Source organism: Phocoena phocoena, chromosome 4 (assembly GCF_963924675.1).
Source record: "Phocoena phocoena chromosome 4, mPhoPho1.1, whole genome shotgun sequence".
Lineage (NCBI taxonomy): Eukaryota > Metazoa > Chordata > Mammalia > Artiodactyla > Phocoenidae > Phocoena > Phocoena phocoena.
The window spans coordinates 72,108,485-72,180,160 of record NC_089222.1 but is presented as its reverse complement, the minus strand read 5'-3'; the positions used below and the strand labels follow the sequence as shown (position 1 = coordinate 72,180,160).

At 44.7% G+C, this 71,676-nt stretch overlaps 2 protein-coding genes across 2 annotated transcripts; one reads left to right on the top strand and one right to left on the bottom strand.

The window, feature by feature from the left end:
• Nucleotides 1-28,915: 28,915 nt before the first annotated feature.
• FAM43A (family with sequence similarity 43 member A) lies at nucleotides 28,916-31,496 on the bottom strand. The gene has a single exon (XM_065876975.1). The coding sequence runs from the start codon at nucleotides 30,605-30,607 to the stop codon at nucleotides 29,321-29,323; it is 1,287 nt and encodes a 428-aa protein (XP_065733047.1). The 5' UTR covers nucleotides 30,608-31,496; the 3' UTR covers nucleotides 28,916-29,320.
• Nucleotides 31,497-43,077: 11,581 nt separating this feature from the next.
• LSG1 (large 60S subunit nuclear export GTPase 1) lies at nucleotides 43,078-68,060 on the top strand. The gene is made up of 14 exons (XM_065876374.1): nucleotides 43,078-43,215; nucleotides 44,872-44,998; nucleotides 49,171-49,291; nucleotides 49,471-49,557; nucleotides 50,090-50,176; nucleotides 55,190-55,250; nucleotides 56,414-56,590; nucleotides 59,893-60,288; nucleotides 60,713-60,814; nucleotides 60,964-61,107; nucleotides 61,780-61,903; nucleotides 64,259-64,338; nucleotides 65,901-66,074; nucleotides 67,582-68,060. The coding sequence occupies exons 1-14, from the start codon at nucleotides 43,117-43,119 to the stop codon at nucleotides 67,762-67,764; spliced, it is 1,962 nt and encodes a 653-aa protein (XP_065732446.1). The 5' UTR covers nucleotides 43,078-43,116; the 3' UTR covers nucleotides 67,765-68,060.
• Nucleotides 68,061-71,676: the final 3,616 nt, after the last annotated feature.

Here is a 71,676-nt window from a genome sequence, read left to right as displayed (position 1 = left end):
ACGTGTTCAGAAATAGGAAATATGTAATATTTAAAGTGTAATGAATTCATTTTTTTTCCTAATGAAGCTTGACAGACTATATAACAAACACACACAAAGGAACTGAACTGCGAACTCCTTTTATTGTTCAAATATAATGTTGTAACTATTCAATTAGATGGCCCCAGGAAGCTCAAAGGGGAGCCCAGGCTGCTAGTGAGACTGTAGGAATTCCTATGAGATAATCATTTAACACCAGTTCCTTCTACTTCATCAGCAACTTCCTTTTACAAAACCTGAGGCAGGTTTTAGCCAGATCTATTGCTTATATTGCTCTTCAGCCCCACACTCCAGGTGTGTTTGCAAAATTAAACTGTGTTAGACTTTGAGTATGAGAAGAGGCATTTAGAAAACCCCCAAAGTCCCCAAGGTTCCTGGGCTGACGTAGAGGTCTGGGTTTGGGAATTCACTATTCCCTCTCCCATTTCTTCCTGTCATTTGAGCTGTCACCTTGGAGACGTCACAGCCCGTACATGCTTCCTTCTGTGAAATGAGGCTCATGATCATTGGCTCTGAAACATCAGGGAAGCTGGCAGAGCAGCCAGGAGATGTTAACTTATTTTCACCCACAAGTTGCACCAGCTCTGTGCTCAGAAAGGCAGACACGACAGCAGCTCAGGGTTGGAAACTAGATAGCAGTAAAGAGTAAACAAACAAGGATGCAAGCTCTGGAGTTGGACTGGCTGGGTTCAAGTCTTAGAACCATTGTCGGGGTGGGGGTAAGATACTTAACTTCTCTAAGACTGTTTACTCATCTGTAAAAAGAGGATAATGACAGCGCCTGCTTCCTGGAGTTATGCGGAAGTAATGTGATAGTGAATGAAGCATGGTGCCCAGCACATAGTAAGTGCTCATCAAATTCTAGCTCTTATTAACTTGAGTACAAATTCCACTGAATGTTCATGGTTGCCTAGATCAGAATCTTGAGAGGTCATGTTCAGGCTTAATGGGAAGGAATGGCTGATAGATCTGTGATGTCTACCCGGGATGTAGAAAGGCGAGTGGGTCTACTGGAGCCACACATCTGCCATTCCTGTAGGGACATATCGAATTCATCTCTGTCTTTCCATGAACCCTTTCCAGGACCATCCACATGAAAGGTACTCAGCATATATGCAGAGAAATAAATAATTTGCTAGTGCTTCTTGCCATAGTGGTGTAAGGCAGGAGGGGAGGGCATGGGAACTAAAGGGGGTTCAGCACATGAGACAAAACCTCTCTCCCCAACATAGTTTTTGATGTCTCCCTTTTGTGAGTCAGATGATCACCTGGACTACATAGAGTCTTACCAGCAGGTAAATCCTTGCTTTGAAATGGACTGGGCTGGTGTGCAACGGTGAAGTAGAAACCTAGAAAGCTGATGGGCTAATGCTGAAAAACCGGAGGAAGAATGCTGTAGAGGAAGGAGCCATGGCCCTTCCCAGCTCCTCTGACAACCCAGCCCATACCTCTCTGGTCCTCAGCTCTCTTATCTGTAAAACAATGATAATCTCAACCAGTGGTGTTGTGAGGCTGAAATGGCATAAGCCGTCAAATGGCATAAGCGTGCAAGTTGTTTTACAGGAGTAGGGGAGTAAAGTATGAAATTCCACCTACCCATCAAGAGCCTAGCCAAATATCAAAAAATATATAGTCAGGTATATTCAACCTGTTGGTGTTTTCCCCAAACTTCAGCCAACCTTCCTTGGTACTCCTGTCTCTCTCGGTCTAACCGCATCCTGATATGACTGTTAAAGTATAAGTGCGCCTCCCCCTCACCTTTCACAGCAAGTTCTAAGCCAAGGTCTGTGGAACCTCCCAGGGGGTCACCACCTCATTTAGCCAGAAGATAGACTTTAGCCATGCTGCTCATTCAAAGCTAAATGCTGCTGATCTAAGTATGCAGCTCCAGATGCAACATCCCAACCCTAGGCCCTGGACATGAAGGAAGCAAAGCCGAGAATTCCAAGCACTGGCCCACCAACCACATCACTTTTAATTGCTGTGGGTAAGCCACTTCTACTCTCTAGGCTTCAGATCCTCCATTAGCCTGCGGTCTGTGCTTGGAGTTGGAGAAGCAGCCTCAGAGAGAACCAGAACCTCCCAGTCTTGCTGTGTCATACACATCTGGGAAGTCTAATAGCTAGGAGGAGCCATAGATGGGAGGACATGGGCTAATGTAGAAGATTTCAGAAGGATCCTCAAGCCCACAATGCCTGCAAGGGCCAACAACACCAGGGCTGCTCAGAGGTGTCAGCCATGGTGGAACATCTGTGTCTCAGGAGTAGATGAGTCAAAAATAAGCAGGAAACATTACCTGAATACAGAGTCTTCGCAGTGGGCTTGATTTAGCTGGGTTCCATGTTGGCTGTTTATTCCAGATCTGTGGCAAAGGAAAAGTGAGCCCTATGTGCAGACTGGTAGCTGGGTCCCAGGGCAAGCCAAACAGAAGTACATATCGGCTCTGGAAGGAAAACTCAATTCACCCTTCAGGGCAGCCTGAAGGTTATTTCTGTTCTGTCTACCATACAAGTTATCCAAGGTCAAAGTTAAGGGAAAACTTCAGGAAGAACCTGTAAATTATTAAATGTTTCTCAAAAAAGAGTTTGAGAAATGGAAAAATGAAGGTATGGTGGGTTTCCCCATTGTTATGATAATAGGGGAGCATGCCAAGGAGGGAAGGGGCCCAAGAGGAAGTTGTAGTGCTTTCAGGGATAAGAGTCTTCAAATAGACATGAGGATCACCTGCCCCGGTAGGGGTGGGGAGTAAAAGAAAATACAATGCCTGCCCCCTACCCCCACTTCAGACCAAGTGAATCATATTCTCCAGGGGGTGGGGCTGGGGGTTGGATGGGAGACTGTTGTTGTGCTGTTTTGGCGTTTGGTGCTTTTGTAGCTCCTTAGGGGATTCTAAGGTTCTGCAAGGTTGAGAATCACTGTTGGAAAGTCTTATCCAGAGCTGCAGGCTGGGGTTCAGGCTGTTCTATAGGAGCCTGAGCACTCAGAGGTAACCTAGGGAAAGGGAGTTGGGAGAAGAGAGGGGCAGAGGAAGGAAGAGGGGGAAGTAGCTTGGTGGGAAGAAAGAAACGATCAGAACCTGAAAGGTCTGCCAACATTAATTGCTAAATTTGTCCCTAGGAAAAGTTAAATTAATGTGTTGTGTCTTGTGCAGGCACTGTGCTTGGAGCCTTGACAAGTGAGACATTATGCAATCATGACATCGTGCCAACCTGGTGAGGTCCATGACCCACTTACCAGGGGAAGAAAGGGAGGTCCAGAGAGGAGACACGGTTTGCTGGCTGAGCTGGGATTCCAGAGCAGGTAGGTCTCCAGATTCCAAGACCAGATGAGGAGGCCCAGACTGGATTTTCTTGGAATGTTGGCACTGACCTGGACTCAACCCATTCTTATGAAGAATAAAGAAGATGAGGTAGACAGATTAATAAGTGCCTGAAACCCGGACATCGGAGACCCATGCACTATGTGAGCACCTGGGAAAGACTGAGGGAGATAAATCAGGATCTCCAAGCCTCCAAGATTCCCCTGTCCTTTGGCAGGAGGTGGGTGTGAACTTGTGCTCTTCTTACACAGCCCCAGGAGTACAAAGGCTGGAGCCACCCAAGGAGGTACACGCGGGCAGGCAGTTCACCAGTGCAACAGTAGTCAGGGGCTTAACCTTGGTGCTGAGACGTGTGATTCCCAGCAGACGGCAGATCAGAGAGGAGCCATCAGATCGGACATGAAAACAGGAAAGGGAAAGAGGCACCGCACGTGTTGGTGAGCAGAGCCGAGACTGCACCATGCAGGGAGGCATGCAGGGAGGCATCCAGGGCCCTCGAGCCTGGTGTTGCCACATCCAGACTTGCATCCCGAGTGCATGCCAGCCCATCTCTTCCCTGGTCATCTCCACCTGTCTCATGCTCAGAACATCCTGGTTGGTGCCCTACTTTATTTTTGTTACTATATATGTTTTTATTATGAAATACTTCTAAAAGGAAAGACAATAGAAAATGATATAATTTGTGCACATCACCGGGCTTTGTCAAATCCTAAGATTCTTCTCCATATTTGTTTCAGATATATATTTTTAAAGACAGAACTTCACAGATGCCTTTGAAGCCTCCATAGGCTGATTTCTTTTTCTTTTTTCTATTCCCAGGGGAAACCACTCTCTGGAATTTGATGTTTACTCTTCCCATGCATGACTTTACTTTCGCTATGAGTGGACATCCATAAATAATGTTGTTTTCACATATTTTAACTTAATCTTAATGGAATCATAAATGTAAACAATATAAATTAATATAGTATTAATAAATTATATTTTATATAATATAATAAATAATATATGAAATATGATAATAAACAAATAAATATGATATTAGTATAGATGGAATCAAACTGCTACTTGCTCTGTTTTTCGCTGATATTCTTGCTCAGGGATTCATCTATGTTAATGCTAATTCATTTAATTTGATGTTGAGTAGTATTTCATTGTATGAAAATTTATGATTTATATATTCATTCTCCTTTTGATGGAAGGCAATGTGTCCACTTTTTTCCCAGTGTTCCAATTTTTTACTATTGCAAACAATGGCATAATGAGTTTTCGTGAATATGCGTGGGTTTGTCCAGGCTGTGTACCCAGGAGTGGAGTTGCTGGGCTGGGGGAATGCATATCCTTCATCTATGCCTCAGTCTCTTTTAAGCCTCTTTGCCCATACCTTGCTATCATGGGTATTTCAGAGGCACTCCTGGCACCAAGGGTAAGATCAGGAAATGTTAACCATGGAAACAGAAACCGCTGGACATATGCTCTCGGTACATGCATGAGTGTCCACTCTGAGCTGAGCTGAGTGTGCTTGTTAGTGAATCGGGGCCTCTGGTCCAGATGTTCTCCAGGAACTAAGAAAATCATCCTGCTCGACTGAGACCTGAAGCCTGCAGTGACCTCACCAGCTATGTTTTGGGGCCCAACCTCAAACACACAGCTGCCCTGTCTTTATTTTTTCTTTTTAAATATTTAACTCGATGACTAATAAGAACCTGCAGGATAAAAAAACAAACAAACAAACAAAACAACTAATACTAAACTTTCTTTGGCTTATTTGTATGGAAATATGTTAATATAAACGTTTCAGACATTACATGAAATTTCTAAAACTCTTATATGTTCCGGTATAATGTTATAAATCATAATTCTAGTTATTACTTTAAAATGTATACCTCAGAAATAACTAAATTTTCTTGTCAATTGCATTATTATGAACTTTCATAAAATCTTTAACCGTGGTCATTTTTAAGTCTTTTGTCATTTACAGACAGTTCTGGGTGTACTCTGATGCTTTTGCAAGTATGTTCGTATAAAAGGGTTTCATCTTCAAGGAATTCATGGAGAAGACTCTGACAAGTACAGGTTTCTGGTCACTGACTATACGGCTGAACTGAATGGATAAGCATTTTCAGAACTCTAATGGAAAACTGATGAACTCATAAAACTGCTAACAAAAGATCAAGATAAAAAAAAATTAATGACATGGGACTGAGTGAACTGATGAGGATGATTTTAATTTTTGTGACTTTCTGTTTGAATAAAAAAAATTTTAACTTTATTTCCCCTGACTATCAAAGTAATATGTACTCTTTTTTTTATTTTATTGAGTATAGTTGATTTACAATCTGTAATATGTATTCTTAACATAAATTTTAGAAATTTTAGACAAATATATTTTATGTTAATCATTTAAAATATCACTCCTGGGACCTCCCTGGTGGTGCAATGGTTAGAAATCCGCCTGCCAATGCAGCGGACACGGGTTTGAGCCCTGATCCGGGAAGATCCCACATTCCACAGAGCAACTAAGCCCATGCGCCACATCTGCTGAGCCTGTGCTCTAGAGCCTGAGAGCCACAACTACTGAAGCCCACGTGCCTAGAGCCCGTGCTCCACAACAAGAGAAGCCACCACAATGAGAAGCCTGCACACCGCAGTGAGGAGTAGCCCCCGCTCGCCACAATTAGAGAAAGCCCACGCACAGCAAAGAAGACCCAACTCAGCCAAAAATAAATAAATAAATAAAAATTTTAAAAAATAAAATAAAATATCACTCCTCAGAAACAGTCACTATTAGCGTTTTAGCCTAAATATCTTCAGTCTTTTTTCTTAGCATTTTCCCCTTACATATATATTCTATTGCATTCTGATTTTTAACCTAACATTATATAATTTTCCATATTGTTGGAAACTCTGTAAACATAATTTTAATGGATTCAGATTATTCTTTTACTCATTTTCTATTATCTACTTAATTAGATACTGAGTTATCTACTTAATCCCCCTCAGTAACCATGAAGGATTGGTTCCAGGAGCCCCTTCATATACCAAAATCCTGGGATGCTCAAGTCCCTTATGAAAGTCCACCTTATAAGATGGTGGAGCACAATGAATACAGCTGGCCCTCCATATCTGTAGATGCAAAGTCCACGAATAAGGAGATCCAACTGTATATTTATTGAAAAAAATGCAATCCACAGGTTTGGACCCTGTGTTCAAACCTGTGTTGTTCAAGGGTCAACTGTATATTGGATATCTAGGTTATTTCTAATTTCTGTTTTTACAATTAAAATGCAGTGGCCATCTTTGGGGATAAACCTTTGATGATCTTTCAGATCCTTAAGAGAGGATCTTAGAAGTATAATTCTCAGAAGGGGAAAGAGCATTTTTAAAGCTTTAGATATTATACAACTGTTCTAGAAAGACACCCATATTACGAGCCCACCAACAAAGTGTTCAGAATGCCCAGCGGGCCTACCTTCACTGAAGCTAAATGTGAGAGCTTGTTACACTGGGGCTCAGATGTGAAAAGAAAGGGAACCTTTAAATGCCGTCGTGCCCAGTCACAGGCTGTCCGGTTTGGTGGAGTAGAATGTCTGGTGTCCTCCCAAGCAGTATGTACTAACCTGCTTTCCCTCCATGAGAACTAACAAGACAGCAAAATGGATGAATCATACCGTGGGAAAGTCGGACTCCAGAACCAGGTCTTTTATATATAGTAGACACTTGAAATAGGCCACTGGGACAGTAGAATATGTATTATTTAAATTTCCTTAGGTTGAAAGTAACAAGAGCAAAAAGACTCTGGCTAATTTAAGCAAAACAAAAAGGAATTTGTTAGAAGGATACTGAGATCAAAGGACTGTGTCAACTGTTGGGCCAGTTGTACACTGTACAGCTCAGGCAGGGTGGAATCATTCACGTTGCCACCTATATGATCTGCACTTCCTAGAGTTGTGCAGTGCACTACCTACACAACCGTATATAGCAGCCCTGCTAGAATATCTCATAGACCAGTGTTTCTCAAACTATCTGTGCTGAAGGCCCAGGGTTTTTTTTTTTCTTTATTTTCTTTATTTATTTTTGGCTGCATTGGGTCTTCATTGTTGCACACGGGCTTTCTCTAGTTGTGGCAAGTGGGGGCTACTCTTCATTGCCGTGCGCGGGCTTCTCATCGTGGCAGCTTCTCTTGTTGCGGAGCACAGGCTCTAGGCGCACGGGTTTCAGTAGTTGTGGCACGCGGGCTAAGTAGTTGTGGCGCACGGGCTTATTTGCTCTGCAGCATGTGGAATCTTCCCAGACCAGGGCTCGAACCTGCACCCCCTGCCTTGGCAGGCAGGTTCCTAACCACTGCGCCACCAGGTAAGCCCCCAGGCCCAGGTTTTATTATTATTATTATCCATTGTAGATCAATACTTTGGTAAATTACATCAATATGAATTACTAGAAAAATAAAATGCCTCTTAATTTACTAAACACTCACTTTCTGAATTTACCTCACTACAGAAAAATAATGCACGGTTTGGGAAACAGCACTGGTCCACAAACACACCTGAGTACACTTTGATTAGTACCAACATAGATTATCCAAACTGCACAAAAGTGGGGATGGAATGAGAAGTCCAGAGCCAGAACCAAGGAGTCAAATACATCTGGTCTCTCCGTCTCCCATGTTTTTCCCTCTGCCTGTTAGTACTATTAAACACCATCACAGAACAGCTTTCTCCGGATACGAGAAAACATAACAACTAACAGTTCTTCACATTTTATGTCTTACAGGCTCAGCCACCAGGCAAAGAATCATTGGTCCCAAATTCAAAGATTTCAGAAAAGGGACTGAGTGGCCCAGCCCAGGTCTGGTGCTCACTCTTATGGCTAGGAGGTGTGTTGCTTGTGGTCAAGAAAATGCCAGCTCCCTTGGGGACCACATGAATGCGGCTGGGAGCAGTTCTCAAGAGAGGGGTATGGTGTTACCAGAAATAATCGAACGTGGATGTGGCACACAGATGAACCGGTAGGTTTGCAATTATTAGGTCTATGATTTCCTATATCTATTTTCCTCTGAATACTTTTTCTGAAATATATCCCCCCTCCCAAAACGGTTTATGATCAAATAAATGTGGGAAAAACTTTAGATTGTATCACCCTCATAGAGATTCATAAGGAATATTAGTATATTAAAGGCTCTGAGAAGTCCTGTAAAAAGGAAGCTTGTTTAACTATGTTTAATCCAGTGTTTCCTGACCTCATCTGATCACTGAAACGTTTTTAGTGTACCATCCAGTAACACCCCATGGGATTAGTGTTCCAAGAACACATCTTGGGAAAACCTAGGTGATAGATGTTCTCCAGAAATATGTGCCTCAAATCCTTTAAAAAAGAAAATAAAAAATGTATAAACAAACCAGAGAGCTGGATATTTACAGAAACTGGTAAATTATTTGCAAAGAGTCATTTTATAAGTTATAACACATCAACATTACCAGTTTCTAGGCTCAGAGTTTTGTATGTTCAATATTATTAACATGAGATACATCTCTGCAACTCCAAACCTTCCTGCTCTGGAACATTCCTTTCCTAGGGCAATTTTACAGGTTGTTCGGAACCCTTTTCATGTGATGTCTGGTACCCTGCCCCCTTCAAGGTGAGGTGTATCTTTATGCCATTATGTAGTTGGCCACTGCGGTTTGCAAAACCAACTTAATAGCATGGGGCATCTTCTCTGCCCTGTGTGCTCATGTAATAAAGAGGCCCACTGGGGTGAGCAACACCCTGGAGAGCAGTGTTAGCAGCACCTACATCTGGGGAAGCTTGGAAGTGGGGTCAACATTAATAAGTATAATGAGGGCCTTCTCCTCTCTAGTGAGAGATTAGGATCTTATACCAGATCAGCCAACTGGATTACAGGCACAACTAAAGGACAGAGTAAACTGCATGGACAGTCAGGATCAGAGGGCATAATAGAGGTTGGCCACCTAGTCTGGCAACACAGGCCAATATATAATAAATGGTTTATGGATATCACATTATAACACGTGATAAAATAATATCTATGTTTCCAGACTTTGTGGCCACTCTGGAGCCAAAGCTAGGATTTATATCAAACAGTCACTGAATGTCAGGAGGCACTGTTCTTAATGTTTCACCTGAATTAGCTAATTTAATTTTCACAACATCCCTATGAAGCAGGTACTGTCATCATTTCCACGGAAATATGTGCGGAGACTGTGGCACAGAGGAATTGAGTATCTGGCCCCGGGTCACACCGTTGGTGAGTGGTGGAGCTGAGTTGTGAACCCGGGAAGCCTCACTCTAGATCCCATCCTTGTACCCACCGCACTGCAGCTGCCTCCCCTGGAGGCCTGAATCCCTATGATTTGCTGAATAGCCATCAATAAGCAAGGACGTAGGGTTCTCTCTCTTGCATTTTTTTTTAAACGAAGGTGGCTTAGGAATAATCACTGGAAATAACATCTGTACTGTTCTTTGCAGTTTGTTCCTCATCACAACTCATTATCGCAAACCAGGCAGGACCAATTGTCCCACTTTAGAGGTAAAGGAAGTTAGTTTTTTTTTTTTTTTTTTTTTTTGCGGTACGCGGACCTCTCACTGTTGTGGCCTCTCCCGTTGCAGAGCACAGGCTCCGGACGCGCAGGCTCAGTGGCCATGGCTCACGGGCCCAGCCGCTCCACGGCATGTGGGATCTTCCCGGACCGGGGCACGAACCCGTGTCCCCTGCGTCGGCAGGCGGACTCTCAACCACTGCACCACCAGGGAAGCCCGGAAGTTGAGTCTTTAACGGGATCCCTACCTACCAAATGGCAGACCACGTCCTCTGACGTCAAGAGTCTCCCGGTTTTAACTCACTTGCTGTATTGGGTTCTGTGGTAACCAACATCCAAGCTGGTCCCCAGTGATCCCTGACTCTCGTATTATCCCCTGCCACACTGAGTAAGACTCACTCGTGTGACCACTAGGATATTGTAGAAATGATGATGATGACTTCTGAAGCTAAGTCATAAAAGACTTCGGAGCTTCTGCCTTGATCTCTCTGGATTACTCACTCAGGACGAACCAGCTGCCCTGCTGTGAGGATGCCAGCAGACCTACAGAGGCCCCCGGTGAGGACCTGCAGCCTCCTGCCCACACCAGCATGAATATGCCAGCCACGTGGGCGAGCCCCCGTGAAAGCTGATCCTCTAACCCGTCAGATGATGGCGGCCCCAGCCGACGTCTCTACGGCAATTTAACGAGAGACCCCATGATGGTTAATTTCCTGTGTCAATTTGACTGGCCATAGGGTGTCCATATGAAACATGATTTCTGGGTGTATCTGTGTGGGTGTTTCTGGATGAGAAACAGTAAAGTTGATGGCCCTCCCCGGTGTGGATGGGCATCATACAATCCAAAGGGCCTGAATAGGACAAATGGTGGAAGAAGGAGGAATTCATCCCTCTTCTTCCTGCTTCACTGCTTCAGCTGGGACTTCTCATCTCATATTCTCCTGCCCTTAGACTTGGTTTTACACCATTGGCTCCCCCGGTTCTCAGGCCTTCAGACTCAGACTGAATTACAACACCAGTTTTCCTGGGCATCAGGTTGTAGACAACAGATAATGGGGCTTCGTAACATCCACATTGTGTGAGCCAATTTCTCATAATAAATTATATATACATAGTATATATAGGTTATATATAGTTATATATTTATATATAACATACAAATTTTATATAATATACAATAGTTTAGATATTTTTTATATATAAAAGCCAAATCCACCCAACTAAATCACTCTTGAATTCCTGACTCACAAAAACTCTGAGATAATAAATGTTTATTGTTGTTTTAAGCCAGTTTTTTAACTGTTTTTTTAAAAGTTGGGAGGAATTGTGCTTTGCAGTTATAGGTAACTATTACAACTTCTATCTCCAAAGTGTTGATCCTGGGGAAGGTCACTAACTAGCTGTGATCCTGAGAAAGTCTTTGGAGCCCTCTCTGGCACTCCGCTGCTAAAAATAACCTGGGGAAATTTCTGAGTCATTCTTAAGGTAATTAATTAACCATTACAGCTGGATTCAGGGAATGCTCTGTGTAAAGATGAACTCCTGGCACAAATGGACTAGTTCATGGTAAACGTGCCTCACGTACCTGTAAGTACTTAAAGAACGTTTCATTGGTGCATCTGATCTACTTGAAGATTCTGCTAGCAGTAGCCAACAAACGGTCACCAAGAGTCTCTTAAGTTCCATTCTCTGTGCCGAGATACCCCAGAGGAAGGTAGGCCTTTGCTCACACTGAGCGTTCACTAAAAATGTCTTCCCTTACCCCCTACCGACCACAAACTTATCGCTTGCCCAAGGCTCATCTCAAATGCCTCCGAAATCTCCGGAGGCCACTGCCTCTGATGCCTCCCTCTGCACCACCCACAGCAGGAGAAGCTCAGCCAAGGTGTGTTGGTAAATATTTAACAACCGGCTCTCTGAGGAGAAAAGATCCTGATTTGTAGACTATTTTTAATGTCTGTGGTGTTAATGCTACTCCCACGGCTGCTTTAAAGGTGCCAACGTGATGTTCCTGAGTGCAGAGTTAGGAAAAGATGTACACAGTCCGTCTCCTGAGCCAGTGCCAGCCGGCTCCAGCACACCCCTGCATTTTGGACACCTCACTCTCTCTTATTCTTGTCCTCCTGATGATTTCGAAATGTCCCTGGGACCTGTCCCCCTTCCCCATGCCCAGCATCTCTCCCTCAGCCCAGGTCTTCATCATCTCCTGCCTGGACTATTGCAAGAGCCTCTTCCCTGTTCTCCCTGCCTCAGGGCCCTCCCTCCTCACTACCCCCCTCCTCCCCACTATCAGGAGTGAGCGTTCCTACACCGCCGTCTCACGGCACCATGCTGCCCATCCTTCAAATCCTTCAAACCCATGGTTTTCAATGGAAAGGTCAGAGTTGTCGGGTGTGCAGGCTCTTTATGATCTGACCCCCATCCACCAATCCATCTTCACACACACACACACACGCACTGAACCCCAAGGCATTTCTCTGATGAACCATGATACTCTTCCTGTCCCCCCTTGACGTTCCTACAGCCTAAAATGCCCTGTCTCCAGTCACAGCCCCACTCCTCCCTCTGGGCTTATCAGCATTGTCCGCTTCCTCCAGCCCCTCTTGTCCCACATTCCCACGCATTTTATGGAAAACTCTGTGGGGGAACTTGCTACGGGGAACCATGGCTGCTTCTGCGTGCCTCCACCTTTCTCTCCCCCCACCAAAGCCACAAGGTCCTTGAGGGCAGGAGCCTAGAGTGAGTCTCCTACTCTTCAGTGCCCGGCACCGTGTCCTGCGTGATGGGAGAGCCTGTCTGGCTCTGGAGAGGGAGGGTGGTGCTACGAGGTCAATGGGGTGAGGCAGTGGAAATGTGCCCAGCCAAGCACCTCTCCCACCCCAAAGCCTCGGAGCTCCTGGCAGACAGGGGTACAGGTTGCTGAGGGAGGTGGGGGAGTGTGCGGGAGGGGAGTGAGGACCAGGAACCCTTCCAGAATGCTCTATGGTGGCTGAGGCTCCCAGGATCCCTCCCGCATCTGTTTCCTTCTTCTGGGACTGAATGCCCCACTCTGCATAGTTAAAACCCGTCTCTTAGGTTCTATGTCTGTTACATTGCATTAAATTGGTGATTACGGGCTCAAAACAACCACTGGGCCACATGTTAAAGGCTCTGGTCCGGGCTCTGATCCTAAGGCTAGAGGGCAGCCACCCCCCTTTCCCCAAACACATTCAAACTTAAGTCCCAGATCAAATGGTCAATGTCTTGGATTTCAGGTACTTTCCTTAAAATAATTGTGAGAAAACACCCTTGTCAAGTTATCTCTGCTCCAATTACTAAGAGACTCGGCAAGTCTCTTCCCTCCAGCTGGTGTTTCCATCTGAAAAAGAAAGTCAGTGACCAGCTGATCACTAATATCTCTGCTGCTACGATTCTAAGCCAGTTCCTGCTCGTCATGCCTTAATCTCCTCATCTATAAAATGGTCATAATATCTACCCATCTCAGAGGGCGAGTGAAGATCAAAAGAGATAACGGACATAAAAATACTCTTGTATGCTATAACTGTATTAGTTATTATTATTTTTGAAATTTAATGAGGGCACTAACGTCTTCTATGAACATTCCTGGGTGATTTAAATAGATTTTAACATGATGGTAGTCATCATGGTGACTGTGAATTTAGGAGAAAAGTGAGAGTACATTAAAGGCAAGACTTCCTAAATGGGGACTCTTCACATAATTGGGCAAATTCATAGGTCAGACATCTCCTAGGTGAGCTATGGACAGTTACAGGCCAGGCCTGTATCAGTAGTTTTCATTATGGCTTTTCTTATTCCACAGGATCTACACAAAGGACTGGCCATTACAGTCTGTGCATGCCGGGTTATACTAAGGCTTGACCTGAACGTTCAGTCAGCCTTTTAACAGATGAGCTGAAGAGAATTAAAGTAACTCATGCCTGTTCGCCTTTCCCAGGTGGAGTGTAGCTAGGTCACTATAGTATTTCCAAACGTCTTCATTCCATCTTTTTTGCTATCATTATTATGGTTCAGCCCTTCAAAACCAAGGTCAAGATTCAGAAGTAAGCCATGCCTTACTCTGATCTTCAAGATCAGCAGCCTACATACCCGTGTCTCCAAGCACAGTAAAAGCCTAATTAGGAAATCTTTAGAGTGTCCTTGAGAATTGGGACTCCAGAGGTGATTGAGGCCAGGGACAACAAGAGGAGTCCATGTCACTCCACAGCTTTTGCTTGAAAATTATGGCTGACCACTCTTCCAAGCCCCCAACCAAAGAATGACACTCTTTTTTTGCTCAGTAGATTAGTAGAGAAGTACTTGTTGGTAAACACCTGTGACTGAATAGCCATTGACCCAGGCCTCCCTGCAGTCCTCCTGCTTGTGTCATCCTGGCCACCCTGGCCACCCATGCCCTCCCTCTGTACCCCGCACCACACACGTGATATTGGGAGTGTAGTTTCTGTTCAGTGGTTCCAACTGATGCTTAGAATAAAAGGTTGACTCCTAAAAAAAAAAAAAAGTTGACTCCTAAGCAACCCACTTTTTCATCAATATACAGTTACCTGATCTACAAAGGTGGACAGATACAGGTGGCCTACCCACAGGTGACCATCTATCTTGCAACAATGTAAATGTATCTTACTGATGGAAGACACTGAGGAAGAAAGAAAAACTTACTCTCCCCACCACCCTAAAAGCAAGAGTTAACCAAGGCTCCCAGTCCACTGACCAGCCAATCAGAAACATCCTCTTGGGACTTCCCTGGTGGCGCAGTGGATAAGAATCCATCTGCCAATGTAGGGGACACAGGTTCGAGCCCTGGTCCGGGAAGATCCCATGTGCCGCGGAGCAACTAAGCCCGTGCGCCACAACTACTGAGCCTGTGCTCTAGAGCCCGCAAGCCACAACTACTGAGTCCACACGCCACAACTACTGAAGCCCCCGTGCCTAGAGCCCGTGCTCCTCCACAAGTGAAGCCACCGCAATGAGAAACCCGCACACCAAAATGAAAAATAGACCCCGCTTATCGCAACTAGAGGAAGACTGCACGCAGCAACAAAGACCCAACACAGCCCAAAATAAATAAATTAGTTAATTTTTTAAAAAAAGAAAGTGAAATTCAAACACAATTATTGTTCTTTATGAAAAGAAAAGAAACAACTTCTTGGTATCTAAAAGGCCGCCCATTAGAAAATAGGCATGAAAGCAAAGTCCAATAGTGCTGTTATGAAGGGACTAAATGTCATCATTTTATTATTAATAAAATGTTATTATTATTGTAAAACATTTGATACTCATAAATTACTTTACAGATAAAAAAGTACTTTTCTCGTGATTGATATTCTGCTAGTACAGTCATATTGATTGATAAAACACTGAATTATTTCCATATCTATTGGTAAATAGCCACTGACCCAAGCCTCCCTGCAGCAGTGCTTCTTGGGTCACACTGACCACCGGGCCCTTCCTCTGGACCCCCTCCCCCACCCCAATACACACACACACACGCACACACACACACGCACACACACACACCTGTCCAAGATCCAGCAATCAAAGAGTTAGCACCCGGCCAAACAGAGGTCCCTAAGACCCGCGCTAGGCCAGTGTTACAGCCAGTGTCCATTCAGATGGGTAGGTGAACATGCCGCGCTGGTTGTTGCCTATTTTAATACCTCCCTGCCTAGCTGCACTGAGGACTTTAGGATGGAACAGCCTGCAGGGTTCCTGTACTCTGCACCCCACACTCTGCTCTCTGGCTCTGTGGCAGCCCCATTGTGGGAACACAAGTCAGGTGGCTTCAGAAAGCCACAGGGCAAACGCTGAGTGCCTAGGCAGGCCCTTCCTTAACTGTGAGGGAGGAGTGGGAAATGTCCTCAGTGACTAGCACTTAAATGTGGCCTCCTTCCCTTTGGCTGTACCCCAGAGCCCCAGGTTAGGTGCCTCTTAAAAACCAGAAATAATAACACATAACAGTCACATGGGCAAGTCCCCAACCTGCCATCTGCATCAGTTTCCTTCTGTTCAGTCCAATGGAGAGAGATAATAACCTATCTTAGGCTTAATTAACATCTGGGCTCTGCTGCTGGGGGAGTCCCAAACCCATGTCTCCCTGTAATTGCAAACCTTTATTTATTTGGGCACTTTGATGACAGCCACATAATGGGAACTATGGCCCAGACCCCATCCATAGCCTCATACTTGCCAGCAGCTGCCAACCTCCCCTCCGCACCCCGACCTGCCCCTCTCTATTACTCTCCTGCCTGTCTACCCAGCCATCTCCCAGTATTCCTTGCTCATAATCCCCCTGCCTCGTGCCATTCTGTGCTTGTAGAGCACTTGGAATCTGGAAGCCTGGACCGCAGTACCAGATCTGCCCGTTACTTACTCCACCACCATGAGATGCATGCACTTGAAGTGCCCAGCGCTTTGCCTTGCATACAGTAAGTGCTAAACACTTGCGGTGGCCTTCCTTTCTACTCCATTCCATTCTTTAACCCCTAGGTCTCTCACCTGAAAACTGAGTTATTTATGCTGCCCAGCCTGCCTCCCTTGAGTGGTTATGAGCATCAGAAGAGAAAATGGCTAAGAGCGTCCTTTGTAAAGTATGCTACACAGAAGGGTGGTCTCCTCAGAAGGAGGGAGGGTTGGAGTGCCGGAGGGATCACTGACCAGAAGAGCCTCCCAGCGGGGAGAGTCCCTTGGACAGACCCCAATCTAGGGTCTATCCTTTAGTAAATGCAGGTCTCTAGGAAATAGGTATACATCCTCAAGAAGTTTTCGGGGAAGTGGAACTCCCAGGAAGCAACTAGAGAAGGATAGAGCAGGCTTGGCCACCACATGGCCAGAATCTCTCCAGGGCATGCTTCCCGATCCACCTGAGACCCAACTGTCAGCAAGGAAAATTCCTCACATTTGTGTCATGCTTTTCCATAAGAGGTGGCTTATATATGTGGTTTCCTTTGAATTGCACAATGCCATAAGGAAGCATAATTACCCTGTTTACAAATTTAGCAGACCTAGGAGAAATGCACCTCTTTGTGCAACATCACCCAGGGAGCCTTGTAGAATGGGGTGCAAACCCAGGTCTCTGAGTTGGAATCCTGGCTTCTCCCCCTGTGATGGTTACCTCTGGAAGAGGCACAGCTTGTTGCCTTTGTTTTCTTTTTTTTCCCCCTCCCTTCCTTCCTTTCTTCTTTTTTTTTCTCAATAATGATGCATTTATTTAAACTATTTGCTAGTTTATCTCTAAACTTATCAAAGAATAATAATGAATAAAGTAATGCCATATTCCATTAACACCCACACCAGTACATTTCCCAGTTAATCCTGTTAGGTACCCTAAGCCTTTTTAAAAATACTATTTTGAATTAAAGTATTTCTAAAATGCACTATACAATGTTTTTTAAAAATTAGATTAGTTTATTATAAATGTAGCATGCTAATAAAATAAAAATTCAGCCAGCCTAGTACCATATAAAGTATAAATTCCCCCTCTCCTGCCCTCCCCCAGGTCAGTATGCAGATTGAGCGTTTAGTAGAGGCATTTCTTTTTTTAGATATATAAATTTATTTATTTATTTATATTTGGCTGTGTTGGGTCTTCGTTGCTGTGCACGGGCTTTCTCTAGTTGCAGCGAGTGGGGGCTACTCTTCGTTGTGGTGCGCTGGCTTCTCATTGCAATGGCTTCTCTTGTTGCGGAGCACGGTCTCTAGGCACGCAGGCTTCAGTAGTTGTGGCACGAGGGCTCAGTAGTTGTGGCTCATGGGCTTAGTTACTCCATGGCATGTGGGATCTTCCTGGACCAGCGCTCGAGCCCGTGTCCGCTGCATTGGCAGGTGGATTCTTAACCACTGCACCACCAGGGAAGCCCAGTAGAGGCGTTTCTGACATGGGACAGTGGGACCTCTCTCAGACCTCTGGGGGACAGTGCAATTCACTTAGGGCCTTCCCAGAACTTTCAGTGACCACTCACGCATCTATCCAGGTCTCCCTTTCACTGGAAAAGCAGAGCCATTCTCTCCCCAGGTGTCTGGGTCCCTGGTGGGAGAAGCTGAGGCCTTTCTAGGAGAGAAGAACCCAGGCATCTCCCTGCAGGCGGCTGGGTCTGACCAAGGAAGAATTCGCTGACTTGTTCTCTGCAGCCTCACAGGGCAGAGTGACAAATCTTAGAAGAACCTTTCAAGAATCAGAACTGTCATCCAGGGGCTGGGTTGTCTCAGGAGAAAGAGAGATCTGCTCCCAAAGGCCGTAGGAATTCACAGAGCCCCCAGAGAGGGGACAGTTTCCCTCAAAAATCCTTCTAGTGTTGGGCTAATGTTTGCAGCAACTGTTTCTGAAAAGTTACTGGAACTCTGGGTCCTGAGCTCTTCAAAGCAGCCCTTAGGACCAAGCGCAGACTGAATGATGACTGTCTTCACAAATTTTTTTTTTTTTTTTGTGGTACGCGGGCCTCTCACTGTTGTGGCTTCTCCTCGTTGCGGAGCACAGGCTCCGGATGTGCAGGCTCAGCGGCCATGGCTCACGGGCCTAGCCGCTCCACGGCACGTGGAATCTTCCCGGACTGGGGCACGAACCCGTGTCCCCTGCATCGGCAGGAGGACTCTCAACCACTGCACCACAGGGAAGCCCCCACAAACTTTTATAAATAACAGTTTTTCTCTGATCCTCCTAAAGTCTCAGCTCATCTAAACCTGGGGCTGTGGTCATAAGATGAAGAGTTTCTGTTGCAGAGACTATGTATCTCTTCCCCAAGTCCATTTCCATTTCCTTATGAGCATAATGTTGGACTACATTTCCCAGCTGGCCTTGCAGTTACATGTAACCACAAACTGAATTCTGGCCAATGGAACATGCTGAGAAGTTTTGTGTGTCACTTCTAAGCCTTCCCACTAAAACCTCCAAATGATCATGCACACTTTTTCTCTGTCCACTGGAAGACATTCTCTGGCTGGAAGCAGGTGACCCAGAGAGAATTTTGAGGTACTAGGATAGAGGTCAGCAAATTTTTTCTCTAAAGGACCAGATGGCAAATATTTTAGGCTTGTGGGCTATACAGACTGTTGCAATTACTCAAGTCTGTTGCCATAGTGCAAAGCAGTCATACACAATGTGTGAATGGATGAGCATGACTGTGTTCCAATTAAACTTCAAATACAAAAAACAGCCAGCAAGTCCAACTGGGCCCATGTCTCCTGCTCTAGAAGATGGTGGAGCCACAATGTAGAAGGAACCTGGGTCCCTAAATGACTGCTTGACAACCACAAGTATTCACACTGAATATTGCATAGGTGAGAAATAAGCTCTCCTTATGTTAATCCAGTAAGATTATGGAATTTGTTAAAGCAGTTAACATTCTTTACCCTATTTAATTATACCCAACATATTCTATTCCTTCTGGTTGCCAAGTTCATGGATCAGGAAATGGACCAATGAGGAAGAAAACCCAAATATTCTTCTAAAATGGCCTTTAGAAGTACAGGGCTGGAGAAAGGCTGCAGGTAGGAAGTTTTCAAAAGCATCCTCCAATCTCACCCTTTAAAAAAAAAAAAATGTTCTGGAGGATTATACTTCCCCCAGAACCTAGATGAGGCAAAGTTTTAACTCAGTCAGAGTCTTTGAGAAGACCATCTTGATGGTTGAAAAGGACTATGTCTTTTGTGAAGCCCTCTATGATCATCCCTCCCTCACTTGGCTGGGTAGCGGTGGGTTGGCTGCTTGTCCTGTGTTCCCTCAATACTTTACACACTGACTGCCCATACTTCTTTATAGGTTGTACAGGTATTACATGTTTTGGTCTCTTCCACTGGATTACAAGCTCCATTAGAGCAGGGATGTCTTCTTGTTTCCCTAGGTGCACCCCATCCCCCACCTCAGACTAACCCACCTCACCCCACAGCCAGCACAGTGCTTGGCACACAGTAGGTGCATTATAAATGTTTCCCCAGTGAAGAAGAGAACTGGAATGCATGGATAAAGACATGTACAGATTAAGGTCAAAATTATCTAGGTAATAGGTAGGGAAACATGTAATTTGTCATCCAAACTAGGACACTTTTGAGAGTGAAATGTGGCTCTACTATAATTATGTGAGGACATCAGGCATAAATGGGGACTGTCCTGAGCAAACCAGGATCTGTGGTCATCCTAGCAGAGGCCCCTGTAGAGCATTCCTCAAGGAAATTGGTGATTTCTATTAGTTTCAGGATCCTTTAAGATTAAAAACAAGCCAAAAAGAAGACTCAGAGTACAATGGAAAGGAAAGGGTGACGTGATTTGAAGTTTTTCTTGGCCGAAATCTCGGAGGATCAGCATAGCTCTCTCATTGCGCTGTGAGTTTTCACTGATCATTTCACACTAATGCCAAGCACAACATCTTGAGTTTACAGTACAGCTCAGCTGCGTCCTAGAGCACAGTCCCAGGCACACCCACAGGAACCTGCACATGTACGCACACACACACACACACACACACACACACACACACACACCAGTTCCATCAGAACAAGAGGATCCTAATTATTCCTGTGTGTACTCTATCTACATAGCATGTCTCCAAGGAACACCTCAGAACTTCCACATTTCTAGAAAATAGTCTAAAGAATCACTCTAAGAGAACCGTGTCCATTTCAGGGACATCCATTTGAGAAGTAAATGAAATCGTGATTGTGAATATTTGTGGAAATTTTCGGGAAGTAGTGCATGTGTGTGTGTGTCTGTCAGTCTGAGCGTAGAACAGTAATCACACTAGAAATACTGATCTGGCTGATCATCACATCCCGACAAAATGAATCTAGTTACAGAGAACAAATAAAACTCTAGCCAGAGAACACCGGCAGTTGCCACGCTCTCCCGCCACAGCCGATGGAAGAGATTGGGCTGGAGGTGCAGCCACATAGTTCAGGTGGCTATCTAGAGCTTCAGACGGAAAATTGGCCCCTAATCTTTCCACATAAAGCATGCCACTTGAACGCCCACCTACTGTTTCCTATTCTTAATAGATTACTTCCTTGTGTTTGCCTGTTTTCCCTCCTTGGGTCCCTGGAATACGTTTCATGGAAAATGTCCCTGCCCAGCTATACATTCCCTCCGTGGAGGAGCCCCACTGAGGCTCACTCATGCCGACTGTGTTATTGCAATCTGAATATTCCAGCAGCCACCACTCCTTTCCTGGACTGCTCTTTACCGAGAGCACTGACTTATCCAACATTTAGATTTTGAGCCTCAAAACAACCTGAGAGATCGTTTGGTTAGCTATTACTACCTCCATTTCACAAAAAGAAACTTGCCCAAGGTCAAAGAGCTGATATACGGGAAAACCAAGGCTAGAACCAGGTCTCAAGTCCAATTCTCTTTTGGCTCTACCCACAGTCTCATCCCCCACCCCACCCCAGCCCCCCAGTTATTTCAGTTGTCAGTTAATATTGGACATTTGCTAAGACCTGGGTCAAAGAAATGAAGTGGCAGAGATATTACGTAACTAAAACCTCTTTGGACTTCATCAACATGAACACCTCCGAAAGGGTCTGACCAGCCATGGGCTCTGTGAGCTTCCTTCATCAGCAACAACTGCTACAGATATGAGAGGAAGGGTCCCACACACCTTGGTGTGGCCCCACATCTCCTTCGGGTAAGTAGTGTGGTTTGGTGCGGGCACAAACAGGATCACCTGATCTCATGGTGTTCCTTTAAAGAGATGAGCTCCTCTACTGGAAATCAGGTAGTGTGGGCATTTCCCCTGGGAATTGAGGACATAGAGGATGAGTTAGCCTGCAAAGGCTAAGACAGGTTTACCTGCAGAGGAAGCCTTGGTGGAGGACAGACAGCAGCTGTGGACAAGGAACTGCTGATGCTTTTGTAGATCTTTAGATGGTGCCTGGGAATCATTTGCAAGCCCTGATCTGGCACACAGAACTGATAGTAGGACCCAGTGGCCCTACCCACCCTCCCTCCTTGAACTCATGAGACCTTGGAAACATCACTTTCTCTGTGTATGAGTTCAGCTGCAAGAGTGTGACCTTTAGGAACGTGGCTTATGACGCTAGAACATCTGTAATGTTAGGAGAGGTATTCCCTGCACTAAAACATTTTTTCCTGCCTACTCTGGCCGCCTACATCATGGTGCCTGAAATTCTCTTATTATGGGGTTTTATAGCTCAAAGGCTTTTAATATCCAAGAATACCCTATTAAAATGTCAGTTCCCTGAAAAGGCCACTTAGGTAAGAGTTTGGGACACACTGTAGGCTTTAGGAACAATAGCTTAAGGATGCAAAAGTGTGAACATTACCACTTAGGGAAGGGAGGGAGGCAGGCCCTGTGCTTCACACGCACACACTTGGCCCATGTCACCAAGGTAGTGAGGGGAGAAATTAGAAGCCTGAGTTCTAATCGTGGCTCCACTGTAAGCTCCCTGCAACACCTGAACCAGTCCTTTCCCTTCTCTGAGCTTCGTGTCCTCATCTATAAAAGGAAGGGACTGGTCTGGAAGTGCGCTGAGGTTCTGTCTGGCTCTCAGGCTCTCAGGGAGAGTAGATGATCTTGGAGTGAGCTGGTGACCTCTTGAGCCATTCATTGTTGGCTAATCCTGGAACAGAGGGAAGGGAGAATCCCTGACAGGCAGCAAAGAATAAATTCCCCTAGGAGAGGGATCCAGGATTGGGATGGGTCCTGGAGTAGGGAGGAGCGAGAGGGTGGGGAAGATGCCCCAGGATGCCTACTCCCTCTTTTTTTTGCAGTACGCGGGCCTCTCACCGTTGCGGCCTCTCCCGTTGCAGAGCACAGGCTCCAGACGCACAGGCTCAGCGGCCATGGCTCACGGGCCCAGCCGCTCCGCGGCATGTGGGATCTTCCCAGACCGGGGCACGAACCTGCATCCCCTGCATCGGCAGGCGGACTCTCAATCACTGCGCCACCAGGAAAGCTCCCTACTCCCTCTTACTCCCAGACTTGTTGCCAGTGGGTCCTGGTCTCCCTTGTTAGGAAAACAAAACACCGTTCTACCAGGTGCCCTTATGGTCTTTGATCAGATGCCTGGGCTCTGCCAAATCTCCTTGGAGAGTGGCTGGGTTGCTTTCAAACTACCTTATCCCAACCAAAACAATACAGAGAAAAAGAGGGTAGGACTTGGAGTTAGGAGACCTGACTTCTAGCCCCAACTTGCTGAGTGATCCTAGGGCAAGTTATTTTATGTTTCCTAACCTGGCCCTTAGATACAGTATCAGTCTGCATTTTAGGACACACGATGGCCTCCAGGTTTTGAGGTGGTGAAAGGGATGTCTAGCAGGCAACTCCTGCTCCGACTTGGCCAAGAGAATATCACCTCCAAATTAGACTCTGGTGAGGGTCCAGGCCACAGTGAATCCTAAAGGTGTCCCCAGAGCCCCAGACAGTTTCTAGCCACAGTCAGAGGTTTCTTCTGTTCTTACCCACTAGGGGATGGAGGAAGGCAGAAACACACTTGACCTTAACCTTTGCTCCTTCTTTGATTCAGAACACTAGTTTTGCTATTATCTAATGCAACCCATCCACTTTACCTATGAGGATCCCAAGGGTAGAGAGGGGAAGTGACTGGACTGGGTCAGTGCAGACAGAGTCCGGATCACTTCAAGGCCTGGATTCAAGGCTCTTCCTTCAGGCTTCTGCCTATGCCACATTTTGCAAACCTTCATTTGGCTCAAATTACAGGGAGGGATATGGGCAATAACTTTGGTGACTACAATTCCATTAAAGCTAATTCCAAGTAAACCACCCTTCTCCAAACCAGAACCATCCCTTCCCTAAGAAGGTCGGGGAAGTTCCAAGGAAAATCTTGAGAACTGAATCTACCTGATGTGGAGTGGAGGAGTCAATTGAATCCGTCTTCCCTCCCTTCCAAACATAATATTCTTAAAACCTTGGCTCCTCCATCTGGGTGATGACCTTGAACTTTATCAGCCCTATTCTCATAGCATGAAGTGGAATCACCCCCTTTACTTACTCCCTCCTTAGCATTTCCTGAGCACCTACTAGGTGTTGGGCTCTATGCTAAGTTTGGTGAATCAGAGATGCCTAAAGTCACATGCCTGTCCTGGGACAACTCAGCCAACCAGGAGGGATACAGATGATTAATAAATATGGTGCAAGGGAAAGAGCTCCCCCACGCTCAAACTACACCTGCTCTTCTAGGGCAAGACCTTGCCAGACCAGACCTCCGGGGTGGAAATAAGAGGAGACCAAGTTTCTCTGGGGGTGGCCACCCCACCCACCAGCAGCATCCTTGCCAGAAGGACAGACACCTGGCCCCTCTACCTTCAGCATCATGCAGCTAGTAGACACTCATGTGCACTTGTTGGTGGGAGTGGCACGTTGAAGAATGGCACTCAAGTTTATCATCCAGCATCTACCATGTGTAAAATGTAGGGGTACATAAGAAAGGGGGAAACAGGGCTTCCCTGGTGGCGCAGTGGTTGAGAGTCCACCTGCCAATGCAGGGGACACGGGTTCGTGCTCCGGTCCTGGAAGATCCCACATGCCGCGGAGCGGCTGGGCCCGTGAGCCATGGCCGCTGAGCCTGCGTGTCCGGAGCCTGTGCTCCGCAACAAGAGAGGCCACAACAGTGAGAGGCCCGCGTACCGAAAAAAAAAAAAGGGGGTGGGGACAAAGAACAATTCAACTGCCAGTTTCTGCCATCCCAAAGCTAAACATCTAGTTATAAGCCATAAAAACTGGAGGAATATGAAAAGAGCATGGGCTTAGGAGTTTGAACCCCTGGGTCTTGGTGTCTCCTTGTATAACTTTGGGCAGGACATCACCCCTCTGTACCTCATTTGTTCATTTCTAAGTGGGGGGTGGGCAGGGCCAAAGCATGCCCTGGAGTTGCAGGATTGGTGCTGATGGATGACTGTGTGCTTGGTTTGTTTTTCCTTTAAAGTTTGGGCTTTCTTTTCTTCCATGTGATTAAAGTCTGAACTAGGTTTGTGGGAAGAAAGAAAAATGAAGCCAGGATCAGGTGGGAAGCTGGGTAATAGGAGAAGCCCAAGGGGAACGATGTGTTACAGGAGGAAGTGGGGTGGGAGATAGATGAAGAAGAGAACCAGGAAAGGAGGTGGTTGGAAGGGCTGCTCTCCCTCGGGGTTAGAAACAAGGGCCTTTGCTGGTGCCACTGAACAGCCCTAGAGTGGTGAAGGAATTAGTGCCAAGCTGCAGGGCCACCTAGCCATTCAAACCACCAAAATGATGGTTAGTCAAGGCTGTTCAGATTGGGTCACTCCAGAGCTGGCGGGGGTGGGGGGGTGGGGGTGGCGAGGGCCGGAAGTGGGGCTGGTCCCAGGCACATTGTGAACATGGATGAGCTAGCAGGAGCAGGAAAGGCCCCAGCTAACCATAAAGCCAGATCCAGATGGGGCCGAGCACATGGAACATTCTCCAGGGTAGTTCACATGCTGGGTCACAAAGCAAGCCTCAGTAGACTTCAGAAAACTGAAATCATAACAAGCATCTTTTGCAAGTACAACACTACGAGGCTAGACATCAACTATAAGAAAAACACTGCAAGAAACGCAAACACGTGGAGGCTACACAATATGCTACTAAACAGCCAATGGATCCCTGAAGAAATCAAAGAGGAAATCAAAAAATACCTAGAGACAGACGTGGCCAAGTACAGAAAAACCTGGTGCCAAGAGTATAGAGCGCCCTGGCCCTAGGGGCCTCCTGCCCGCCTGGAGCCCTGAGTAGTTTCCCACGTGTTAGGCAAGGCTCCTAGCACCAACAGTCTACGCACATTGCTAGCTCTGTCACGCATCACTTACCAGCAGATGCTAAGGCTACGGTTGCATACCACACAGAGGAAAGAGTTCTTCTTATTACATGACTAAACCCTTTAGAAATGAGGGCAACGAGCTCCTAATAGAATTGTTACGTTTCTCATGGTTCTTGGTGACTCGATGCGGTTTTCTAATCTCCAGTGTGGTGCTAGGGGTGGATTCTACCGGCCATTTCTTTCTCCTTTCACAAGCAGAACCCTTAAAAGCAACTCTGTCCCTGGGAGGGCATTGTGCTTTCTCAGTATAACAGAGCCTTTCTGATTTGTTTAAAATCTACTCTTCTGCTGACTGAGGGGCAGTGAGGGGGAAGGTTTTCTTTAGGGGGGAGCATGCGTGTGTGTAGAGTGGGTGTTGTCTGACACTGTAATAGTTGAGAGGCTATGTAATACCATTGTTTATTTTACTCTGCCCTACTCCTCTCTCCTGCCTCAACACACACAAAAATTGTACAAACAGGGGATGTTTGTGCCAAGAGGTGGAGAAACACCTCCTCCGTGGACGCATGCGGCCACCCCTGCAACCATCTCTCTTTCAGCCAGAAGTAACTCCGTGTTTCATGCAGTCAAGGCTGCAGTGTTGGACACCGAGGATTACTTAGTCTGGGGAAGACTGTGGCAAGAGTCTCACTGCATTTAAAGTACCATCGGGTAGTAAAGGAGAAACGTGAGCCTCACCTTGCGAGACGGAAAAGCTAAATTTGATGAATAAACCAGACCTCAGGTGCTTTCTGGAACATGTATTCCCACTACTTCGCTGTGCTTTTGTCACACCACGCTTTTCCCTCTGAGTGTCAAGAGTAAATCGGTTTTCCGGTTTTGTTTTGTTTTTTCATTTAAAACATCTCTCCTTACGCTAGTGATGTCACCCCTGGAAGACTGAGATGTAAGAAGAGGTGAATCATGTATCACCTTCGCATCTCTTCTAGAATTACATCAGCCAGAGCCCTGGGGTGCAGTGGGGATAAAAGCCAAAAAGTAGAGGGGAGGAAAGAGGGAAAGGGAGGGTGCCGGTGGGGTGAGGGAAAGAGAGAGCCGGTTCTTTTGCAGTCTGCTTATTTTCTTCTTTCTCCTTCCTCAACCCCTAAACACCCCTTCCCTATTTATAAATCAGATAACAGGAAAAATCAGACTTTAAAGAGACAGTTGCCTTATATTTATTGATGGTGTTGGTGTAAATGTCACTTGTCTGAACTTTCTGACCAATCACCATACCCCCATCAGTCACAGACGAAAGCCACCTTGGCATTCTCACTGGGCACATCAATTGGATTAAGAAGGAAGACATGAAGACCCTGCGCCACCCCCAAGTATCCATCAAATGATCTTCACCGTGATTAATGTTCTCATCAGTTTCAAACAGCAAAGGAAACGGCAGTGCATGGAAATAACCTGAAATATGAAATTACTGAAATGTGAAATCTAACCGTGCAAACTAGCGATGACCCACAGCTGACTTTCCTGCCCTCTCTCTACCTGAGGGTTTGAAAACATCATCCAATAATGTGTAGCTGAGGTATTCAGCAAAAGGGATAGGGACTCTCAACCAAACCAAAATATAACAGAAGAGAAATATAAGCTAGGCCTTGTTCTAATGCCCTCAGAAAGTGACTCTGAATATTTTTCAATTTCCCACACACCCACCCACACTTTGCTTTTCTAAAGATCATCTTATACCTGAACCACTCCTGTTAATTCGGGAGAAAATCTACCACCTCCCTTCCTCTATGGCTCCAGTGAATTCCAGACTCCTTAGGATCACTGGGTCTAGCTGCTCGGAACATATTTATGATGAAAACAAAACCAGGGGCCTCAGGACGCTACACGAGGGAAGGCCAGGAGAGCGATCAATTTCTGCAACATAGAAAAAGGGGCCCATAGGGGCAAAGGGAAAAAATAGTTTGCAGAATGCACAGTTTTGGTAGAATCTTATTACAGCTTCCAGCTGATTGGGTGTAGCCAAACTAGAGACATCTGTTTGGAGTTTACAACAGAAACAAACACACGGAAAGCATGAAAACGCTAAGACACACACACAGAACAAGCTCTAGCAGTTCTTCTCCGCCTTGACCTCCAAACCGTTCTCCCACTGGGTCATGCTGGGTTGTAGAAGGAGAGGAAATAGGCTCTTCCACCTGCCCCTGCCCCGACCCCACCCCACGTGCACCATGACTCATTCAAGCCATGACTGGAACCTCTCCACTTTCCTCTCTCCTTGACTTTCCTCCCAGGAAAAACAGAGATGCTCCCACTCCTGAGAGCATCGTGGGGACTTTCCTTAGTTCTCTAATTCACACCTTCAAAGCTCCTTGAGCCGTTGAAAAGGTGAACCACAGGAGGTGGTAAAACCTCAGAAGACCTTGAAAGTCACCCCTCCCTAAATAACCTCACAGGTCTGGCAATGAGGAACAGAACTCACCCGGCATCTCCAAGAATTGCCTCAAAGAAGTCAGAAAAAGCCTACGCTCACACAACTAATAATAAGTGAAGAACACGGCCCCAGCTGCAGCACACAGAGCTACAGAGGACCAGAAAGGCCCCAGGCTACTCATAAAGTGGGTTCCTCTTCCCTAATTACCTCCAAGCCCCGCAAAGGACAATGACTGTCCTCCCACTCCATCCCAGCCATGGTCACACCCTCTGCCGCCCAGCCCCACAGCCAAGCATTTTCTGAAGCAGGTCTAGACACTCACCTGTTCTGTTAAATTTTCCTCTTTATTCTCTCCCCACTGGCGGGCAAACAGAACTAGAGCAGTGCTACTCTTTAAAAATAACAAAATGTTTTATACACATTTCTGTATATACAACTGAACAACATTTTACATGTTCCTTTTGCACAGCAAAAGATATAAACATCGGACTCTGAGAACAGTTATGTACAAAAAAAAATGTCAAAAATACTTCACAACAGTGCAAAAATATTTTACACAGTATCATGGAGTGAGATCTTTTGAGCAGAAGCAAGGTGTGTTTCTAAAGGAAAACTCCTTTTTTAGATATTAGATGTCTTTAACTGTAAACAAAATGCAACTTTCTTTCTCCCCCCCTCCCTTCCCCACCAGTTATTTGAGGAATTTGGCAGAATTTCAAGGGTCTGAGTCTGAGGTAAACAACCCAAGCTCTCGCACCAAAAAGACTGGGGGCAAGGAGGTGGCACTAAAGCCTCAAACGTTGAGAGCAAATCTTTTTTTTTTTTTTTAAGGACATGTCAGTGACAGCGTCAGGCCGCTCCCAGTTGGGGGCTGGTGGAGGAAGTTAACCCCTCCTCCTCAGGCCCCAGCTGCCCACAAACAGGAAAACGGCCAGCAGGCACCTCACGCCTGCGGGGCTTTGCTAACACCAGCTGCCCTTCCCCTCCCCAGACCCCAGAGGACTGCCTCTCTCCCCTTCCTTGTAGGGTTTCCCTCCCCCATATCTCCACGTGCAATCTGAGCCCTGCTTCAAACAGAGCCAAACGTATGGGGGTGGGGGAGGGTCTGGGCCTCAAGTGTCCCCTTTCCCCTTTCTTGGGGGGGTGGGTCGGGAAGGTAAGGAAGTGGTGGAGAGACGGGGGTGGGGTGTCACGATGCGGCAACAGGGGCGCGCACAGGACATTGCTGGGAGCTCAGCCCGAGTGGGGCTCGTCTGGTCTGGCGCAGTCGGCGGGGTTGGACTGGTCCCCGGCGGTGGTAGTGGTAGCTTCCGGGCCCCCTCCTTCGATGGAGCTCTCGCTACCCGTGCTCTCACCCGACAGCAGGCGCGTCACCCGCAAGTCGGCCTGCAGGCTGCGCACGTCGTTGCCGAAGCTGAGCTCTCCCAGATCATTAATAAGCTGGGACAGCTCGGCCTTCATGTCGGAGGTGCTGCCCAGCAGCAGAGACGGCGACCCAGCCTCAGGACCCGGCGAGACCCCGCCGCCCCCCAGCACCTCTTCGCGGCCACTCTCCAGCGTGTCTAGCAAGTCCCCGCATTCGAAGTGCATGGCCACCACCAGCGCCCGCTGCGCCTCGGCCTCTTGCTCTGCCGGGTCTCCCTCCCCGGCTCGGTCCTCCTCCTCCTCCCCCTCCTCCTCCTCCGGGCAGCCCTCCGTGTGCACCCCTCTCTCTTCCTCCTGCAGCTCCTGCTCCTGCTGTTCGCCGAGCAGATCCTCGGTGATGGAGCCGAGCTTGGGCGCGCTGCGGCTGCGCTCCACCGGCGGCTTGTAGCAGCAGGGTCCGTGCAAGAGCAGCTTGCGCAGGGGCACTAGCGGGATGGTGTGCGCGCCCACCAGCTCCTGCTGTTGGTGACGCGCGTCGTCCCGCCGCTTGAGCCGTTTAAATTCCGCCAGAGCGTTGGCTGACGTCTGGTAGAGCAGCAGGGCCATGGCCTGCGCCTTCTCGGGCTTGGACACCAGCACCGCGTGGCAGCGCAGCATTACCGCCTTGTGTTTGAGCTCGTGCCGGTACACCCAGGCGAAGACCTTGGGCAGTCGCGCGTCCGCCACGCAGTAGGTAACGCGATGCAGCAGGTAGAGGTGGCCCGGCCGGCGCAGCGCACGCTCCTCGGCGTGCACCATGCGGATACCCTGCGCACTCACTGTCAGCTTCATCTTGGTGCCCTGACGGCCCGCCTCGCTCTTGCTCCAGATCTTGCCCACCGCTAGGTCGGTGCAGCCGTCGCCGCGCGCCTGGATGGTGGTGGCATTGCCCAAGTAGAGCACGGTGTAAGTTGGGTCCTCGCTGGTGATGTGCAGCTTCTTGCGCTTGGAGCGGAACATGCTGCCCACCCGGCTGAGCGCGCCTTCGGGGCACGCCCGTGCCAGAGAGCTGAGCGCCGAGTAGTGCAGGCTCACCGCGTAGCCCTTGGGTTTGGACGCCTGCCGTGGCGGCGCCTCGGCCAGCAGCTCGAACTTGTGCTTCTTCCACGGCAGCATCTCCGGAGGGCGCCCCAGCGCAGCTGGGCGGCGGCGGCGGAGCGCCGATTGAGAACCCGGCTGAGCCACCCGCCCCGGCCGGGCTCGGCCGGGGCAAGACCGAAAAATAAAACTCTGCTGGGAGTGGCCCAGTTGGAGGGAGTGGGGGCGGGGGAGATGTTCGAGAGCCCCGCCGAAAGAGGTAGGGGTAGAATTTTTTTAAAGAGGATTTAACTGCAAGGAGAGGGGGTGGGTAGGAGCACACAGATTTACCCCAGCCTGGGCAGGACCAGGGCAAAGAGTCTTGGGCAAGCAAAATGAGAGAAAGCACGAGAGTGGAGCAGAAAATGTCTTTAGAAAAAAGGGATGCGTGCGTGTAGCAAAAGCAGCCGGGATGGTGCGAGAATACGCAGGAACTCCTCGGCGAAGGTGAAAAGGGGCCCCCTCTCACACACACAATCCCCAGGGCTAGGGCCAGAAACCGCGGAAACTCAACCGCGAGTGTGCCCAGGGGTCGGTGATCCCCACCCCCAAGAGGTGCTGTAGGCAGAGAGCCCCTCGGCTGAGCGGGTCCCAGAATCAGCTGCTTGCCCCGAGTGCGCTCAGATGGTGGGTCCAGCTGGCCGCGGCGGGCCCAGCGCAGCAGTCCCGCCGTGGCTCACTGCATTTTCTCTCCCGCAGGACGCCGGGGACTCTGGCTTCGCCGGCTCACTGTCCGAGCTGGCTCCGCCAGGGCAGCGCCGGCCTCCGAGGGCGGGGCGTGCGCATGGTCGGCTCCGGGGATGGTCGCTACCTCATTTCTTCTCTCCGGAGGGTGTCCGACTGCGCTCCCGGGATCCCCTGGCTCGGCTGCCCGCCTTTGCAGCGCGCCCCCTCCGGTGTCGCGAGAGGTATCTGCCTCGCCAGCCTCATATCCTAGCCGTCTGGGAGGAAGATCTCGGGTAAATATAGGCCGGCGCGAACCATTCGCCGCGCGGGGACAGGGGAGGAGCGGAGAAGAGGATCTGTTTCGGGCTTGGAAGGTCGGCGGGTTACTGGTCTCTTAAAGGGACCTGGTTGCAGCCATTGGTTGAGGGAAAGGGGAGAACGGGCCAACCTGGCAATTAAATCCCAAGTTTACCAGCAGAAATTCTGTAGAATTTATCTACAAAAATCGCCAAGACCTTTGGTTACCCCGCAAGAAAAGCAACTTGAATTCTGACACTCCACCCCCAGCCTGAATTGCGACTCACTGATGTGTGTCTCCATCGGAACTTCTGGGGGAGGTGGTGGAGGGTGGGATTTACACTATAAAATACAAAAAGGTTGGGGAAATAGTGATTCTTTCCGTGTGTAATAGCTTTCTGAAATTGACTGGGTGCTGTTTAATTTTTTTTTTCCAAAATTTTATTCTATTAAAGAAAATAAAGAGGGGCAAAGAAAACGCTGGGACTTATCTTTCACCATCTTGGAGCCCTTTCTCCACAGGCAAAGAGCAGATAGTGAAAAGAGATGAGTGGTAATGGGATGGTTAGAGTGAACACTATAGTACGTGTTTGGTAAATAAGGTGCTTCCAGCTTCTAACCCCCAGCAGTGCCCCCTCCTTCTGTCAGGCCTCAGAGTAGAGCAGTTTTCTGAGATATACTCAATTTCTAAGTGATGCTTGTGTGTGGTTAGAACTCAGTTTATAATTTGGCAGGCCAGTCATTTAGTTTTATTACATCATTGTCACATTATGGATGAGAATTCCTAGTAAAAATTCAAATGATGTTTTTTATTTGTGTCAAATAATGCCCGGCCACCCTCCACAGAGAATGATTAACATTAATCATTCTTTTCTCTTGTGCCAGCTGGATAATGTCGCTTTAATCATCTGGCCGGCTTGACCCTTGGCTAGTAACTCATTTCTGGGCCCTCGAAACAACGGGCTTGCCTCTACGGTCTGCTCAATCAAAGCAAAACCACTTCTAGCTGGAATGTGCAGGTGACCCTACATCAAACTCCCAAGCTCATCCCAGAGGAGGAGAGTAGGCCCTCCCACTCCCCAGGCCCAGTCTACTGGGGATCTAGATGTCTCTGGCTTCCATACCAGGTTCTGATTTCAAAACAACTGTAACTCCTCATGGAAATTCTCTGGCCCTCTACCTTTACTAACTTTTAACCTTTCTTTGAACTCTAACCCAATTTTCTAGAGTCACTGGTGCTGCGTTTCAATTTAACTAACTTTCCTGAGTACCTTCTGGTACCAGGCCCTGAGCTGGGAACAGACCTAATTCCTGTCTCCAAGAAGCTCCCAGTCCAGTGAAGGATGTAAACTTCACCCACCTCTGGGCTTCTTCTGGAATGTAAGTTCTGTGAGAGCACCCTATCTCCCTCCAGTGCCTGACACTACTTAATTGTTGAATGAATGAATGACATATGCATGTAAACAAGAAGACAGAGGGAACTAAATGCCCTGAGACAAGACCCAAAGTACTCTGAGAAGCTGGAAGAAAATGTTCTTTGTGACTAGGAAAATCAGAAGAGGTTCCACGGAGGTGGTGAAGTGTGAAATATGGACAGGATTTTGCCACGGAGGGAAGAATTAAAGGGCTTTCCAGATACAGAGAACAGCAAAATTATAGAACATAAAAATGCGTGCACATGTGTAGTTGAGGATGGCATTTGACAATTGTGACAATGAAAGAAGAAAATTTCCTGATCAAACAAGGAAGTCTCCTGCTCGTGCCCTCCTAGTCTCTGAGGGAAGGAATGGCCTTTTCATGGCTGGCTGGTCCCAGAATGTCATTAGACCAAAGCTCTAATGCCTTACTCCTCAGCTACACTGATGGGTTAATGGAGGTACGGTGTTGGAATGAGCTGGTTAGGACTATAATAAGCCATTTAAACCAAGGTTAATTCCTCTTCTGTTCACATTTCTGGAATATCTTGCAGTGGCAATGAAGTAGATGGTACGTGCTCCAAACAAAAAATTCCGATAAAAAACCCACCAAATTAACCTGTGCTGAGTGACCTTTAGCTGGTCCATAACCTTGAAGTCTAGACTCTACAAAAGCAGGCGTCATATTCAAGCAGTTAACATTTCCAAATTACTCAGAGGTCCAGGGACCAGAAGTGTTTGAGCAGGAAGAGAAGGGACCAGTGGTGGGAGCTAAGGCTGGTCTCAGCCTCCGCAAGAGGCACCTCTTTGGGCTTCATGCGGTGGCAGGGAAACCAGTGGACCACAGCAGCAGGGAGGACTCCACTGGCGGGCCAGGGCTTTCCAGTGGAGCCAGAGTGTCAGACCCAGATGCACAGGCCCACAGAGCTGCTCCTGGGCTATCTTCTTAATAAGCCTGTTTTCAACCTGGGGAGGACAGAGAAATTCTAGGCAAATGTCAACACTCTGACATGTGAGTCCCGCTCTGTGCAGATTTGAGACACAGAGCAGTTCCAGAAGAGACCTCAGCAAAGTCAGCCGGAAACGGCTTAGAAACTGCATAGGACCGCAGACTGCACTTGTTTTTTATGACACTGCCCCATCTACTGGTGCCAGGCAGAAGTGACACTTGATGAGATGGTTTCTCATAGAACTGGATAAGCCAGTGGTTCAATCAATACACAGCCAAGTCACAGCTGGAAAGAAACCCAGCCTCTAACGTAACATGTAAGAGTCAGCCTTTTAGCGCGCAGGAAGCTTTCAGGCTGGTTTTCTCCCACCTTATTTCTTGCATAACGCTCCTGCCTCTTGGTCCCCCTCCCGCTACACCCCACTGAATGAACATGGGCTTCAGAGACGATACATGACGTGCCTGGGATCTTCAAAGTCATTCAACAAATATTTGTGGATGTGATTTGTGGATATACTGTGGATGTGATGTTGTTGCTGGGGATACTGCCCCAAAGCAGACAGACGGGTCTCTGCCCTCATGGGATTTATATCCTACGGGGAGGCAGATAATCAGCAAACAAATAACTAATAAAGTATCAGTTAGTGATAAGTCTCCGAGGAAAAGAAAACAGTGTTAGGAGTAGAAAGTAGCTGGCTTAGACAGCAGAGCCAGGGAAGGTATCTCTGGGCAGAGACCTGGATGAGATGGAGCCAGCCAGGCAAAGATATGGAGGGAGAACATTCCAACCCGTGTTGGCCGAAGTGGTAGTCACTGGCCACGTGCGGCTAATGAACACTTGACGTGTACTTGGTCCAACTTGAGATGTGATGCAAACATGAAATACACTCTGGATTTTAAAGACTTAGTAAGATAAGGAGGATGTAAAATATCTCAATAATTTGATAGTAATTACATATCGAAGGATAATATTTTGAGGTAATAGAATATACTATTAAAATTAATTTTGCCTGTTTCCTTTTACTTCTTTAATGTGGCTGCTAGAACATTTAAAACTATACATATGGACAGCTTTGCGCTAGGCAAAGGGCACACCCAGTACGAAGTCCCCAAGGTGGGAATGTTTCCAGTGGGTTCAAGGACTCTCTGGCTTCAAAATCCCACTGTGTGATCACAGCCTCTTACCCTTCCAGCCCTCTTCATTCCTTACTCTATCACATCAGTTCTTTAACCTTCTCAAGACCTCCAGGATCTACATCAGCATTCCTCACAAGTAGACTCACCCACTGGCTGCATCAGAATTCCCTGGGACAAGTCCTGGATCCCACCCTTAAATGGGAATTTCTGGAGTTAGGGACTGGGAGTATACATGCTGAAACTCCTCCATGATAGAACAGTTACTCAAGTTTAGTGAGCCCTGTCCTAGCCCACTTCATTTTTCCCACTATCAACTCCTTCCTAGCCTCTTATCCTTGCCTTCCTCCCCATCCATGACTTTCTGGATGAGCATCGGGTCCACAATTTCTGTGCACTGCACCCACCCCATCCCTGGACCACTACCACAATCACTGTGCTCTGCTTCTGGAGCTATAATGCTGAGAAGAATCCCTCAGCTGTTGGGGCAGTGCCTCAACCCATTCTGACCCCTCCTATGGTAGGCAGAATAATGATCCCCCCCTAAGATGTCTATGTCCTAATCTCCAGAACTCGTGATTATGTTACAGCACATGGCAAAGGGGAAGGAAGATTCTACAATTAAGGTAGAATGGGTAGATAGAAAGGTAGATAGAATTAAGGTTGCTAACTAGCTGACCTTAAAAAGGGAGAATAATCTGAATTTTGCAGTTGGGCTCAATGTAATCACCAGGGTCCTTAAAAGTGAAAGTGGAGACCTCAAAAACATGATGCTAAAGTGAAAGAAGACACAAAAGGTCACATACTGGGCTTCCCTGGTGGCGCAGTGGTTGAGAGTCCGCCTGCCGATGCAGGGGACGCGGGTTCGTGCCCCGGTCTGGGAAGATCCCATGTGCCGCGGAGCGGCTGGGCCCGTGAGCCATGGCCGCTGAGCCTGCGCGTCCGGAGCCTGTGCTCCGCAGCGAGAGAGGCCACAACAGTGAGAGGCCCGCGTACTGGAAAAAATAAAAAGAGAGAGATAAGGACATACTGTATAGCACAGGGAATTACAACCATTATCTTGTAATAACCTAAAATGGAGTATAATCTACAAAAACACTGAATCACTAGGCTGTACACCTGAAATTAATATATTGTAAATCAACTATACTTCAATTAAAAAAAAAAGAAAACTGCCAAAGATTTCCAAAGCCTATGCTCTTTTTATTTTAAAATTTATTTTATTCTAGTAGAGTTGATTTACAATGTTGTGTTAGTTTCTGCTGTACAGCAAAGTGATTCAGTTATACATATATATGTATACATTCTTTTTCATATTTTTTCCATTATGGTTTATCACAGGATATTGAATATAGTTCCCTGTTTGTCCATTCTATATATACTAGTTTGCATCTGCTAATCCCAAACTCCCAAGCCATCCCTCCCCCATCCCTCCTCCCCCTTGGCAACCACATCTGTTCTCTATGTCTTTGAGTCTGTTTCTGTTTCGTAGATAAGTTTATTTGTGTCATATTTCAGATTCCACATATAAGGGATGTCATATGATATTTGTCTTTCTCTTTCTGACTTACTTCATTTAGTATGATAATCTCTAGGTCCATCCATGTTGCTGCAAATGGCATTATTTCATTCTTTTTCGTGGCTGAGTGGTATTCCATTGTATATATGTACCACATCTTCTTTATCCATTCATCTGTTGATTGTTTCCACATCTTGGCTATTGTGAATAGTGATGCTATGAACATAAGAGTATGTGTATCTTTCTGAATTATAGTTTTGTCTGGATATACGCACAGGAGTAGGATTGCTGGATCCTATGGTAATTCTATTTTTAGTTTTTTGAGGCTCCTCCATACTGTTCTCCAGAGTGGCTGCACCAATTTACATTCCCACCAACAGTGTAGGAGGGTTCCCTTTTCTCCACACCCTCTCCAGCACTTGTTATTTGTAGACTTTTTAATGACGGACATTCTGACCTGTGTGAGGTGGTACCTCATTATAGTTTTGATCTGCATTTCTCTAATAATTAGTGATGTTGAGCATCTTCTCATGTGCCTGTTGGCCATCTGTATGTCTTCTTTGGCGAAATGTCTATTTAGGTCTTCTGTCCATTTTTCAATTGGGTTGTTTGGTTTTTTGTTATTGAGTTTTATGGGCTGCTTGTATATTTTGGAAATTAAGCCCTTGTCAGTTACATCATTTGCAAGTCTTTTCTCCCAGTCTATACAAAGCCTATGCTTTTTGTGTTGAGTCAAGTCAGGCCTGACTCTGGAGGACCTTGAATAGCAGGTGGAGGCATCTCACAAACTGGGCGAGTCATTGGAGGCATTTGAGTAGGGACGTGCCTTGATCAGAGCCGGGGCTCAGACACCCACATCCCAGCTCTCACTCAGTGAGGGTTCCAGAGCAAGATGTTGCCCCTTTCTGGCCCTCACCTTCCTGCTTGTGAGCTGAGCGAACTCCCCTCTGGTTCTAAGATCACAGGAGGCTGTGTTGGTTTTCTAGGGCTGCCATAACAAATTACCATAAACAGGGTGGCTTCAAACAATAGACATTTTTTCTCTCACAGGTCCTGAGGCTGGAAGAAGAAAGCATCCTTCCTTGCCTCTTCCTGTTTCCACAATCCTTGGTGTTCCTTGGCTTGTAGACATATCGTTCCAGTCTCTATCTCCATCCTCTGATGGTGTTCACCCCCTGTGTCTTTTCTGTGTGTGCCCAAATTTGTGTCTTCTTATAACGACATCATTACAGTAGGGCCCACTCTAATCACATATGACCTCGTCTTCACTTGATTACATCTACAAAGATTTTATTTCCAAATAACATCACATCCAGGTTAAGACCGGAACCTCTGTTCTTGAGAGACACCATTCAACTCAAAGCAGAGGCCATGATAGGAAATTGCAGGGGTAAGAGAAGAAAATAGACAAGTTAGATGTCTATAAACTCTGAAGGCCACCCTGTGTCTGAAGCCCCCAGAGATGTTCTCACCATGACCTTGTTTGCCCTGAAGCCCCTCCTTTCATGCGCTGCTTGCGTGGAATATTTACCACCTGGACAAGGGCCAGGCAGAAATGCAAAGGCGTAAGGGGGCAATCAAGAGAAGAACGGTGAGCCTTGCAGTGAGCCTTTCTCATCAGAGGCAAGGAAGGCCAAGTTTGTCCCCTCCAAAAGCAGAGGGCAGAGAAATTGCTATGCCTGCATGGTTCCCTTTAAAACTGAAACCTTGTATCTTCACTTTTCTGTTTGTGCTAACGGTACTTTAACTAATGATGACCGCATTTGCTAGATGGTTGGTTCATGGTGCCCTCAACCCTCACATGACAAAGAGGGTGCAATGTTGTCTTTTCCCTGGGTTATATGGTGAAGGAACCACCCTGCTATTGACAGCCTGGGCACCTTTTCTGAGACCGTCGTTGTGCCCCTGTTATTTCAGAGACTGGGGTGAAACAAAGGGTAGCGTGAAGCAGAAGGGAACCCATTGAGGTAAGTGTTTATGTATTAGTGCTTATGTATTCCAACACCCACTTTGAAGTATGAACCTACTTGAGAACATCCTGATGCCTGGTTATTTAGCCTTTGCTTAAATACCTCCAGTGGCAGAGAGCTCACTACCTCTCAAAGCTATCCATTCCATCTTTGAACCATTCCAATTGTAAGTAGGTGGAAACAGATGGCAGTGGCAACTCTGTAGCTTCGCCCTATTTGTTCTAGTTCTGCTTGCCTCATGTCTACTCAGGACACTCTTCTCTCCTGTCCTAGGGTAGTCCTTCACATAAAGAGAAATGGCCCATTATACCTTCTCCTGAGACTAGCCATACTTCCTCCACCTTTTCCTCATTCCCTCACCATGCAAGTGTACCTGCTAACATTATCAATGTATCTATTAATCTATTAAAGTGACTTAGGGGAGGCCCCACAGTTAGACACAAAAAGTAAAATCCCAGTAGTCAGAAGACTTTCCCAGTGGATTAGGGTCTACCTGGTGCTATAGTTTGTGGCTCCACCAGCGACTTGAGCTATTTAACCTTGGATGAGTCCCTCTGTCAGGCTGATCACCACTAAAATACAAGCTCATAGGGGAAGGAGTTTGTCCAATGCTGAATCCCCAGAGCCTAGAGATGAATGAATGAATGAATGAACAAGAGAAAACTGGCACTTTCCATCTGAAGATTTTAGAGTTGGTGATTCTTTTTCTTTTTTTTTTTTTCTTTTTTCTTTTGATGGTACGCGGGCCTCTCACTGTTGTGGCCTCTTCCGTTGCGGAGCACAGGCTCCGGACACACAGGCTCAGCGGCCATGGCTCACGGGCCCAGCCGCTCCGCAGCATGTGGGATCTTCCCTGACCGGGGCACGAACCCGTGTTCCCTGCATTGGCAGGCGGGCTCTCAACCACTGCACCACCAGGGAAGCCCTAGAGTTGGTGATTATTCATTCTACTTGGAGCCTTCTTTACTTCGTATTACTTCACTGAACTTTACTGGGTCTCAATTTCTACAACTAAAAGTTCAGAAAAACAACAGTGCCCTTTCTCACTTGTCTGTTGTGAGGGAAAAAAGAATGACAAAGTCATCTGTGAATAAAAGACCCCAGAAATTCCACATGTAACTACAAGAGTTGGGGAAAAAGTCCACAGGTTCAAATACAGTACACGTAGGATCTTGTAGCCTACACACCAAAACGAGAGGTCATTTACACGTTTCGTTGCACACACAATGACTTGCACAAGCAGGAAATCGATGTTTGAAGTGACTCAAATTAATCATTTATAATAACCACAAAGGGTTGCTGAACTACTGAAACTTGATTATGTGTAAGAATCCACTCATTTTCAACAGGGATAAATTGAGAATCGCAGATAACCGAAGGGAGTTTCCCTACTGATTCAGTGACTCTGCAGAGACTGCCAGACTTCTATTTTCACAACTCTCAGCCTTATGCAAACTGCTTTAATGTCCTTGTGGAAGTAGTTGGTGTAGAGAATGGGAGAGAGGGAGGGGCAGGCTTGCAAGCGTGCCTGGGAACAATTTTTCTACCAGTGACACATTGTTGGCCAAGGGGTGAAAAGAAAACCAAAACAGAAACCCATCTACTCACCCCTCTCCATTCCCAGAGAGAGGTGGAGCCCAGAGGCAGAACAGTGCAGAGTTGGAGAGCAGAAAGCTACACCAAGGTTTGTTCCTGGGTGTGGGTTTGCGGCGCTTGGAACTACATTTGTTGAATCACAGTAAATCGAGTAGTATGCAACATCATGAATGAGGAACACTCCGTATTGCTATTTGGAAACTGGATACGAGGCTTCCAATCTCAAAATCAATGCAACTTTCTCCAAGGGTCAGCTATTCAGAAAGTCTTGGCTTCAACAGAAAGTCTAAGCTTTATGGGCATTCAGGAGGATCTGACCAGTCTTCCAGACAGAAACATTTCCACTGTCGTGACAAAGGGATGAGGGCAGTTTGGCTGGGTTGTGTTGTTCCCTTAAGTGTGTGGGTGGAATGGCTTCTGTAGTTAGAGGGCAGGGACCGGGCTGATTCATCTTTGCAACCCCCTCACTCGGGAGCAGCAGCCAACACCTTCCCCACCCTTCACCACCACCATCATCACTCCCTCCTCATCTCACTTGGTTTCTCTGAATCTGGATCCCATAATCATGTCTCATCAGCATCCTCAGGTCCCCTCCCTCCTTGCCCTTCTCACTGAACTAGCGTCATAATCCCTCAACATGGACCAATTTTACATCTGGATTCTCACCTGCATTGTCCACTTCTGGGGAAAAAGTTGTTCAGTTGTGAAAATGGGTACCCCACAAAATACCAGGCAATGAACTTGCAGTATTATCTCATTTGCTACCTCTGCCTGACAGGAATTATTATTATCCCCATGAACCACATAAGAAAACTGAGGCTCGGTTAGTTCTTTTTCAATGGTAGATTTGAGGAGCATCTTGGGGCGATAGAATTATTTTTATTTTTGACTTACTTATTGGTCAGCCAGGAATAGTTGCTGCTATTTTAATTTTATAATGTCAGTGTCTTTTTGACGCCCCACCCATCTTGATTAAATTATCACTTTATTTGGTCAAGATTTTTTGGAGCCCATAAGAGGAATGACAATAGAAACCAAAAGTGTTTGCTTTCCTTAAATCTCTGAAGGTGACAAAATCTGGAAGAGGAAATGAGGGTGAAGTCCCAAGTTTCTGATTGAGCTCTAGGAATGAGGTGGCAGGTTTCTTTATATCATCTATTATTATTTTAACATCTTTATTAGAGTATAATTGCTTTACAATGGTGTGTCAGTTTCTGCTTTATAACAAAGCGAATCAGTTATACATATACATATGTCCCTATATCTCTTCCCTCTTGCATCTCCCTCCCTCCCACCCTCCCTATCCCACCCCTCTAGGTGGTCACAAAGCACTGAGCTGATCTCCCTGCGCTATGTGGCTGCTTCCCACTAGCTATCTATTTTACGTTTGGTATGTATATATGTCATATATTGTTATTATTGTCACTAGAACATAAAGTTCATTGACTCTTACTGTATGAGTTAGTTTTATCTTTAACCACTCAGCTCCAAGAGAATGCCAGAAACTGCTAATTCTCTTCCATGGGTCTTCTCCATATCTTACTTCTGGAAATGATGTTCAGGTTTTTTAAAGATACACTGTTTCTAAGTTGAGAAATGGGAGAAACCATGTTCTAATGTATTCCTTTACTGATCTGTGAGCACTGCCTTCCCAAAGCCTTGCCAGCTACTACATGGCTTGTCAGCAGCCCTTTGGGTATTTCCCAAAGTTCACTCCAATTCAGTAAGAGTCAGCAGTGAGGTGTAGCACAGAACGGTCAAGGTCCCAGCTTTTCCTGACCCAAACTTGCTGTGACTGACTTTTAGCCAGTCCACTTCAGTATCTTCACTAGGAGGGAGTGGACTTCTCTTGCTACTCAGAGTGGCCTGTGGCCCAGACCAGCATCAGCAGCATCTCCTGGAAGTACAGAGTGCCGGCCCCCCCAGACCTTATCAATCAGAATCTGCACGTTAACAAGATTCCCAGGGGGTTCACATGCACATCAAAGTTTGAGAACTGGATTCTGAAATATACAGTAACAACCGTCATTCTCCCCTTGCCCCAGGAACGAATAAAATAGTGAGGAGACCTGGGTTTGATGCCTGACTCCGAATATAGTTCATCTCTGACTTGGACAAGCTGCTTCCTCTCCGGAGCATCACAACATTGGGGTGTTTCTCCTGATTAAGGAGAATGGAGCTTAAACGCCCAACACCCACACAATTCTGACCCGACTTTTCTAACGATAAAGTGAGAAACAAAATCCAGGCCGAAAAGAGTGGAGCGGGGTCACTGTTTTTCACTTCATTTTAATTTATAGGAAAATTTAAATACAATTCTAGGTGGAACTTTTAAACGTTTTTTTTAAAATTATTTGAAAACAAAAGCATTTAAGTCAGATCCATTTGGCTTTCCTTGCAACCTTGCCAAGCTCTTTCCATTCCCAACTACCATCAAGGCTGGGACTCTTCTCACCAATTCACAGCTCCGGATGAACAAGTATACAAAAAGCTGTTTAGTTGCCGGGCGTGACAGCAGCGAGGCCACACCTTAGAACACCGGCCGAAAACTAGCGCCAGGAAGCAACGCCACCTAGCGCTGCAGGAACACCCTTCACCCGGGTCTCCGCCTCCTTCTGACGAAAGTAGCCGGGAGGCGGGGCTAGTATCAATATGAACGGCCACGTTTTCCACGTCTCCTAGTTCTACACCGGACGCTAAAGACCGACGCACAAGTTTGGAAGGTACCATTCTTTTAATTTAATCAACTTATCAAAATTTGAGATATTCATAGGAAATATATTGAAACTTAGGTCCTCAGACCACTTTACATTTATTTCCCATCATAGTGGCAAATATGAGATATATAAGTGGTGATTTGAAACAATTATTGTGTTTCCCTTCAACCTCGGGCCTTAACTACTTGGGCTAGCTCATACGTCACTTCCGGAGATCTATCGGCTAACTATCCAAAAAATAGGAGCGGGTACGGCAAGCGAGATTCGTGTGCAGACGGGGCAGATATGGGTCGGAGGAGAACGCCGGAGGCTGGGACCCTCGGTCGGGCTCTTATCCGCCAGCAAGTTCAGCGGAGCCGTAGCCATCGTCACACCGACTCCTGGGTAAGACCTTGTCATCTTTCCCAGTCTGTCTAGTTATGAGAGTCTGAAAGCTGCGAAGCTTGGGGTAAGAGGTCACAGGGAAATTTTCCAGAGGAAATGATGCCAAAATAGGGTTTCTAAGGATGAGTACAGTCGTCCCCCGTTAACCGCGGGGATCGGTTTGGGGCCCCCCAACTCCCCGCGGATACCACAATGCAGTAGAGCCTACCAGGCAGATAAACAGGCCCTCCTTCTAGCAAGGCACAGGGCCCAGAGGTGGAGGCTAATGTGGTGATGAAGTTGCAGTGAGATCTTGAGTGCCAGGATAAAAGTTTGGTCTTTGCCCTGTAAGCCATGGAAGCGTTTGGAAGTTTCTGTACAGGAAAGACATAAAAACAACTTTTCGTATTCATTTGTTCAAAGAATTGACCCTCCAAGAGCCGCTGGTTGGTTCCAGAAGTACAAAATAACTCAGATTCCTGCTTCACCCTTTTTATTCCCTGGTGGTTTCACTCAAAGATGAACAACTTATCTCCAAAGTTTGGCGGGCCTAATAGTTCCCTGGGCCTGGGAACGCTCATAATTTTTAGGATCCTTGAAAAGCGGATGAAGTAGTTTGACTTGTGTTTGTCATTTTGACATTCATTCCCTCATGTATTTGAGAACTCACGAAGTTCTCTGGAAGAATCTGTGCAAAGTCAAAGGTGTCTCTGATTATCCATGTGCACTTCACACCATCTAACTTCCATCTGTGTAATCTGCAGAGTAAACAGCATACAGAGCTCATCAATATTCATCAGGTCAGAGTTACTCTGGACATTAGATTACCAGTAATTTTAATTGATTTTGAAGCAACCTGTTTTTAATGTACCCATTAGGAAGTAGTGGGAAGATTCGATTATGAGCTCTAAAGAACTGGATTCTAATCCTTATGCTGATTTTTGCTGATTCTGTGGCCTTGGGCAAACCACCTAGCCTTTTAACCTTTAATTTTTTCATTTACTTGCACCTGTACAGAGTGTAGAGCTTAGGATGGTGTTTATCTTTTCAAACTATGGGTTGTGTCTGGAAATCAGTTCAGTAACTCTCGACTAGACAGGTTTTTCAACCTACAGAATAGAATTCAAGAAAATACCAGTCTGTGTGGCATGTAATAAAGTAACTTTGTTTCAGGATTCTTTTGTTTCCATTTTACTATACTGAATGGTACACAGTTGTATCACTAAGTTTCTCACAGCATTTGGGTCACTATGTGAAATGTATTTCTTACTGTGGGTCTCCGTCAAAAAAATTTGACTAACAGTGGCTGCCAGGACCAGAGTATATGGTATATGGGTTCAGGTTCTTACCTCTACCACGTATTAGCTTGCCACTGTAGGCAAGCTGTTTTATCTAATTTAATCCTGTTTCCTCATCAGTAAAATAGAGATACAATAAAATTTATCTTAAAAGATTTTGAAAATAAAATGAGAAAATAAATGGAGAGTAACTATCCATCTGTAAGATGGATGAGAAAGTGAGGTAAGAAAGTGCTCATTTAAATGTTAACTGTTATTAATATTGACTCTAAAGGGGCTGATACCACTCTTAAGACCATAGAATCGTTACTTGGGAGTTAGTTTGGATGTTAAGAACAGAAGAGAGCAGCTGTATTACCACCTTGTGTTTTATTCATAGTTGCACACAAGTGAACTCAATGATGGCTATGATTGGGGTCGTCTTAATCTTCAGTCCGTGACTGAACAGAGCTCCCTGGATGACTTCCTTGCCACTGCAGAACTTGCAGGAACAGAGTTTGTAGCTGGTAAGTTGTTGCTGAGTGCCTACAGCACATTTGTGTCTTTGCTGACTATATACAAATAAGTCTGCTCGGAAATGTTTTGCCAATCCTACCAAACTCATAAAGGAGCTGTCTTTAATCCAAAGGCAGATATCCCAGAAGCAGTGTGGGAAGGTCGAGATGAACTCAACTGGGAGGTACAGAATGTGCCACAGTTTTCAAATTCAGCTCTAAAAAACACTTCAGGTTATCCATACTCATATCAAATTCAAGAACCTCAGTCTCTCACAAGGAAAGAGACCAGTCAACATTACAGTGGACAATACCAGCATTTTCCAGAAAATATTTTCTGATACCGTGGTTAGAAGCAAAATCCTGGGCCTGCTGCTGTAACGTAGGCAATTTGAATTGTATTTTAAAGCACTTGTTAACACATTTTAGTGAATTTTTCCATGCATGTAATTTGTTTTAGTCACTGCTTTCCCTTTTTTTGTTTTTTGTTTTTTCTAAGCACTTAGAAAACTACCTGGCACAGAGACAGCATGATAAACTACCATTTCTATTGCTCTTCTCTTATTATAAGTGTTATTATGTTGTTTAGCAAATTCATTCATTTGTTCAAAATGCTTTTATTGAGCCCCAGCTACTCTCAGGTATTGTACTGGCTCCTGAAAGTATGGTGTTGACTAAGACAAATTTTGTCTCTGCAGAATTTTGTCTAAGGTGCTATAAAAGAATTCTGTAGCAGAGAATAGGGTCATAAAAGATGGAGTTGGTGTTCATTTCTATCTGAAGGAAAACTAGGGCCAGTCAGGGCAAGCTTTACCCTGGGGCTGAGTCTTAAAAGATGAGTAGGTGTTAGCAGGACAGGTGAGATGACACAGGACATTATGCACAGGCAGGCAGAGCACTTCAAGCTAAGATCTGAGCAGCAGTTTACTTTGTTCAGAAAATGGACTGAGTGAACCGATGAGGATGATTATAACTTTTGTGACTTTCTGTTTGATTAAAAACAAAATCCCCCCCAAAAAAATAAAACAAAACAAAAATAAAATAATGTGCAAAAAAAAAAGAAAACGGTTAGGAGCTTCGCCCTGTTGGTGTTTAAAGTACATGGGGGCAGGATGTGATGCACAAACACTAGGGAGGAGGGCCAGGGCCAGGAGAGAATAAGGGCTTGAAAGGAGTCTTTAGAGGGATGTAAGCAAGTAGGAAACATTTTTTGAAAGATCACTGATGGATTTTGAGGAAGAAAGAGTAGTCAGGAAACTATTGCTTTAGTACAGCAAAAGAATCAGGCTAGAACTGAAATAGTAGGAGTAGAAGAATGGAGAAAAGAATAGGAACAAGATTTTTAGTGAGCTAGAATAAACCAGACTTTGTGGAGGGGGTGGAGTAAGTGAAGAGTGAGGAGTGTCTTTTTGCATTTTAATGAGGACCCCTAAATAGCTTCAGGATGGGGGTTGGTCTTGTGAGCATTGTAAGGATAATTAGAAGATTGGAATTTTTAGCCCCACTGGGGAGAGGAGAGGAGCTGGAGATTAATCACTAATGACCAATGACTTGAGCAGTCATACCTACATAATGAAGTTTCCATAAGCCTTTCAAAAATCGGTAAGAATTCCTCATTGAAATTAATTTCATGCCTTTTTCCCTTTTCCTTAATAATGTAGAAGTGATAGAATTTTGTCTCAACTCTCTATGACCTTCAGACAGCACTTGTCTCCTGGATACACAGGGACAGGGATTAAACCTGGAGGCTACAAGTTTCAGCTGTGAGCCCCTCAGATTGCAGGCAAAATTGGACGTGTGTGTGTGTGTGTGTGTGTGTGTGTGTGTGTGTGTACATAGTGCGTTTTTTTTTTTTTTTTTAATGCGTTACGCGGGCCTCTCACTGCTGTGGCCTCTCCCGCCGCGGAGGACAGGCTCCGGACGCGCAGGCTCAGCGGCCACGGCTCACGGGCCCAGCCGCTCCGCGGCACGCGGGATCCTCCCAGACCGGGGCACGAATCCGCGTCCCCTGCATCGGCAGGCGGACTCTCAACCACTGCGCCACCAGGGAAGCCCCATAGTGCGTTTTGAATCAAATTAGGTCCATGGTTTTTAAGCCGGTTCTCACATGGATCCCTGACCTTGCAAAGGAGAGCAAAACAATGAGAAATGCTAAGTGTTCACTGGGAACTCTTTACCTTTAGAAGATGGCACAGGCCGTACTCACTTCTTATGTTCAGCGAGTAAGAGGAAGATGTGATATTGTGATATAATAAGAAATACATTTATATTTGGTCTTCATCTCTGGTTCCTTGAAACAAGAGCTTCTAAAACCCTTGTAATTTCTTGAGTGGTAGGGGTGAGAGGAGTGTCTTTTGTTGTTCATAATAAGCCCCTTGCAACCTTACTAGAGTTTATGCTGATGAGGTGATCGGTGGGCCCCTAGGTAACTTCTTTGTGGGGGCTGATTGCCACAGAAACCAACCCTGGGATGTGAGGGTTGGGGCTTCCAGAAACTCCTCCCTCAACCACCGGGGAGCGGAGTTGTCCTGGAGATTGAGTTAATCACCAGTGGCCAATGATTTAATCTATGGGGCCTCCATAAAAATACATTCAGAGATTTGGCATCTGAAGTGGGGAAGTCACTTGATAATTAGTGTCAGAATAGAATTGAATTGTAGGACACCCAGTTGGTGTCTGGAGAGTTGGAGAACTGGCTGTTGGTGTGGGAAAACCCACGCATTCGGTGTCAGAAGTGTTGGTAGTAAAAGCAGTCCAGAGATGGGTGGCTGCGTTATTGTGTGATCACCTCCAGCAGAGCTCAGCATCGTTACTGAAACGAGAACGAGAATGGATAGTTGGCTCGGTGCAGTGGGCTAAGGAGTTTGATGTGTGGTCGGAGAGTGGTGGAGTGGATGGCCCGTATGGTTTTAGCCAAATAGGGAAGAAGTGAAGCTACAAGCTGGGTGGTACACTGGGAGAAGAGGAAAGAATCAAGGGGCGGGAGACGTTTACAGAGGTTGGCCCAAACAAAGTGGGAACACTGGGTGGGAGATCACCATCGGAAGGAGGAATTAATGTGAAAGAATTATCCAGTATGGGGCTAAAGGGATGTGTATTCTGACTGTTGGTTGAGGATGACATGAATGAGAATGGTGACTGAATTGGCTGTACTCTAGGTCAGGGGTCCCCAACCTAGGTACCAGTCCACGGCCTGTTAGGAACCGGGCCGCACAGCAGGAGGTGAACGGTGGGCCAGCGAGCTAAGCTTCATCTGCCGCTCCCCATGGCTCGCATTACCACCTGAAGCATCCCACCCACCCCCACCCCCCGCCAGTCCGTGGAAAAATTGTCTTCCGTGAAACTGGTCCCTGGTGCCAGAAAGGCTGGGGACTGCTGCTCTAGGTGACTGGACCGTGCAGTATTGGTGGTCCAACGAGGGTAGCAGATTGCGGCCTTTGCCTAAAGGTTAAGAGGCACATTGCTGAAGATGTCCTGTTATCCTTGGATAGGACCTCCCCTTGGCATTTTGGTAAGAAGCTTAGCTGGCTTCTCAGGTGCTTATCTCGGTGGAGTCACCTGCCCAGGAGACTAGGTGGCCATGTGTGGTACAGTGGAGGGGCCTGGAGCAACTTGAGGGGGATAGAGCCCTAGAGCAGAGGTCTCTGGTTCATACATAGACTGGGCGTTTTTTTATTCCTTTGAATTCTTATATAGCTTAATTGTGGATGTTCATAAATATTTCATATAAATTATAGCTGTGTAGTAATTTACCAGTTCTAACTGGAGTGAGTCTCCTTGCTGAATCTTTGCTTCCCCCCTCACTCCCATTGGCTTACAATTATTCTCCACACGTAAAATGAGGAGATTGGTTGTAATGAATGTTTACAATCCCTTCCCACTCTTATTGCTTCTGTTTCCATGAAATGCATTTAGCATGTGGAGTTTTATAAAATCAGTACTTGAAAAAGTGGTTGACCTTTTGAAAGTTTTAGTAAAGATCTGTTCTTGTATTCTTTTTTGTGGGGTGGCTAGAAAACTTTCTTTAGAAATTATAATTAATTCAAGGCTAGGGGAATCTATCTAAATCGGGAAAGCTTAAATTCTGTTTTAAGTGCTCCTATTTTTAGTTTTCTAAGTAATGACCAGCATTCACTCTCTATACTTCCTCTTAAATAACAGTACTTTTGTTTTCCTACAAACAGAGAAGCTTAATATAAAATTTGTGCCTCCTGAGGCTAGAACTGGACTACTGTCTTTTGAGGAGAACCAGAGAATTAAGAAACTCCATGAAGAAAACAAACAGTTCTTGTGTATCCCAAGGAGGTGAGTTGAATAAAAATATAGGACATTAAAAGGCGTAACAAGGCAACTAAATATAAAATTTTTTATTTGGTGTTCACGTTTTTCTGCTTTCTTTTCTCAGCTGCTATTATTAAATCCCAATCTCCTATATTATTTTGGTAACTCGTGTGGAATTTTTTTTTCCTTCATGATTGTTGCAGACCAAAGTGGGACCGAAAAACTAGTGCAGAAGAACTCAAACAGGCAGAGAAAGATAACTTTCTAGAATGGAGACGTCAACTTGTCCGGTGAGTGTTAGTCTACAGGAAGATTTGCCTTGAAATTCTGAGTTAGGCATTTTAGTGTGCTTGCATTGCTATTTGCATTTTGAAGGCTTTGTTCTTTTAAAAGGGAAATGGTAGATTTCATCTTATAAGTGCAAATTGGTGTGTGTGCAAACCGCATTGCTTTGTGCACCTGTGTCCTTGCACAAAGATGGTGAGTTGATTGCTCCATTCCTGGCCTTTTCTCCTTTTCATACCCTTCTCTAGCCATTAGTAACCCCAGAGTTGATCACTGCTCTCTGGAGCATTCTTCCAAGAAGAGATGTCCGGGAGAAATGTCACTTTGTGTGTTAAATAAACTTTCAGGCCTTAAGAAGCTTAAGTATAAAATTTGCATTTGATTTGCATATTGACTCAGCAGAAAGTATATAAAAATCATTTGACGGTTAATAGTTGTGTACTTATTTTTTTTAATGCAGTGAATTTGGGTGTTTATACTACTTGAACCCTACTATTATAATCGGGCAGAGGTATAAACTTCTCATTCTAAAATCAGGCTGGAAGAGGAACAAAACCTGATATTGACTCCATTTGAAAGAAATTTGGATTTTTGGCGCCAGCTCTGGAGGGTGATTGAAAGAAGGTAGGTTACCGTTTTCTCTTTGTGTAAGAGTATGTGGTGGTGGCGGTATATTAGACTGGGAAGTTATATATGTTTGTGAGCCCAGGGAGGGGCTGAGGGGACAGGATCAAATCAGGCACAGTGCTACTGAGAATTATTATAAAACCTGAAAGTAGGATACTATATTTCTTTTTAAATATAAGGGTTTTTTGTTATTAGATAAACACATTGATAAACTTGCAAGAGTGGTGACTATTTTCTGTAAGATGAGTTCTGAAGCACCTGTAGTTGTTTCAGCAAATGTATATGAGTTCCTACCGGTAATACGGAAAATATGGCTGGGAGGTGTCTGCTTGCAAAGAGCAAATATGTTATGGGGGAGGCCAAGCAAAGGGCCAAGCACCGGGGGCACACAGATGGATGAAACGCGATCGTTGCACTAAGGTATTAGTAAAATACAAACTGGAGTGTGATTCCTATTGTATTAGAGAGAGGGTAGTGGGCTGAGTCAGAGCAGAGGAAGGAGCAGTTAGTAGTATTGGGGGAAATTAAGGAGTGATTTGTTTTAATTGGGCTTTGAAAAGAAGAGAATGCCTTTGATAAGTTGAGACTGGGAGATGTTTTAAGTCTTTTCCATATCCTGATAGCTAAAAGGTTTTTATTTTTGTCAAAGAGTGTATGAATTATTTATAAGGATTCCATAAATAAACCTTTTTTTTAAAACATCTTTATCGGAGTATAATTGCTTTACAATGGTGTGTTAGTTTCTGCCTTATAACAAAGTGAATCAGTTATACATATACACATATCCCCATATCTCCTCCCTCTTGCTTCTCCCTCCCACCCTCCCTATCCCACCCCTCTAGGTGGTCACAAGGCACCATGCTGATCTCCCTGTGCTATGTGGCTACTTCCCACTAGCTAGCTATTTTACATTTGGTAGTGTATATATGTCCATGCCACTCTCTCACTTTGTCCCAGCTTACCCTTCCCCCTCCCTGTGTCCTCAAGTCCATTCTCTAGTAGGTCTGCGTCTTTATTCCCATCCTGCGCCTAGGTTCTTCATGACCTTTTTTTTTTTTTTCTTTAGATTCCATGTATATGTATTAGCATACAGTATTTGTTTTTCTCTTTCTGAATTCACTCTGTATGACAGACTCTAGGTCCATCCACCTCACTACAAATAACTCAATTTCGTTTCTTTTTATGGCTGAGTAATATTCCATTGTATATATATCTGCCACATCTTCTTTATCCATTCGTCTGTTGATGGACACTTAGGTTGTTTCCATCTCCGGGCTATTGTAAATAGAGCTGCAATGAACATTTTGGTACATGACTCTTTTTGAATTATGGTTTTCTCAGGGTATATGCCCAGTGGTGGGATTGCCGGGTCATATGGTAGTTCTATTTTTAGTTTTTTAAGGAACCTCCATGCTGTTCTCCATAGTATCTGTATCAATTTACATTCTCACCAACAGTGCAAGAGGGTTCCCTTTTCTCCACACCCTCTCCAGCATTTATTGTTTGTAGATGTTTTGATGATGGCCATTCTGACTGGTATGAGATGATATCTCATTGTAGTTTTGATTTGCATTTCTCTAATGATTAATGATGTTGAGCATCCTTTCATGTGTTTGTTGGCAATCTGTATATCTTCTTTGGAGAAATGTCCATTTAGGTCTTCTGCCCATGTTTGGACTGGGTTGTTTGTTTTTTTGATACTGAGCTGCATGAGCAGCTTGTAAATTTTGGAGATCATAAATGAACCTTATATTTGAAATGATGCTTTTAACAAGGAGCCCTTAGGATGTGGGTTTGTTTGTTTGTTTAGTCCATAGAATATACCCAATAAGAACATTAGGAAACAGGGTGCTTTAACTGGGATTCTCAGGAAAGAATATTAGCACATTTAGCACTGTTACTAAGAAAAAGGACTTGGATTAAATTTGTAGAAGTTATTTACATTTCTTTTTAGAGTGATGAAAATGATCTAGAATTAGATAGTGGTGATGGTTGCACCACTTTGTGAATATACGAAAAACCACTGAACTGTACATTTTTTAAGAGATGGAACTTATGATATGTGAATTATCTCTCTCTCTCTTTTTTTTTAAGTCACTTATATACTCCCCCCCCCCACCCCCGCTTCTTGCTTCCTCAGGGGCAGAGAGGGCTGTTGGCCTGGGATGTGAGGAGGCCAGAGTAGCTAGGCAAATCTCTAAGCCTGAAGAAAGGGGAAGCTAGCTCCTGATCGCGGGCTCCATGCAGGCTTGAATGGGGCTTGGGAAGACCCAGTATGGTTCTCCCAGGGAACAGAGTGAGCTAATTTCTCCATCAGGGCCTCATTAGCATTTGGGATGTATACTGCTGAAAATGTCTGTTTTCGAATTTCCAAAGATAAGTGGTAACAATGTGAAATATTGAAACCTCACCCTTGAGGGAATGCCCCCATTTGCACGCTTATAGTTTACTATTTAATTCTAGATTTTCTCCTACTTCCTTTATTGTCTGTCTTCCCTCTGCATTCTTCTTTTTTTTCCTACTTATTCTGGTTTCTGACTTTTATATAAGAGGCCTTCCTCCAATGTCAAATGATGTTTGTTGTCTGTTCATATTTAAGATCAAAGCATTACAAAGCTGATTGACAGGACTTTTGTTTGGGTGGAGTTTGCCCACTGGTGAACTTGACTGTACAGTAACTGAGCAGGGGTCAATTTTATTTTACAGTATCTATGGGTGTTTTCCCTAGGATCGGTCAGTTTCTTAAAGAGGAGGACTATCTCCTGCCAGGAGCGGGGCTAAAGGTGGTGGTGTAATACAAGGGAGCTGGGCATTTCCATCATTTGGGGTATAGACTTATGTTTAATCCTCCTCTCTTCAGTATAGCACCTCTTTCCCACCTTCTCCTGTGCTTGAGGTCCCAGTTCAGGAGCCTCTCAAGTTCATTTTCTCCAGGGTTCATTTTCTCCACAGGGGCTGTGGGGTGACGTGTGGCTGCCTGGCTGAATGGAACAGGGGCGTGGACCTAATTGCTCCCTGCTGAGAATGATTTCAGTCCTATACCTCACTCTTGCCATGAAAGCTAGACGTGATGCTTCTAATCCTGAGCTTTCTCGGGGCTCTGGGGCATGAACAGGCTCATTTCTCATTGGGCTGACATTTCTTAGTTGCTGTTCTTTCTTTCTCTTTGTCCTGATGAGTCCCAGTCTTTGCTTTCATGTTTTGCAGGCTTTGAGAGGGAACAGAGGTAGCCATATGTGTTCCTCCAGGTTCAGCAACAGCAAGGCCCTTCCCTTGCTTTTCATGCCCCTAAATAAGCAATTTGTTTCCCCAGAGTGAGCCTGTACTATTGAAACTTCTAGCTTCTATTGCATTACAGCATTACTTGCTCTTTTACTTTTTTGTGATATTTCTCTGTGTTTTTACAAGAGAGAACATGTTCCTGACTCAGGGAATATAGTTTATGTCGCACAGAAGTGGATCTGAGTCACATAGAAACATCAATAAAGTGACTACTGCTGTGTCTTTTAATAGGAAATATTTATTGACATGTTCTGTACAGCAGATGTCTCCTGTTTGGTAACAGGCTAGCTACGCCATCTGCCTCTCTAATTTCAAGAGTAGCTATGAGCAAAGATTTGATGTATACTATGTCATTGAAATGGCGGACACTGCCGAGGCACGGAGGGCAGAACGCCATATCCCAGGAAGACGAGGCGCTTCCACTGTGTTGCATCAGCCTTCCCAGTACATAGCTGGCACTTTTCTAGGCATCCTAATTCAGCACACGAAGCAAGCTGCCTTAAACTTTTCTTCTTTTCTTCCTGGTGTGTCTAAGCTGGTTATTCTTTCTACCTGTTTGGTAGGTAGACATAATGTGTGTGGATCTTGTAATTTTAGTTCATTAGGCTTTGTCCATGTTTTGCAGTCATTTTTGCATTTACTGTTAAATCCTCACAGTTGGAAAGTGGTAGATATTACCTTAAAGAAGGAAATACTAGGACCCACTTAACTAGAGAACTTAGAAGCAATTTGTCATAAATTAGCAGCTCTGTGAGTTTCTTTGACTCACAAGATCATGCTGGAAATTTAACTCTTCTGAAGGAAAATGCACTTTGTCAAAAGCTCTGCCCTAAATGGTAACCTTGATGTAATACATTTCCTTCAGTTGCATAGGAGTTACCTGAGGAAAAGCTGACCAGATACGGATTTGCGGGAGGCTGGTGGAAGGTGGTAGCACATCCACAGCTTGTTTCCCTCCAGTGGCAGTCACAGCTGGCCCTTACAGCAGCTTTCCTAGCCACAGGGTCTGAAGGGAGGGAGGACTCTGCCGGAGAAGTGCAGTATTTACTCTTACAGTGCTCAGCTGCTGTCGTTCCCCACTACATTGTGAGGGATTCGAGGGGCTTGCTGTCAGCTGCAGAAAGTTTTCGTATTGCTACATCATCTTACATGTGATGGAAGGCGTCGGACTCATCATTCCTGCTTCATTATGGCAACTTAAGTTGATATTTTGCTGTTTTGTATTTTTGCCATTTAAACACATTCTTGGAACTGGTGGGTGATGATTTGCTACATGTACACATGTCTTTAAATAAGATATAGGCTTTGATGGTGGCAGCTGTGAGCAGGTGATTTTTGAGGGGTTTTTGAGGCCTTACTTAACACAAGTGTAAACTAGGCACTGAGTATACAGTAGACCTCACCTTGGATTGAAGTCTTCGGAATACTCTTTGATCTCTCCAGGAGAGTTTACTAGAAGATACAGGTAAAAGTTTTAACAATGAAACATCATCAGAGACTACAAGCTCTGGTCCAGAGTGCTTGCGTTCTCATTCCAGCTCCCTCACTTAGTAGCTGGTGACCTTGAACAAGCCACTTAGCTGTTCTAAACTTCAGTCTCTTCGTATATAAACTGGGGATAATTGCACCTTAAAAAGTTAAATATACCAGTGCTTAATATGTCAAAAGTGTTTGCTACTATTTCCTTTCACTTCACAGTGATTGGTGTATCTCACATTTGTTTTTCAGTGATATCGTGGTCCAGATAGTAGATGCTCGAAATCCACTCCTATTTAGGTGTGAGGATTTGGTAAGTAAAATGTGATATGATTCAAACTTTAAGTCCTTGGGCAGCAGTGGGAGGACAGCATCACCGATAGCAGTGAGCCTAGGCAGGCCTTTGCACCCTCCTCTAGCTTTGTTTAATCTGGCCTCCTGCTCCTCCCAAGGTCAGGAGTTTGCATTTTGGGACTGTTTAGATAGGTGTTTTCTTCAAACAGTTGTTTCCATCTGTAGGAAGGCACAAACACTTGAACTTCCTACTTTTAGTTTCGAAGCCACTTTGTTAATAGGCATTTGCCAGTGTTTCTCATTTTTTAAGAGACTCTAGTTGAAATAGCATTTTGCTTACTTTAGCATATGCCTAGTCCCTTCACTTACCCATCCCAGTAAGCTCTCTTCTCACACCATACTTATTACCTCCTGTGGTATTTTACAAATGAACTAAGTTTGTAAAACACCACAGGGGGTAATCATTAAGGTGTGAGGATCACAAGAAATAATGTGATACAGGCTTTCAATTAATAAGACACTGAACACACATGAAGTATTCCTATATTTGTTTGAGGACCAGAGTAGGAATAGTACTGATTATTTTAAAATCCACTGGTGAATAACAGTCTTAATGGGGAAACTCTTATTAATTCAGCTTTCATACTTCTGGTCTATTTCCTAATGGAGAGCTGTGCTTGGGAATTAATTTAATCACTGGGTCTTGTTTTCCTTTTAGCCTTCAAAAATATTTTTTTGTATTAATAGGTAAGATTTTTATTATTAGCTATCATCACTTGGATTGAAGATAGTCCCTGCTGGCCGACAAATCTAGTTATACAGTTCTTTAACTTTGCTTAAAAGAAAGAATTCAAGATTATTAAAGAGAGGAACTATATAATTTAAAGAAATAAGAACCTGTTTTACTTAAACTGGGCAGGAAAGCATTTCTTTTTACCCTTTCTTTTTACCCTTTCCAGTTTCTTATGTGAAGAGTATTTTTTCTAAGTATAGATGACCTAACTTCTTTTCAGAGCTTGCTGAAAGGATCCATAGAATGTATCACAATTAAAAATCTTTAAATTAGGAATGATTTAAAACTGGGGGCAGTAAAAACTTTTAGTCATAGCTGGGGATCTTCAGTATAATTAGCCTAATTTTCCCCCTTTTGGAGAAATATCTAAATATCTTTATCTTGCATAGGAATGTTATGTGAAAACAGTTGATGACAACAAGGAGAATGTTATTCTGATAAATAAGGCTGACTTGATGACTGCCGAGCAGCGGAGTGCCTGGGCCGAGTTCTTCGAAAAGGAAAATGTGAAGGTCATTTTCTGGTCGGCTTTGTCGGAAGCCATTCAACTGATTGATGACTCTAAGGTAACCTGGGGGACTTTTTCAGGTTGGGTTTCAAGGAGGAGGATTTTGGCTTCTGTTAAGTGTGCTCTGTTTTTTTTGTTTGTTTGTTTGTTTATTGTTGATGTGTGGGGTTTTATTTGTTTCTTTTTTCCCTAAGTGCTGAGATAGTCGGGTGATCTATAGAAAAGTAAGCCATGAGGTTGCTTTCTCTGGTTTTTAAATAGTCTGCTATCCCAGGGGTCTATGATACACACTGATAGTAGCTATAATTTTTAATTTTTAAAAATTTTAGGCAGAAAATTGTATAGGAAGTTTCATACTGCCCTTGTATGTAATTGCTTTTAAGAGAAGTCAGAACAAAAAGTCAGATACAGCTGAATGTAGTAACTTCTCTGGACTTGATTAGACTCTCTTTTGACTTTGTTTTGAAAACAAAGAAATGAAATAGTCCTAAATTAAGATATACCATGTTATTTTCTGTATCTTTTAATCCACTTTTTGCAGAAACAGTTTAGGAGTTATTTTCTAGTAAAAATTAATGGTAACCAGCTATGAAAAGAAATTAGTAATAGAATCTTAGAGCTGGAAGAGACTTAAAGTCATATCTTTTCCTATCCACCTCCTTTCCTCTCACCTCTATTTATCAACTATTTGCTGACTGGTTAGGGTGCTATGAATACAGCACCCTCCCTTGGTGAGCTCACAAGCTAGTGAGCTCTAACTCTGTGAAGGAGTTCTTCCCTTCGCCTCGCTGGCAGTCACATGCTGTCTCTGTGACTCCTTTAAATGGCAGACACCAGGTGTCTCATTCCTTTTTATCTCCAAGGTTAGAAAGTTGTTTAGTCCAGTGAAGCTCAGTCAGCTTCCCTACCTTTGATCTGAGGCCTCTTCCTCTCTCCCCGTGTTCCCTCTTCTGCAGAAGAGACGTTGTCTGCTTTCCTGCTCCTTATATTGACATGACCTCCAGAGCACTCCTCACCCTGAGCGCCTGTCTGCCTGTGTCAGACGCCTAAAGTGGGTGGCAGCTGGTTGAGTACAGTATTCCAGGTGTGGTTTGCCCAGGACATGTACTCTTATTTCTTGGGATCAGGGTACTCCCAGTAATTCAGAGTTTTTTTTAATTCACGCCCTTTCAAAGGAGCTTATGCTCTTGGCTCATTGAACCTGTGAACAGCCACATCCCTCACATATTTAAAAGACAAGACTTACTAAGCAGATCTCATCCTGTCTTTACATGTGGGAAAAGGTCTTCGTTTTGGTTTTAGCTCAGCTTAGGATCATGCTGTTCCTCTTAAATATTAGTGATTTGGGAACAAGGTAGAATTCATTTTGCATGTGTCATTTGCTTTTCTCTTCTTCCAGCTTTGAGTCATCTGCAGCTTTTGTATTGGCCCTTCTGTGTATTCTCTCTGGTCATCGATAACGCTGTTGAGTAGACCGGAGCCAAGGATAGAGCTCTGTGAACTTTTGTGGACTTAATAAGCGCTCAGTACCAAGCATTTTAGTGTGATGCATACAGATGTATTTGAAAGGCTATAACAATAGTTATCCTGTTATTACTGTTAATAAAAACTAACCCATAGAAAACTTATTCTTAGCCAGGCACTGCTATTCTGAGTACTTTATGTGTTTCATTTCATCTTTTGCCTCTGTGGTATTCCCTGACCTATCAACCAAGGAGTAGATTGCAAAGGGAAGTGGGATTTGTTTGCACCATCTGTTCTCAGGGAACCGTTGTTGCCTCCCATTACTGTCAGGGGAGGAATTGTTTGGAGGAATTTCCTAACTTGAGGAATTGCTTCCCTGTCAGACTCTGGATTAACAGTGCATGATTTATGGAAGACATTCTTTCTTCCTTTTTAAAAGTTGAACCCTATTTATTCCTTCCAGGTCTTCTGAAATCTATTATTCATGATTTTCCAAGTCAAGTAGCCAGCTACCATTGTGATATATCTAATCACATCTGTCAGTTGAGTGTCAAACATGAACTTACTAAAAATAGATATTCACTGTTTTCTCACCTTTCTGAAGTTTGGTTCTTTCTCTATGGTTGCTTAACCTTTCTTATTTTAAAAAAATAGGACATATTTTTGAATTGAGTACTTTGGTTTTCTCTTGGCCATCTCTTAAATTGCACTGTGTTCCCCCAAAAGACTGACTTTTCCCTTCTTTCTTTCTATTTTTGATGTAACCACTGCAAAGTCCTTTTGTTGCCTTTATCATTTTTCCTGAACCAAAACTGCTTCTAGCCTTAGTTTTCCTAATACACATTCATGCTCAGTTTACATCCTTGTGTCTGCAGAAGAGCACACAGTGACTTCTTTACATTTATTGCTCATTTATCATAGAAATTGCTTCCAATTCCATATTTCTTTTTGAGTTGCCAGGAATGACAATGAAATCGTACCTTTTTTCCCTGACATTTTTTTTTAATATCTCTTTCCTAAAATGTAGGATGCCTGTTTAACTGAGTTCATCATGCCCTCTCCTGTGGTGGCTACTCATTGTAATGCTAGACTATTTGGAAATGATAGGTTTCCATCACTTCTAAATCTGAATCAATTCTCCCTTGTTGATACTGCTTGGTAATGCTATAAATTTGTCATATTTCTGCTTTGCTATCCATAGGAATTCAGAAGGATTAACACACCCATGAATCGTAAATGATTTTTACCTTTCTCTTTCCAAAGGAAATCGTTGGTTGGTGAATAATTTCCACGCGCAGAGTTGAGTTTTATTGCTCTCATACTTCACACACAGGGACCTGTGCTCCATGGTGCTATGATTTATTAAAGGCAGTTATAAAAGAATAGCAGTCTCCTTAACTATGCAAACCACTGTCTTTGAAAATGCAAATATACAGTGAAGCTCAGATTACAAATTATACCCTTCTTGCTTTGTACAGCGAAGAGAATGTTAAATGTTTTATCGTTCATGAGAAATGCTTTGTTTTATTCTACAGCCCATTGCAAAAACAGTGTACTGCCGAGGAGTTCAGCTTGATACAGGTTTTTCTAAACCCTTGCTTTCTTTTAATAGGTAAAAGAGTTATCTACTAGAAAAGTAATGCATGTTATTTGTACAGAGTTCAAATAATACAAAACTGTGTAAAGTGAAGGTCCACCCCTCCAGAGGACACCACTGCTGATAGTTGGTTATATCCTCATGCTATCTTCTCCCTCTATTCACCTTTCTCTTTCTCCTTCGTAACTTTCCTTGTCCTCTGTTCATCTTAGGTAACCAGCTCTGAATGTTGTTCACCAGAGTGAAGAGTGCAGTTGTTACACACTTCTGAACTTTTGTGGTTTCTGTTATTTCATCAGGAAGAAGTAAATGGAGACAGTGCAGAAGCCATCACAGCTGAGTTTGAAAACTCCAGTTGTGACGAAGCTGAAACTCTACACAAAGAGACTGAACATCTTTCAGTTAATGAAGTTGCCAGGAGTGATGAAGGTGACAGTGAGTATGAGGACTGCTGGCAGGAGGAGGAGGACTGGCAGACGTGTTCGGAAGAGGGCAGCGGCCCCGACGAGCAGGCCTGTGGCCAGGATTGGAAGGAGCGCTGTACTGTGCGTTCTGAGGCGCAGGGAAGGAAGACCCCCCAGCAGAGGCAGATACACAATTTTAGCCACCTGGTGTCAAAGCAGGAATTACTGGAGATCTTTAAACAGCTACACTCTGGAAAGAAGGTGAAGAACGGACAACTTACTGTCGGACTGGTAAGATGAAATATATCATAAAGTTGTTCCGTGAGGGTCTGTATTCCCCATCCTTTAGTAGCTACACTGGAACTCTAGAGATCAGGCCCCGGCGTCATAGGGAACATCGATGCCCTCTTCTTGCCCACGGGCATCCTGGGAGCAGACTGGGTGACAGGCAAAGCCCAACTCAAAGAATGAACTTTCTCAAGGCTTATATTGGTCACACCACTGTTCATATTAATTATCTTCTACAATCTCCCAGTTCATCCCTACCTGTCACGTCACTTACAAGAGATACTAGAATGAGAGGTTTCAGGGTTGTCTTCAGACTTCCAGTCCAATGTTCTTAGCTTTAGATAGGCTTTTTACATAGGGTAGGCTTTTGGCATCCTGTGATCCTTGCCAACTTATACTGTAAACGTTCCTTCTGACACCCTTCTAGGTGGGCTACCCAAACGTTGGTAAGAGTTCAACAATCAACACCATCATGGGCAACAAGAAGGTGTCTGTGTCTGCCACGCCCGGTCACACCAAGCATTTTCAGGTATTTCTACAGCATCGGCCTCTGTGTTTCCTTCTCCGCCAGTTCCTCCCTCTGGGTGTTTTCTGAAGTTCTTTGCCACTCGTGTGCTGCTGCTCTCCTTTCCCTTCCTGTGCTGTATGCCCAGCATAAACCTCTTACGTGTCTTTCAGACTCTCTATGTGGAACCTGGCCTCTGCTTATGTGACTGCCCAGGCCTGGTGATGCCATCCTTTGTCTCTACCAAAGCTGAGATGATTTGCAGTGGAATCCTCCCGATTGACCAGATGAGAGATCACCTCCCACCTATATCACTAATATCCTCTATGCTGTACCAAAATTTTGGTTGTTATGTGTATATTAGGGCTTAAGAAAAATCTGGGCAATAGACAGGGGAGGAAAAAATAATCACTCCTTACATAGTTGTAAGGATTAGAAACAAAGACTCGGTGCTTTATGTCTGAATTAGGGTCATCTCACAAATCTATAGTGTATTTACATAAAAATGTGCCATCTTTAAGGTCTGTTTTCAGAGATAATATTTTTAAAGGATACATTTGGAAGTGATAATTGTGCATAAGGCTTTGTTTAAAAGAGGGGAGAGGGGATTCCCTGGTGGCGCAGTGGTTGAGAGTCCGCCTGCCGATGCAGGGGACACGGGTTCGTGCCCCGGTCCGGGAGGATCCCACATGCCGCGGAGCGGCTGGGCCCATGAGCCATGGCCGCTGAGCCTGCACGTCCGGAGCCTGTGCTCTGCAACGGGAGAGGCCACAACAGTGAGAGGCCCGCGTACCGCAAAATAATAATAATAATAATACAAAATAAAAGAGGGGAGAAAAGTCTTTTAAATTAACGAATAACCGTACTTCTTCTTTGGAGAGGTGAAAAGTTTTTTTGTCACAGAGGTGCTGAAATACCATGTTCTTGGAAGACACCATGGGGAGGAGGAAGGGGTCAGTTCAAAGAAATGGATTCCTTGACAATCTTACATTTGCCAGAATATTCCAAGACATGTTTTAGAAGCTACGTATGGCATTGACATCATAAAACCTAGAGAAGATGAAGATCCCCAGCGACCTCCAATGTCAGAAGAACTATTGACGGCTTATGGATGTGAGTTGTGATTTATTTTAAAACATGAACAAAAAATAATAGTATAGCTACTAAGAGGAATACTCTACAAAGGTACAAGTTCAGAAGTTTTCCTTAGCATTTGTCATGTCACCTTTCAGGCTTGATATTTTTGTTGTCCTGTTGGTCTTGCCCACCAGGTGGCCTCCAGCTAGCTAACTTGGTCCAGCAGTAAAGGAGGGAGAGCCGGCCACTACCTGAGTGGTATTTTACTTCAGTGTTAAGTGCTTTTTAGAGTTAGAGAAGGAGCTGCTCTGTATCCTTTGCCTCTTCCCCAGGTCTTCATCATAGAAATCAAGTGCCTGGGAGACACATCTTCCCAGGCTCTCTCAGGCCCTTTCCTATGGGAGGCCTAGGACCCAAGTGTAGACACAGGGCTTCTGATCTAAGGCTATGTTGGCTTTTTCCTTTTCTGTATGGGAATTATCTTTGTCTGTCATTTCTCCAATTCATTGTGATTTATTTACCTTAAACACAAGCTTTAAAGGTAATCTGGAAAGACGCGTATCTACCTAAAGAAAAAGCAGTGTTAAAAAAATTTCCATGCATGTGTGGCTTGCCTTGTAAGGAATTGCCCCCAGCCGGGAAGGAGTTCAGGTTATTTGAGTATTTACTGGCAGAGAAAGGTGATTTGATGTAAACCACACTTATATGGTTAAAATCAGACCTTGAATTTACTTTGATTGAGCGACTTTAAAGAGGATGAATACTAAGCACTTGTTGCAAGACTGCTATAGTCACAAAATCATAGGACAAGAAGGGGCCTTAAAGATTCCCCCACCTCTCATCCCCCTTTTCTTAAGACAAGTAACCTGAAATCAGAGCATGAAATGACTTGCCCAAGGTGGTGTCTGGTCAGTGGCATAGCCTCAGTGAGAACCCAGATTTCCTAATCTAGACCTCTCCAGTGTGCTAACCTGAAAGATGGGGAAAGGTAGACTTTGCACTAAACTTTGCATCTGGTTTGATTTCCAGATAAAACTGAAAGAAATGTCAGTCTTTTAAGATTTTTCATCTGATTCTCTCTGATGAAATCAAAGAGAGTGAGGACAAAACCAGTTTGTAAAAACAGATGACTGAACATTCTTAAAATATTAGTGAAATTCAACATCTGTCCATATATTTGTTAGCCATTTTGTCTTCTGAGAATCACTTTTTTCTATGCATCATTTGTTTTTGTCATAATGATCTGTAGGAGTTCTTTGCTACCTGTGCTGCAAATGTTTTTCCCAGTGTCTATTTATGGTTTCTTTAGCCCTGTAGAAGTTAACGACTTTAATAAACAACGTTGTTTTTTTTGTTTTTTGGGGGGGTGTCTTTGGCTGCATTGGGTCTTTGCTGCTGCGCGCAGGCTTTTCTGTGGTTGAGGCGAGCGCGGGCTACTCTTCATTGCAGTGCGCGGGCTTCTTGTTGTGGTGGCTTCTCTTGTGGAACACGGGCACGGTCTTCAGTAGCTGCAGCGCGCGGGCTCAGTAGTTGTGGCTCGTGGGCTCTAGAGTGCAGGCTCAGTAGTTGTGGCGCACGGTCTTAGTTGCTCCACGGCATGTGGGATCTTCTGGGACCAGGGCTCAAACCCATGTACCCTGCATTGGCAGGTGGATTCTTAACCACTGTGCCACCAGGGAAGCCCAACAATGTTTTTCCTTCTTAGTTTTGTTGGGTTCGGTGTTTTACTTGGGAAAAACCATTTTACTGTAATCCTTTTTTTTTTAATCTTTAGTTTTTTTTTTTCTTTTCCTAAATGTTTTTTTTTGTACGGTTCTAAGTATTGATACTTTCTTCTAAACTGAAGGAGCCAACATACAGCTAGTATGGGAGGGAACTGAGTTTTGAACCTGTCAGCCAAAGCTTGTGTTCTTTCCCGCTGTGCTCTGCTACTCCCTTCTAATTGAGTTAGTATTAAAGGGATCTTCGTTGTATGTTTGGGAAACTGAAAAAGGTGTAGACATATCATTAAATAAGAAAACTTGCTCTGTTGCTTTGGGTTTTGCTAATAATATTGACAACATAGCATTGTACAAGTAGCCTCCTTGAATCAATAATTAAAATCAGAGATAGAAGAAATGACTGGAGTAGAGAGAGATTGAATGTGTCACAGCATGTTGCTAGGTGGTTGTCAGAAGATCAGATGTAACAATATAGTCTGTTCTCCTGGATTATCAGATGTTTTTGTAATGCTAACCAAAATATTTTCTACATTATTAATTGATTTGTTTTTTTTTAAGGTTAAGTAAGAATGCACAGTGTAATAACAGAAAAGGCTAGATTTCCATCACCTCAGTTGTCTTTTGTTGTGATGTTTTCTAACGTTTTTGCAAAATTCATTTCTCCTCACAGGTATGCGAGGATTCATGACAGCACATGGACAGCCAGACCAACCTCGATCTGCACGCTACATCCTGAAGGATTATGTCAATGTAAGTGAACCCTGCTTCTCGTTCCTCTGGAATAAGTAGGTCTTCTTTCTCCACAGCGTATGTTTAGGGTAATGGCAACCAGCTGGGTTATAAAGGAGATATCTTCTCATTGATATTGTGCCATAACTGGAATTATATTCTTGATCCAGGAGAGCTAGCATCATATAAATCATAGAAGTGACTGACATAATATGAAAGAGAGGAAGATCTCTGAATACCTATTTGCAGTGAAGGTGATAAATTTATGTCTCCAGTTTTTCCATCTCCTCCAGCCCTTGGGTGTTTCTACTGCAGCTATATCCCAGTATTCCTTGTAGTGTAGCTGTTTATATACCTGTCTTCCAACACTTGTCCAGTAACAGTAATAATCATAGCTAACATTTATTCAAAGCTAGCCCTGCTAGGAATAGTTCTAAATGTTTTATGTTTGTCATCTCATTAAAAATACGTAAGGGGCTTCCCTGGTGGCGCAGTGGTTGAGAGTCCGCCTGCCGATGCAGGGGACATGGGTTCGTGCCCCGGTCCGGGAAGATCCCACATGCCGCAGAGCGGCTGGGCCCGTGAGCCATGGCCACTGAGCCTGTGTGTCCGGAGCCTGTGCTCTGCAACGGGAGAGGCCACAACAGTGAGAGGCCCGCGTACTGCCAAAAAAAAAAAAAAAAATGTAAGTCTGTGAGGTATTATTCTCCAATCACAAGTGAGGACATGCTAAGTTTTGGGTTTTCTTCATCAGTAAAATAGGAATTAATAGTACCTATCCCATGAGATTATTATGGGAAATAAATGAGAACAGTGTATGTGTGTGGAGACATACACACACACACACACACACGCACATCACTAAGCTCAGTGCCTGGCACTTAATTAGCCCCAATAGTTTTTATTTATTAAGCTACTTCTTTCCACAAAAAAGCATTCCAGGGGCTTAATTGGTTGTGAGGATTTCACTTTATTCCCTCCTCTTCTCAATAGACCATCAGCGGAGCTTGGAGCATAGAAATAAAAGAGGGCAGCCATATTCTCTTTTTTTTTAATTCGGTAGGAAAACAGTTAATAGAATACTTGTATAGATGAATTATTCATTCATTTACCATTTGTAAAACTATGGAGGGTGGGGGAGATGAGTTAAAAACAACCACAGTTTTTAGAGTGTTTATGGTGGAAAGAGGAAACTTGGCACCCAGTGGACAACAGCAGCAGGCCCAGTGTCCCCATCAGTACAGCCACACTGTCCACCTACGTCCTGGCTTTTGTTCTGGAAAATATTCTCTTAAGTATACTCATATACATGTACTGAAGAGTACGGTAAACAAGGTGAAAAGGGGGCACAGGGAAGATTTCGTTCTTGTGTGGGAGCTGTGGGAAGAGGTAGGCCTCTAGAACACTAAGGATCATCATCAGGGTGTAAGTTGGGACTCTCCGGTTGCAGTGACCAAAACTCAGCTCAGCTGTCAAATGGCCGAAAGTTCCATCAGAGTGTGCACCGTGGAGAGGCCTCCTCTGTGGACTCTCACACGGATGGCCCTGAGGATGTGCTGTTACCATGCATGTTGTCTTTGCAGGGTAAACTCCTGTACTGTCATCCTCCTCCTGGAAGAGATCCTCTGACCTTTCAGTATCAACATCAGCGACTCCTAGAGAAAAAAGCGAATGGTGGGGAAATAAAAATGCAGCCACGCAGAAATAAAAAAGCAAATCAGATTGAAAATGTAGTGGACAAAACTTTTTTCCATCAGGTAAGTTTTAAAGTTTCTTTTTAACTTCTGATCCAGTACATTTTGTGTAACAGCTTTATTGAAATAACATTCACATACCATAAAATTCACACTTCTAAAATATACGGTTCAGTAGGTTATAGGATATTTGCAGAGTTATGTAACCATCACCACTCACTCCGAAAAGAAACCCTGTACCCATTAGCATTCACTCTCCACTCCCCTCTTCCCCGCAGCCCCTGCCCACCACTAAGCTACTTTCTCTATATAAAGATTTGTCTATTCTGGACGTTTCATGTAAATGGAATCATATGCTCTGTGGTCCTTTGTGACTGGCTTCTTTAGCCTGATGGCTTCAAGGTTCACCCATGTATCAGTGCTGTATTCCTTTTTACTGCCAAATAATATTCCATTGAATGGATAGACCACACTCTGTTTATCCATTTATCAGTTGTTGGACATTTGGGTTGTTTCCACTTTTGTCTATTATGAATAATGCTGCTATGAACATTCATGTGCACGTGTTTGTGTGGACATATATTTCATTTCTCTTGGGTATATACATTAGGAGCGGGATTGCTGGGTCATGTGGAAACTCTAAGTTTAACAGTTGAGGTACTGCCAAACTTCCCAAAAGTGGCTGCACCATTTTCCATCCCCAGCAGCAACTATGAGGTTTCTACTTTCTCCACATCCTTGCTAAACTACAGAAAAGAAGTGATATTTAAGCTGAACTTGGAGGAACAGATAAGAATGTGTCAGTTGGAAGAAGCGGTGAGGGCCAGATTTCCATGCAGAAGGAGTAGCATGAACAAAGGCAAAAAGATGTGAGAGTGTGGATTTTTTCAGTAAAGAGCCTATGTTTGTAGGTGGCCTTGTGTGCCACGTGAGGGAATATGAACTTGATTCCCCAGGCCACAGGCGGCCATCAGAGATCTGTGAGGACAAGACTAGAGAGATACAGAATAGAGCACTCTGATAGAAATGTGCACACGGGATTTGAGGAGTCTTGCAGTGAAAGTGAAAGTTCAGTGAAAGCCGATGAACACCTGGGTTAGAGCAGTGGGGACGGAGAAGAGGGGGAAAGATGAACAAAGTCCTTGAGAGTGGAATCCACAGAACTTAGTGCCTGGCTGTGTGTGATAGATAAGGAGGACAGAGCGTGTGCCATCTTCGGGGCTGGGCAGATTCTTACACCACTGGCCGAAATAAAGAATGGAGAGTCAGCTTCTAACTAACTTTGGGTTGCGGCCAGTTGAAGTTTGGTATCAAGATAGAGATGTCCAGAAAATAGCTGGTATTGAGCCTAGTTATAGATGTTGTTTGAAGCCACGGACTAAACAAAGTTGAGGACAAAGAGAATGGAGTGAAGACAAAACACTGAGAAACTTATTTAAGGAATGGGGAGAGAAAGAGGACCAGTGAGAGATGGAAGTCCACTCTCTTGGAGTTCTCCATAAGCAATCCTGTGCATATCCTGTAAAGGAGACTGCTGACATCGCCAATGATATTTTCTCTTATTTCCCAGGAAAATTTGAGAGCTTTGACCAAAGGCGTCCAGGCTGTGATGGGCTACAAGCCTGGGAGTGGCCTGGTGACGGCAGCTACTGTGAGCAGCTCTGAGATGGGGGCTGGGAAGCCCTGGAAAAAACATGGCAACAGAAATAAAAAAGAGAAAAGTCGTAGACTCTATAAGCACCTGGATACATGAACTTGGGCTACAGCAGAAGTAGCATATCCGCACTGTGCATCTGTGGTGCTATAGGGTGGACCCTGCCCTTGTGATCCACACCCAACAGCTGATATCCAGACCGAGGGGCTCCTCAGAGCACCAACTCCAGTTAACAGGGTCGTCTTGGAGCCCCAGAAACCTGTTCCTGTAGGAGGCTGAATCTGAGATGAGGGAATCAATGATGTATGTTTATTTGTGTAAACATATATACAAATGCATAGTAATTTGTAATCTGGGAATTTTTTGAAGAGATATTAAAATTAAATTGCCACGTGGATTTTTTATTTGTTCGTGTAGCTACACTGCAATTTGGATATTTCACATTATTTAAACAATTTTAATCTGCTAAAACATGCTGGGATTTTAGATGGATTTTTGAGTACATTATGAGATTTGTGCTTCTCCATCTCACACACATACCCAACACACACCCCTAATATGGCAGAAGGCATATCAGATCTTGGAATGGGGCTAGCACAGGTGATTTTTAAAAGCCCTTGAAGAGCATAATCCTCTGTTGAAAGTCGCCGTGAGTCTCTTCCCCAGAGGGGAGCGTGGATTTTTCTATAGCCAGACCCACAGCGAGTGAGGAGAGTGGCAGCTAAGCAGCTGGTTCTTGTTTTAGGTGTAGGGATCCTTGACGTCCTTAGCACTTAGGACCATCAGGAGTAGTTGACCTACAAGGGCAGTTGACCTTTTACAATCACCTTTGTAATACATTATGGCTGCTTCAGCCTCTCACTTCTTTATTTTTGTCTCTCTTTTTCTCTGAGCCTCATTATTCCCTTAATTCAGATCCTTACCTTGTTCTGTGTCAGATATTTTTGGAAATCTAATGGAAGTTATAAATGCTTTCTCCAGAAAAATGCACGTTCCCACCTACACAATTTTGAAAAATGTATCAGAACATTCACAGGTCCCCAAAGTTCATGAATTCACTGTTAAGAAGCCTTGCCTTGGGAATTCCCTGGTGGTCCAGTGGTTAGGACTCTGCTTTCACTGCCAAGGGCCTGGGTTCTATCCCTGGTGGGGGAACTAAGATCCCAGAAGCCATGAGGTGTGGCCAAAAAAAAAGGTGTTAAAAAAATATTTTTTATTTAAAAAAATTTTTCTTTAAAAGAAGGCTTGCCTTTAACTGACCATAATGTATTTGGTATATTTGAAAATTGTTATATATGGGAAATTAAAAATTTTTGTTCATTAATAAGTATTCATTGACCAAATTTTAATTTTCATGAAGTCCAAATTTATCTTTTTTTGCCGTGGTTGCTTGTGCTTTTGGTATTATAATTAAGAAAGTATTGGCAAATAAAAGGTTACTAAGATTTACTCCTGTGTTTTTTCCCAAGAGTTTTAGGGTTTTAGGTCTTAAATTTAGGTCTTTGGGCCAGAGTTGATTTTTGTATATGGTGTGAGGTAGGGGACAAACCAACTTCATTCTTTTGCATGTGGATATCCAGTAGTCCCAACACCATCTGTTGAAAAGACTAGCCTTTCCCCATTGAACTATTTTGATACCCCTGTCAAAAGTCAAACGTAGGGGACTTCCCTGGTGGCGCAGTTGTTGGGAGTCCACCTGCCAATGTGGGGGACTCGGGTTCGAGCCCTAGTCTGGGAGGATCCCACATGCCGTCGAGCTACTAAGCCCGTGTGCCACAACTACTGAGCCTGCGCTCTAGACCCCGTGAGCCACAACTACTGAAGCCCATGCGTCAAGAGGCCGTGCTCCACAACAAGAGAAGCCACCGCAGTGAGAGGCCCACGCACCACAACAAAGACCCAGTGCAGCCAAAAATATAAATAAATTAATTAAAAAAAAAAAAAAGAGTCGAACGTAAATGTGAGGGCTTATTTCTTGATGTATGCCTTTGATATTTAACATTCATGGGTGTGTAACAATTGTGAAGAGTATCTGACTCGATTTCCTAGCATGTACTGCTGGTAAGAGATGATGTCTATGCAGATGCCCCACCCACTCCACATCCCTTAGACTAATTGGAGTTCGCCTGCAGCCCAATACACGGTTCCTGTGCAGGCCCACAGCTTTCCACAAGCCCTGTGTTTTCTGCTTTCCCACCCGAGGGCTTTTCCTGCACCCCAGGAGCTTGCTCAGCCTGCACACAGGGCAGTCTAGAAGGGCTGGGGGCTCAACACTCCCTGGGGTAACCCCCAACCAGTAAGGAATGGGGGCCAGTTGGTAAGCACCCCAGCTTCCCTTTCACCCAGTGTGTACATTCTACATGTTCTTCCTCAGTGGAACTGAGCCCCACTTGCCCACGGCTAAAACTGTCTCATTAACTCACCTTTCCTTTTCTCCCTTCCCGGTCTCACTCCCCTCTTCCTCATTTCTGCTTCACGGAAGTGCCACCCAAATAAACTAACTGAACCTAAGTGTTTGCCTACAGTCTGAGGAACCCAAACTAGGACACCACGAAAAGGGAATTTCTGTTTTCACCTTTGCTTCTGCCCAGAACGTCTCATTAAGCATCCTCGCAATTTTTTTTTTTAAGTATTCTCACCCTCGTTTTACAGGTTAGTACTTCAGTTTACGAAGTGCAGTCATTATCCCACTATCAAAGTTTTTGTTTCGAAATTTTTTTCCAATATTTAAATACAAGGACTATGCCACCCTTTTCAAGTAGAACCTGCTATACATCTGTCATCTGTTTACTTTTCAGGAAATTAGTAGGAAGTGTGGTTTCTCTCAAGAAACCAATAGCAGCATATGTTTTCTTGGTGGGGAATCAGGAAAATTTTGGCAGCAAGCCAGAAATCTACTTAACTCCCACTTTGTTTTACCAGCCTTTTCACTTCGGTCTTTGTGGAGAAGTGAGGAAAATCGTTTTAAATTTCCACCCTTAACAACCATTTGTTGTCTGTCGTGTTCAACGTACCGTATACCAGGTGAAGGTGAGAGGCCCTACAGAAAGGAAAAATGGTGCTTTCAAAAGTTTCCAGTATAGGGACTTCCCTGGTGGTCCAGTGGTTGAGAATCCGCCTTCCAACGCGGGGGACGCAGGTTCGATCCCTGTTCGGGGAACGAAGATCCCACATGCATGCTGCAGCTAAGCTTGTGTGCTCTAGAGCCCATGCGCTGCAACGATGCGGCCAAATAACTATTTTTTTAAAAAATCTCCAGTATAAAGAGGAAACAACAACCATTTTGAACAATTTAAAAACAAAAGGCATTATGTTAGCAAAACGTAGACCCTCAATAAGATTTTTTAATGTTTTATTGAAGTGCAATATGTATACAGAAAGTGCACGATCGTAAGTGTACAGATAGCTGAATTTCCACAAGCAACACACTGATGCAGCCAGCACCCCGATGCAGGCACGGAGCATGACCAGCGCCCACCTAACCGCTGTTCTAACCTTTTCGCCTCACTTTATATTATGTAGAAACAGAATCAACGGTGTGTACCCTTACGTATCTCACTTTTTTAATCAGGGTCTGTGAGATTCGTCCATATTCTCACGTGTAATCGTACATTGTTCATTCTCATTGCCAAATAGTATTCTGTGGTGTGAATATATCACAATTTATCTGTTTTATTATTGGTGGACTTGTAGAGGTTTCTCAGGTTTGGGGTTTTTTTTAAGTTTTTCAATTAATAAACTTTATTATTTAGACCAGTTTTAGGCTCACAGCAAAATTATGCAGAAAGTACAGAGAGTTCCCATTTATCCCCAGTCCCCACACACACAGAGCCTCCCCTACTGTCAACATCCCCTACCATGTGGCTCGTTCGTTACAACGGAGGAAGCTACAGTAACACATCCTTATCACCCAATGGGTTTTGGTTTTTTAAAATAGTGCTGCCGTGGATGTTGTAACACAGTGCTGTTCAACAGAACTTTCTGGTATAATGGAAATGTTCCATGATCGGT

Excerpts from the sequence above, each read along its gene's own strand:
- FAM43A (XM_065876975.1), bottom strand. The coding sequence starts at position 30,607 with ATGCTGCCGTGGAAGAAGCACAAGTTCGAGCTGCTGGCCGAGGCGCCG.
- LSG1 (XM_065876374.1), top strand. The coding sequence starts at position 43,117 with ATGGGTCGGAGGAGAACGCCGGAGGCTGGGACCCTCGGTCGGGCTCTT. Across the intron at positions 56,591-59,892 it reads AACTGATTGATGACTCTAAG|GAAGAAGTAAATGGAGACAG; the intron begins GTAACCTGGGGG and ends TTATTTCATCAG. Across the intron at positions 61,904-64,258 it reads ACTATTGACGGCTTATGGAT|GTATGCGAGGATTCATGACA; the intron begins GTGAGTTGTGAT and ends TTCTCCTCACAG.